Source organism: Nelumbo nucifera, chromosome 2 (assembly GCF_055504915.1).
Source record: "Nelumbo nucifera cultivar China Antique chromosome 2, China Antique-T2T, whole genome shotgun sequence".
Taxonomy (NCBI): Eukaryota; Viridiplantae; Streptophyta; class Magnoliopsida; order Proteales; family Nelumbonaceae; genus Nelumbo; species Nelumbo nucifera.
This window is the reverse complement of record NC_142650.1, coordinates 3,630,927-3,703,015: the sequence shown is the minus strand read 5'-3', so window position 1 is coordinate 3,703,015 and position 72,089 is coordinate 3,630,927. Positions and strand designations below refer to the sequence as shown.

The 72,089-nt window shown below is 39.3% G+C and overlaps 3 protein-coding genes and 1 long non-coding RNA gene across 17 annotated transcripts; 2 read left to right on the top strand and 2 right to left on the bottom strand.

Annotated features, from left to right (window-relative positions):
- Positions 1–2,178: 2,178 nt before the first annotated feature.
- On the top strand, positions 2,179–7,369 carry LOC148801879 (uncharacterized). 2 transcript variants are annotated; one of them, XR_016082971.1, is made up of 5 exons: positions 2,179–2,396; positions 2,511–2,560; positions 5,969–6,461; positions 6,549–7,141; positions 7,232–7,369. It is a non-coding gene; the product is annotated as an uncharacterized LOC148801879 (long non-coding RNA). The 2 variants fall into 2 exon arrangements; XR_016082970.1 differs by having other exon boundaries at positions 2,180–2,392.
- On the bottom strand, positions 7,263–18,796 carry LOC104594593 (Pentatricopeptide repeat (PPR) superfamily protein). Of its 10 annotated transcripts, none has more exons than XM_010254957.2 (5): positions 14,626–18,795; positions 14,277–14,323; positions 12,548–12,719; positions 12,314–12,426; positions 8,197–8,579 (listed from the first exon to the last, which is right to left on the bottom strand). In XM_010254957.2, exon 1 carries the CDS (start codon positions 18,121–18,123, stop codon positions 15,379–15,381), a length of 2,745 nt encoding a protein of 914 aa, XP_010253259.1. In that variant the 5' UTR covers positions 18,124–18,795; the 3' UTR covers positions 8,197–8,579; positions 12,314–12,426; positions 12,548–12,719; positions 14,277–14,323; positions 14,626–15,378. The 10 variants fall into 10 exon arrangements, with proteins under 10 accessions (XP_088755215.1, XP_010253259.1, XP_088755220.1 ...); XM_088899094.1 differs by having other exon boundaries at positions 14,796–18,795; XM_088899095.1 differs by having other exon boundaries at positions 14,277–18,796.
- A 4,600-nt stretch (positions 18,797–23,396) lies between these two features.
- Positions 23,397–38,618, top strand: LOC104594592 (Major facilitator superfamily protein). 4 transcript variants are annotated; one of them, XM_010254952.3, is made up of 10 exons: positions 23,397–23,865; positions 23,958–24,121; positions 26,897–26,960; positions 27,057–27,170; positions 27,316–27,360; positions 31,222–31,472; positions 31,583–31,673; positions 35,439–35,551; positions 35,679–35,802; positions 38,265–38,618. In XM_010254952.3, exons 1-10 carry the CDS (start codon positions 23,698–23,700, stop codon positions 38,448–38,450), a joined length of 1,320 nt encoding a protein of 439 aa, XP_010253254.1. In that variant the 5' UTR covers positions 23,397–23,697; the 3' UTR covers positions 38,451–38,618. The 4 variants fall into 4 exon arrangements, with proteins under 4 accessions (XP_010253254.1, XP_019052813.1, XP_088753867.1 ...); XM_019197268.2 differs by having other exon boundaries at positions 35,676–35,802; XM_088897741.1 differs by lacking the exon at positions 27,057–27,170.
- Positions 38,619–46,038: 7,420 nt separating this feature from the next.
- Positions 46,039–52,455, bottom strand: LOC104594591 (short-chain dehydrogenase TIC 32 B, chloroplastic). Its single transcript, XM_010254950.3, has 8 exons — positions 52,144–52,455; positions 51,209–51,440; positions 51,039–51,118; positions 50,721–50,874; positions 50,557–50,635; positions 47,036–47,120; positions 46,894–46,940; positions 46,039–46,479 (listed from the first exon to the last, which is right to left on the bottom strand). The coding sequence occupies exons 1-8, from the start codon at positions 52,259–52,261 to the stop codon at positions 46,300–46,302; spliced, it is 975 nt and encodes a 324-aa protein (XP_010253252.1). The 5' UTR covers positions 52,262–52,455; the 3' UTR covers positions 46,039–46,299.
- Between the last annotated feature and the right edge of the window lie 19,634 nt (positions 52,456–72,089).

Sequence of the window (72,089 nt, the reverse complement as noted above, 5' to 3'; positions counted from 1 at the left end):
AATCACCCAGTGAGCGCATACTTGAGTGATTTGGTATCCTTAAGGCTGTGTTTGGTTTGAAGGAAAAAGTAGGAAAAGACCTTTCCCTTCCATTCTCTACCTTTTCCTTCAAACCAAACATAGCCTAACTTCACATTGTTACAACAGTTCTTGTGACTGTCCAATAAAATGCAAACATGCTGCCATCAATTAAATGAAAAACCAAATAACCCAACGAAGACATGTCTACTATTGCCATACCAAATGATACAAAAACTCGTTATCATATAAAATAGACTACCCCTAGGATATACTACTAACTATAACAATCAAATGATACCAAAGTAGCTTAACATGTAGAGTGACACCTAAGCAATAAAACACTCATGGAGTGTCACCTCACTTAATCACCCAGATATTTTTTACATGGAGTTCTTGGGTACTTTTATATTCTTAACTTTCATATATTATAATAATACAACATATTATTAAATTTAAATTATTTAGTTTGATTTAAAATATTAGTTTCTTCTTATTATTTTTCTGATTTGTTAGGATTCGATTAAGAGGTATATTATCTTAAACCCTCAAAGACTTCAAATTTTTTTTTCTTTTTTCTTCTTTTTTTTTTCATCCTTTCTTTTCATAGGACACAAACTAGAGGCTTAGCCCCAAATTTCTTTTCTTCCACTTTTTCGTGAATGTTGATTTTTTATATCCTTGATAGGGCCTTAATTAAGTGCATTGATTCTTGGTTGAGGCAAGGAGTGTTTGATCTAACATGTAAGTTGAATTTAGAGAAAGCTTATGATCATGTTCATTGACCATTTTTTTATTATATTTAAGGAGGGTTCAATGTTGCATGGAATGATGGATAGCTGGTAATAGTTGATCCCATGTATTTATAAATGGTGCCCCTGAGGGTTATTTCAAAGGTGAGAAGAGTTTGCAACAGGGTGATCCCCTATTCCCTTTTCTTTTCTCATTAGTAGTGGACCCATTAGGGAGGATGACCAACAAAGCGGTTGAGGGGGTTTGCTTTGAAGGGTTCTTTGTTGGTAGCGGTGGGCCAGCAATTTCTCTACTACAGTTTGCTGATAATATCCTTATTTTATCAAGGGCAAATCAGATCAATTTGGTATTCCTTAGGTGTCTTTGGATCTGCTTTAAAGCTACTTCTAGGCTGACTGTCAACCTTCAGAAGAGCCAAGTTATCCTAGTGAGGTTCTACACATTGCCGAGCATATCAGCACTCTAGGTTGAAGATGGGTTCCTTGCCAACTAAGTATTTGGGGATCCTGCTTGGAGCCAATTATAGATCTATTGCCATATGGAACCTAGTTGTAGAGAAGTGCATGAGAACGTTTTCAAGGTGGAAAAGCCAGTTCTTGTCAAAAGGTGGGAGAATTGCCCTAATTCAGAGTTTCCTATTGAGCTCGCCAACTCAACTTTCTCTTTTCTGCTTACCAGCCTTAGTTGCTAACACTTTGGAGAAGTTGAGAAGGAATTTCTTGTGGGAGAGCCCTAATTAGGAGAAGCAGCTTAAGTTGGCAGCTTGGGATTCTCCTTATGCCCCTAAAGAATATGGTGGAGTCAGTATTAGTAGTCCAAGGGGTAAATAATGCTTTGCTTTGCAAGTGGCTATGGAGGTTTGGTGAGGAAGGCAATCAATCATGGCAACAAGTTATTGAGTGCAATTATGGGAGTTCGCCATTGGGCTGGGTCACCATTGAGTGCAAGTATGGCTCATCAATCCTATGGCACTAGTGTGTGAAAGGTTATAATGGCTGAGTTTCCTCATTTTCAAAGGCACATCAAATTCAAAGTTGGAGAGGGTAACAGAATCTTGTTTTGAGAGATGTTTGGTGCTAAGATCAGACACTAACTGTGGCCTTCCCGTCACTCCTCTATTGCCTTTAATAGAGATGGGGTGGTTATAGAGATCATGGAGTTTATGAATGGCCAACTAATTTGGGTCCCCAGCTTTTTAAGGAATCTAAATGATTAGGAGGTGGATTTACTTCAAGACTTGTTGGGCAGGTTATGGGAGGCTTATAAGGTGCTGCTTGATTTCACTTCTAAGTATTTATTCTTATAAGTACTAAAAAGAAGTGTTGGGACCACACATTAAGTGGAAAAAACACTTATACCTGTTTGGTAAAAAAGTTAGTTATAAGTGCTTATTTTCAAAAAAATGTATTTAACAAATATGCATGTGGAAAGAGGCTTTTTTAAGCCCTTGTTCAACAAATGCTTCTTTAAAAATCTGGGACGTTCCAGTCCCTTAAAACATTTCATAATCCCCAAAGTAACCCTGTGAATGGAGAAGACAAACCACCCAGTTCGAACAGGGCAGTGGCGGCTAGGACGTAAGAGGCAACCGATGATGACGTTAGCAGCGTTTAATTGGCCGGTGGGTGGGTCGTTTTGCTTCTAAATGCGTTTATCTTTGTTCCTATTCGACTCTTGTTCGTTTTTTTTTTTTAAGTTTTTTCTGTGATCTGAGATGTTTCTTGCTTGGCTTGTTTCAGATCTGAAATATTGGATGGAAATCCTACTTAAAACTCACCAGAGGCAATAGGTAAGGCTCCCTAATTCTACTACTTTGGGCATTTCGACTTTTTTTTTTATCTTTTCTTATGTATTTTAGTAAAATACATTTTTTTTTATTTTCAGTGATATGAAATGAAAAATGATGCATGTTGTATATGTGTTTGGTTCTACAATTGTTTGTATGAATATCTATGATTTTTTCTCATTTTTTATTGAATATTACACAAATAATATATAATTATTTGAAATAATTTTGTTATGTTATTGCATATTCTGAATTTTGCTTCATTTTTTTTTGGAATTTTAATGCGAATAAAATATGTTCTTGTATATTGTTGTTGAATATTACACACATTTTTGTGTTTGTTGATTTTTAATATGAATATTGTAATTACATTCTTGTTGATTTTTGTGATGTATTTTACATTTTTTTATTAACCTCAAATTTCAGTTATTTCTTTATTAGTAATATGAATTATAATTATTATCCTATTTTTTGGTAAATTTCTCTTTGCATTTCTTTGGTATGTTATTATTATTATTATTATTATTAATGGGCCCACGTGAGCTCTCATGTGTCATGATGTGGTGATGTGGCGATTTTTCATTGAAATATATAGTATAATATATTAATATGTAAAAGCATTGTTTATATGTATGAGTGAAGTGAGGGCTAAAATTGTCATTTATGCCAACATAAGCACTTGTAGGGAAAGTAGCTCACCAAACATCCCTACCCCAATAAGTGCTTAAAAAACACAATAAGTGATTTGGCCAGTGAGTCACCAAACCAAGGTTCTAAATATCAATACAAGTCGATAATGCCAATAGGGCGTATTAACCTATATTGGTGCTTTTTTTTGTGTTTTATTTTTTTTTCAAAACCAGTTCAAATGGGTCGGTTTAAGTCCCTACTACCCTCTGAACCATAGGTTGACCCAATACACCCCCTATAGGGGTGTATCAAGAAGGCCCCAATATGATAGTATTGGACGATACAGGCTGATACGTAACGATATTTTGAACCTTGCACCAAACAACCTTAAGTGGTTGTTAAAATAAACACTTATAATAAGCACTTGTGCAACAAGTAATTATTTTAGCAACCACTTATTCACCAAACATAACCTAAGTCAATCCCAGTTCTAGGATTGACTTGTGGGTGTACAAAGATAACCCCCACTCCAAAAAAAGAAAAAAGAAAATTCCCGATTAGTATCTTGTACTTTGGGCCTAGTGCCATTTTGGTCCCTGAACTTTAAAATGCGACAATTCAGTACCCGAACTTTCAAAACATGGCAATCTAGTACCTACTGTTAACTAGCTGTTAACCAACCATTAAGTGGCATTTGAAAAAATATACAAATGCCCTTCGAGTGTCATCTAATTTTCTTTATCAACCATCTAAACATTGACAAAAAAATTAACAGTCTCAAATCCTTGCCTCTTCTATTCAAGAAAGTTGGGGTCACAAGAATGCCCACTCAAACGTGACCCCAACTTTCTTGAATTGAAAAAGCAAGGATTTGGGACTGTTAATTTTTTGTCAACGTTTAGATGGTTGATAAATAAAAATAAATAACACTTGAAGGGCATTTGTGTCTTTTTCAAATGTCACTTAACAGTTGATTAACAGATAGTTAACGGCAAGTACTAGATTGTCATGTTTTAAAAGTTTGGATACTGAATTATCGCATTTTAAAGTTTGGGAACCAAAATAACACTAGGCTCAAAGTACAGGGTATTAATCGAGAATTTTCCAAAAAAAAAATAAAACTTTTTTTGAAAAGTAAAGTAAGAAATTTTATTAATAATAGAGAAAAGTATTACAAGAGCTTCCCGATACACCTCACCAGGGTTTGGCTGGCAGCAAAAGAAAGAGCCTAGACTGGATGTTTTGCTGCAATGAGGTTTGAGCTTTGATGACACATGCAGCCTGTGTGGTTCAGCACCAGAATCTGTCAACCATCTATTGCTAACCTATGTGATTCAGCTTTGATGACACATTGCCCTTACACCTCTCAAGTGTGGTCCATTTCTTTGGACTGTTTTAGATCCAGTAGGTCTTACCTTTCTATGTCGCGGACCTGTTATCTTCTTAGAAGACTGGCTCCTTTTCAGCTCAAAGAAAATTCCTCTAGAACTGTCTCCCTTTTGCAATCTGTTGGGCAGTGTGGAAAGAATGGAATGCAGAATTTTTTAATCTAAATCCAAGCCAGTGGAAGCAGTCATTGGCAAGGTGGAATGGGAATTCAGGGTTGGGCTGGTTGCTCGAGTCTTTTTGTGGGAGTGCCAGCTAGCTTATTTTGCTCACATTTCTTTCATTCCAAAGCCCCCATAAAACTGCACCACACACACATTGCCACAAATCATTTGCCTATGGGTACAAACACTTATGAAGTCAGTTTTGAATAAGTCTACCACTTCAGTTGGTGCCGCCCAAGTTCTCCCGAACAATGAGAAGAAAAGTTGCCTCAGTCTAGAAGCATGCAACAGAAAGCAATTGGTGTTTTCATTACCCGCTCTCCAAGCATAGGACACAGACATTAGGTGAGAGACCTAGTTTTTACACTTTCTTTAGAGCCTTTCGTAGGTGTTTATGATTTGGTTGACAGATTTCCAACAAAAATTCTTGGCCTTAAGGGGGAATTGGGCCAACTACACCATTCTATTGAGAAAAGGGTAGCTCTGACTAGGCGTGTACAAGTAAAAAGGAGGCACAGGTGTAGTTGGTCTTGACATTAGGAACCCAACCCTTTCATCATTCCCCTACTAAGACAAGTTGACATATAGAGGAACCAGATCACTTGTTTCATGATCTCTCAAGGGTCTTCTCAACCCCAAGTTTCACATCAACCCATTCCCACCCAAGGTCACCATTTCAGCAATTGGTTTGTGTTTGAAAGTAGACAGGTTGTACTAATGGCTCTTCATTTCAGATTGGTGAGTTCATCACCATCTGCTCTCACCTATTCAGGACTGTCATGCTAAAACTTTATAAACTAGAAAGCTCAAACCAGTAGATGCCATGTTATAGGTGCCAAGGTGAAACTAAGGCTGCGTTTGGAAATGATGCAAATGGAATGTAAATCCCAGTTCAGAGTAAATTTGCATTCTGGTTCACTTTTGCTTGTGTTTGACAATATTATATTTATATATTGATAAATGACAGACTAATGCATATTTACATCGATGATAAAATGTAAAAATACATCAATAAAAAAGAAGTAAATTTGCATTCAAATGGGTTTTTGATAAAAAAAAAGCATATGCTTTATTGAAATTCATATTTGCATCCATTACAACTAAAAGTCTGCTTGATAGGAAGGTTAATGTCAGTGCAAAACTAACCCAATTTTACAATTTATATAAACCATTTTACACTCTACATATTTACATTCATACTTATTTACATCGTTTCCAAATGCATCCTAAGGCTCCTTTTGGGAAGAATGCAAATGCCGGTTCAGTGCATATTTGCATTCTGGTTCAATTTTGCTATGAGAGTACAATTTTAAGGCAGCCGAGTGCACGAGACTCCTACCAATGTGGGGTTTGAGGGACCAATGTACTATGTCTTGAAAATGACAGCAAACACAAATTTCAAGTCATGTTTGCTTCAAAATGAGGGCAAGGTTTGTAGAGTTCGGCTTCAGCCCAGGCAGAGTTGATACTTGCATCGTTCGTGCAGCATGAATACACACCACGCGTCCTTAAAACGTGTACGTCATAAAACGTGCGAGATGAATTAAACGCACTCCTCCCACCACTCTTCTCTTGCCCATACCGAATCGAACCCACACTGCATGCTGGTTCTCGAACTCGAATACATGGACCAGGTCACAACGTATCTCTCTCCTCCGCAGTCCCCATCCTCCCTCGGTTCTACCTTTCAACCGGCGGCAACCTTCGTCTGGATACTGACCATGGTTCATCTTCTTCTTTTTAATCCTTGGTTTGGCCGTTACATCCCCTAAAATTTAATGTATTCTTTTTTTATTTTTTAATTGTTCTAGAACCGGTGGAACGGACAAGGTATCAGCCATTACGAGCGGTGATGGCATTCTTAACCATTACCGGTGACGAAGAACAGCAGGTAAGTCCAGTAATTCCCTTCTCTCTTCATGCTATGTCTTGCCGTTCAATATTCCATGGTCAATTCCATCGTGCTCTGTTTTATTTTTTAAACAAATATTATGTTTTCTTGCTTTAGCTTTAAATCTTAATGGCTTATTCTTATTAAATCAGTTCGAAAATATTCTATTTTGAGATTAAAAAAAAAAGAAAACAAAGCACGGTGGAACTAAGAAACAAGCTTATGTTTTGTCATTTCAATGACAGAGCATGATGGAACTAAGAAAATGTTGAATATGTTTTGCTTTTGCTTCATGGAGTCTCAATGGCAGGGTTCTTTTATTTGTTTGGCGTTTCAATGATAGAGTTATATTCTATTTTATTTGTAGCTTAAGAAACAAGTTTATGAGAAATTGAGAATGTACATCCTGTGAAGGAGATTATATTTGCAGACACAAAATAGAAGAATGGAAAATCGAGAAGAAAGATGCAACCACCTTCACTCCATACCACCTTCTTCTCTCCTCTTAAGCAGGTAAATATTAAATAGTCATATAATATCAAAATCCATCATCAAATTATATTTATTTTTGTTACATTTTAATTACAATTTACATATGAACAGATTGAGAAGAGGTTGAAATCAGAAAGTTCATCGCAGGTGCATAGACGATGTTCTTCATCAACTAGAATAGGAACAAGTTGCAATTCAACTGACCCTCTTAGCTCAACTACGACCAACAACCCAACAGCAACAACTGCTCATCCCTCCATGACAGCGAACCTCCTCCTGAGTTTCTTTCCCATTTTCTTGACTTCCCAGTGACCCATGAAGACCCACCTCCACCAAATATGGAAAAACAAGACCAGGTCATTGCTGAGGCTGAAGACAACGAGAAAAGAGAAGGGAATTATCAGACTTACCTATTGTTCTTTGTCACCGGCAATGGTTAAGAATGCCATCACCGTCCGTAATGCCTGATACCTTGTCCGTTTCACCGGTTCTTGAACAATTAAAAAATAAAAAAAAGAATACATTAGTTTTCAGGGGATGTAACGACTAAGGATTAAAAAGAAGAAAAAGAAGGAAAATCATGGCCAATATCTAGACGAAGGTTGCCGCCAGTTGCCAATTGCTCTGGTCACTAGCCGGTTGAAAGGTATAACCCTAACCTTGGATGGGAATGAGAGGGAGAGGAAGGATGGGGACTGCGGAGGAGAGAGACATGGCGGCCCGGTCCATGTATGCGAGTTCAAGAATCACCGTGCAGCGTGGGTTCGATTTGTTATGAGCATGAGTGGTGAGAGTTGACCTCACACGTTTTTATGACGCACACATTTTAAGGACGCATGGCGTGTATTCATGCTGTGCGAACGATGCGCGCTTCAACTTTGGCTGACTAAAGCCGAACTCAGGTTTGCATCCAAAAAATGGACACAAACTTTGCACTCAAAGTTAATCAATGTTAAAAAGGTATATTTCATTCGGGATTCATTCTTGTACCTATTACAACTAAAAATCATTTAGCAAGAGTGTTAAATTATCATTACAAAAATAAACTAACTTTGCATTTTCATGAATCAGACGTATTTGCATTTATACTGATCATTTTTGTATTTGCATTCTTCCCAAACGGAGCCTTGCAAATACATATTTGCACTCCACAAATATAACTTCTCCAGTTCAGGTCAATGCAAAGTGGGTTCAGATTTTCATGCCCACTTTGCATTCATCTCATTTGTTTTCACAATTGCAAAGTTACAGGACATATATGCTAACGTTAGACATTTCCAATCGTTACAAAAATATCATGTGCATACAGTGCATTAAACCGAAGTTTTTTCTGACTGTTGTAGAGGAATTTCTAACTGATATTTCAAATCCTGACCATTATATAGGATATTTTAAAATTTAATCCAGCTCCTTGTACGTTCAACCATCTTGGTGAAGCATCCAACCAAATCTGATACACCTTGTGACCAAAACATCCAATAATATTTTTAGTCGTATGAAACAAAGAAAAGACAACACTTATCTTTATAGAACCATCAAAATAGTAATTTGATAAAAAAAACAAAGAAAAACAAAATAGCATCTGAAATGAACGAAAACTGAATAGCATCGATGATCAATAATTCAATCATAACCATGTTTGGGAGTGGTTAAGTTAAAAATGAATGCTTTTTGATGGTTAAAAACAAGTTTATTTGCATTTGGCTCGTTTGGTAGCCTTTTTTCTACAATAAGCACTTAAATAAGCACTTTTGAGTTTTGACTATTTTGTCATTCATTTTCTTTCAAATTTTCAAAATATGATCTTATGAAAGCACTTTTACTAAAATACTTTTATAAAAACACTTTTGTGAAAATACTCTTATGAAAGCACTTTTACGAAAACACTTTTACAAAAGTATTTTTATAAAAGCACTTGTGAAAGCACTTTTATGGAAGTACTTTTAAGACAGTGCTTTTACAAAAGTACTTTTATAAAAGTAGTACTTTTATAAAATTCAACTAGGCATAATTTTATAAGTGGTATTTTAAAATTCAATTAGGGATAATTTTGGAAAAAAATTGATTAAGTGCTTATTGTATAAGCACTTAAAAAAATGGAAATTTGGGCTAAAAAAATAAGCCCTTATTTTTAAAATAACCACGTATTTTAAAAATATTTCCCAAATACCAATAAGTGTTTAATAGCCCAAATAAGCACTTGTTCCGAATAAGCACTCCCAAACATGGCCTAAGTCAGAAATTGGCATATTAAGCACTACAAACGCCTCATCTTGAAGGATGATGCATTTTGGTTTTCTCCTTTGGGACTATCACCACTTTGAAACCAAGGAACTTTGAAGAAATCAACCTTTGGAACTTCTGCTTATTCCCTCATTCTCTGAAATGCAGAGAGGGTTTTTTCACTTTTTTTTTTTGAGAAAAGTATAATGAATTCATTAAGAAAAGAGAGGGGTACACAAAGATGGTGTACAAAGAAAACAAACAAACAGGGATCAGACCCCTGAAAATTACACAGGAGGGATCTTATCACAGTACAGTACTTCTAAAAGAGCACCTAATTTTGCTAACCCATCTGCAAGAGCATTAAGATCCCTTGGAATCCAGCACAGGTGTACGTTTGTAGTTGCCAGTAGGCCCCTTGCCTCTGTCAGAAAATGACCGAGTCTCCACGGCCCAGCCTCCTGTCTTCCTAACCACTTTATAGTGTTTGCTGAGTCTCTATGGATAGGCACTGGATGCCTAATCTGTTGATTAGTCTGACTCCTGTAAGTGCAACCATCACTTTGTAGAGTCAACCATTCCTATCGGCCCACTGTACACCCAGCAAGTGTTCCCATTTTCATCCCTTAAAACTCCTCCAATGCCAGCAGTTGTGGGGTTACCTAAAGCACTTCCATTGAAACTTAGGGTCCAAGTTCCTTCCCTCCTAGGTAAGGGGCCTTTATGGATGGGGAAGAGGGTGGGGGGAGGAGAAAAGGATAAAACCAGCATCCCTGTTTAGGTCATTTATAGAGACTCCTTTAAACTTGACTGAGCTGGAAGCCCACTGATTACATTTATAGGTAATGTGAGAGATCAGATTACTTTTTGTCTTGGCCTTGTTCTCAAACAAGCGGTTGTTCCTTTCTTCCCAAACTCCCCAAAGTACAGCATGCAGAATTATTTGCCAATAAACCTTACCTCTTTTACTCAGTCCTTTACCTTGCCATTGATGGAGTAAGTCCTGGAGGTGATTTGGAGCAACCCAGCTGTACCCAGCTAGCTGTAGATAATGGCTCCAGGTGTCCCTGGTTTCCTGACAGTGAATGAAGAGATGGTCAGTTGATTCCCCTTCTCTCAGGCAAAGGATGCAGACATGGGGGGAGATGAAAAGTCTGCCAAAATTCTTTTGCAATAGCTCACAAGTGTTTATCCTGTGCAGACAGGCCTCCCATACAAAGAAACACACTGTAGAGGGGATGTAGTTGCACCAGACATTCTTGAAAGGGAAGTGATAATTCTGCTCCTTCGCAACCAAAACCTTGAAGAAAGAAATGGAGGATAACTCGCCTATAGGGTGAGGTTTCCAGACACAGGAATCTAGGGAATTAGGGGAAATGTAGACTTCTCTGAGGGAGAGAAGTTCAGTTAGCTCATTGATCTCTGACTCTCTTAACCTTAAGGGTCTTCTAAGGCTCAAGTTTATGTTGCTCTCAGTGGGGGAAGGGGGGAGGCATTGGGAGATGGTTGCTTCTTTGTTTAGGGTAGGAAATTGCTAAAGTAGTATCGCCCCACCACAGATCAGTCCATAATTTTATTCTAGTACCATTGCCCACTTTAAACCTTATGAAAGGAAAGAATTTGTTAGAGGTTGAGATGATACATTTCCAAGGGCTTGATGAAGTTACACGGTTTGAATGAAGGTTGCAGTCCCAACCATTGGTGTCCAACCCATACTTACTGGTGATGACAGCTGCCCAAAGAGAGTTTGTTTCTTTAGGGAATCTCCGCAGCCATTTTCCAAGTAGAGAAGTGTTCTCTTTCAGGTGACCAATTTCCAGCCCTCCTGCCTCTTTTAATTTACAAGTCTGAGCCCAACTCACTAGATGACTTCTTTTCTCCCCTCCACCATCCCACAGGAAGTCTCTTTGAAGTTTCTCAATCTGTGTTCTGATTTTTCTAGGAATTTGGAACACTGATAAGAAATAGATGGGCAGATTTGCAAGTGAAGTCTTTATGAGTGTTAGCCTTCCCCCTTTTGACAGATAACATTGTTTTCAAGTGGCTAATTTCTTTTCGCATTTTTCCAACACCGGCCCCCAAAAACTTGGATTTTTTGGGTTCTTTTTCACTTTGATTTCAAGTTTTATCTCAAAAGAGATTATACAAGTTGAGTTGAATCCTCTACGCAATATAGAGAGTTCCATAGAGAAAGAGCTCTAATCAACAATCACCTTCCATAACTTGTAAGTTGTGAGATCTCTCACTTTATTAGTCGGAAAACTCAATTTAAGTGGCCGCTGGGTTGAGATCTTGCATGTCACAGGTAGCCGCAGTCAACAATTGTGCCTCTATCTCATAGTTCTATAGAGAAATTTGGTAAAGATAGAGCAAATGGTATGCCTGTTTCTCTCGATAGAATGAGAAAGAAAATTTTGCTTTTGTTTTTTCAAAACAAATTTTGTTTGCATAATCGAGGGAAACTCTGACAAGAATGCAGATTCCCATCGATTGTCAGGTCATTTTTGTCTTCTTACCAAACACAGGAAAGTTGAAGCAAGGTGCATAAATGTATCGATTGCAAGAGAGATAGACTTGGAGAATTTGGTGATAGAAGGGAACTCCAAGGTGGTGGTGGGTTGGCTTACAGATCCAGACTCAGTGATATGGTGTTATAGAAATGAATTGAAGAAATTCAAATGGGTAACGCAACATATGAATTTGACCATACAATGGGTGGGAAGGGAGGCTAATGCACTTGCTAACCATCTAGCTAAGCAAGGAGTAACTAGGGATCAGTTGTATTGGGCCCACTTGTAATTTTTGTGCTGCTTTTGTTCTAAAGAGTGAGGCTGCATCTCACGCCTCCCCTTGGGATGCTTGTAACAGACATTTATTTTTTGCTGCTAATGAATCATTAATGAACTTTTACCTATAAAAAAAAAAGCAGATGGCGAAGTCTACAAGATCAAATAATTGTGGATATAATACCTGAAAGTAATCAATCTCAGTGGAGGCAGACAAAAGTTCTAGCAAGCACAGCCAATCAGTAGCCCAATTTGCCAGGGACCTCAAAAACTCACCAGTTCAGTTCAAATGAGCAACTGCATGAAGAGATTTCCAGAAAAGATTTGCTTATAAAATCACTAAGAAAAGACTTAAATAAAGCAATGCTTACAATTAATGCATAAAAAAATCTGTGCATAAGAAGGGGCAGAGCCTCACTTATCCCCAGAATAAGAATAAGAAAAGTAACAACTGCTTCTTCTTTGTCTCAGTCCTTTTGCTTTCCTTGATGATAGATTCTCACTTGTGTGAAGGTGTAAGTTCAAGCTTTCAAGAGTTCAAGTTGGGTGCTTGCCTGCAGTGACTTGTGTAGTTGTGTGTTGATTGAACCCTAACAAAAGAAAAAGAAAATGGTAAAAGCAAGCAATTAGTATATGAAATAACATAATTGATTTGGTGTAACAGTGCCTATATTAATACTATAAACATACATGTTAAAATAATTAAAAAAAAACTGCTGAGTGTTTGGCTGGGGTGACATGCAATAAGTGCTTAGTTGCCTACATGATACCTACCCATGCAACCTTTAAAACTATGGCATAGTTTATCAGAATTTTAGTGATTATAATGTTCTGATGTAGCTAATTTGAGTTTTAGCCCTTCAAACTTAATTTAGATTGATCATACAGGAACGTAAAATGTAAAGCTTTGTTATCAAATTAATGTCAGAAGATGGGAATATAGCTAGAAAGGTTTTTCTTGTTACAGATTGTTGTCAGTTCCCTGATCAGAAGCAACATACAACTAGATATCGGTTTCCACTGGTTCAATGAGCCAACAAACTCTGTTGACAAATCTCTTTTGGGAACTTTGGTCCTTCCTGATTTCTTTTTCTTTTACAGATGACAGGGAGTTTCTTGGCTCTCTCTGGCCCTATTGGTGTTGGTGTCTTATTGAGAGCAGAGATCATGGCTTTACTCTACAGGCTTATGTTGACATCTCATTTGGGTTTTGACCTGATGCACTAGGAGGTAATTCCTAGATTGTGATTGGCTAGCTACTGGATGATTCTCAGGAAAGTTGGTCCTTGAGACAATATAACAAGGAAGTTAGAGCCTTGGCTTTCAAGATGAGTGTCTTGTTCAAGTGTATTCAAAGGTCAGCAAATTTATTACTTGATAATCTTGCTAGTGGAGGATTTGGAAGAAATTGGGATTTCAGGTTTGCTTTAACTAGTTTCTATCAAGCTCTTTTGCATTCTTCGTTTGGGCTTTGCATACAGGAGCCTTTCTTTCTACTGATCCTTAATAATTTTTGGTATTGCATCTAATAGTATCCCTATGTCCAAAAAAATGAATGTGGCATAAATGCATATGCATGGGTGGATAGGTGGTAAAACTAGAAAGGCTAGGGTCAGAAATGTAGTCATACAAAGGAACCTAGGAGTATCTCCAATAGGTGATAAAATGAGAGAAAGTAGATTGAGATGGTTTGGTCACATGCATAGAAGACCATCTACAGCACCAGTTAGAAGAAGTGATCTGTTACAATTTGAAGGGGCTAGAAGAGCTAGGGACAGGCCAAAGAGGGTTGGGTGGATGTACTAAAAAATGAAGTGCCAATAATTTGATGATGGATATTGCACATAGCAGAATGGAATGGCAAAGGCAAGGTGTATATTTTAAAATCCAATACATTACTTTTACCTTTTCAGAGAGAGAGAGAGAGACTTCTGGTATTGGTTAAAGAAAAGAACCTTTTTTGTAGCAACTACACATGAAGAGAATTGATTATATCCTCCAGGACCATAACACTTTACTGGCCAGGATGGGATCAACAGTGGTAGGCACTTCCCTTTGTACTAACATAGCAAATGCTTAAGAGTAATAAAAAGGGGGTCCACATCTCATATGAGAATCAACAATGCAGCAGAAACAGGGTCACTCACCACCACTACACAGTCCACATAAAGGCACTTGTCTCCAAGTCCCAACCCTGGAAAATGAGATGATTGGTCAGTAAAATCTTATTGAGCACAGATTTCCACATTAAAATCAAAAGAAAAGGAAATTTTATGCTTAAACATTGGCTCCCTATATCCATTTTCATGGGAGAAACTCATTTGTACACTACTGCCTACAAAAGCTGTTTAAAATGAGTTGACTGTAAAATAGCACTTGAGCATGGCATTGTATACCCACACCATGCGTCAAATCAAAACAGATTTGAACTCTGAAAGCACTTTTCCCAATTAACAAAGCAAGTAGCAATAAGTAATAGAAAATTAAGCATCCTACCGCTGCAGAGCCTCCTGGATTCTGAAATGTAATACTAGAATGACTTTCAACCCATAAAGCCAATAGGCCACCAATATTGAATTCCTTGTGTGTTTCTGTGTGTTTTATTGGACAACCTAAAAAAATCACAGACTATGGACAAATCCAGTGAAGGAGCTGGTTTAACTTACAAGAGAAAGTGAAGTCCATCACATGGTACAGCGCTATGAAAAATAAAGACATTTACAACCAATAACCGACTAAAAACAATGTTATAACCAGTTGTATCCCGCTGCAAACCTTCCATGCCAAGAGATTATTCCAAACTTTTAAGACCACAATCAATTAGTGGTTCCTTATCAGCTTGATGTTGACCATCTTTCAGTCACAGGGTGATTTTCCTTGTTGACCTTGTATTAAACAAAATTGCAACAATGTAGAAAACTTCATCTAGTTGGCTCCTTCTGGAATGACCATAAGATGTCAAAACCTGAGAACTTCAGGTGATGGTATATCTGCTTTGAAACTATGGTACATCTATTTTGAAGTCATTTTTGCCTGCCAATAAAATAAACATGAAGGTTACCCTTCTCCCAACTGAAGGTTTACAAAAAATCTGACTCCCATTGTTCTCCTATTTGCGTTGCAAAAGTATATGATATTTTTAACATGTCTAACCTCCAGAAAATGAGAAAGATTTTGTCAAAGCAGGTTTCATGGATAAGATCAATGTGTGTCATCCAAATTGGTTTTGCACCACAGTTTCAACTGTGCTTAACTTCCAGAAAAGGGGACGGATCTTGTTAGGCAGGTTCCATGGATAAGAGAATTGTATGTACTCCAATTTGGCTTCACACCCCTTCTCATCATGTCATTATGCAATTCAAAAGCCCTGGTTAATTCCCCGTTAACACTGCATCCATATATCAAAAAATTATAGGCTAATGTATCGGGCTTCACCCCCCTATTTAGCATAGAGTTCCACAGTTCAAAAGCTTCATACAAATCACCCCTTCTGCAACATTCATAAATAATTGTTGAATAACTGATACAATCTGAGGAAATACCACTCTTTATCATCTTGTCAAGGAGCTTCCTAGCCTCATCAGTTCTACCCAATTTGCATAAACCTCGAATAAGTATATTATAAGTGACAGTATTAGCTAATAATGATTTAAGCAATGTTTCATGAAGCTGCATAGATTTCTCCATATTTCCTTCCTTTGTAAGGTGGTCAAGAAAACAACCATAAGTAGTCTGATTTGGAAGGAAGTTTGTAACTAGCATTTCCTTACACAGCAGCTCGGCTTTGTTCATGTATCCCGCTTTGCATAACCCATTTATCAAGGTGGTGTATGTTACAACATTGGGGATGCACCCTTCAGCAATCATCTTATTCCAAAATGCAAAGGCCCCCTTTAGGTTTCCTAGTTTGCAATATGCATCAATAATGCTCGTATATATTATCATGTCAGGCCACAGTCCTTGGTCATACATTTTGTTCAAGATCTCAGACAATCTTGCCGTATCATGCTGTTTCAGAACACCATAGATAAGCACCGCATAGCAAACAATATCCATGTCAATTCCACTTTCCACCATCTCCCTACAAGAAGCAAAAGCATCATGTAATCTTCCTTCCTTGCAATATCCATGTAGAAGTGCACTGAAGCACATCTCATTCAACTTTTTATGCTCTCTCTGAAGGTCATCCAAAAACTCTTTGGCTTCAGACACTCTACCTGTCAAACAAAGGCCACTGATTAGTGGCCTGTAAGTGTATGTGTCTGGTTTCAAACCCTTTTCTACCATTTCATCAAGTAGTTCAAAGCCTTTTACTGTGTCGCCTACCCTACAATATCCATCAATCATTACATTATATGTTACTTCATTTGGGATCACACCATGCTCCAACATCTCATTGAACAGTATGCTTGCTTCAACCATCATCTTTGCATGGCAGAGGCCATCAATGAGCGCAGTAAAGGTATAAGTGTTTGGTGAGATACCTCTCTCAGACATCTCATGATAGAGACTAAATGCCTTATGCAAATTTCCCACCTTGCAATATCCACTTATGAGCGATTGATAGGTTCTCACAGTTGGTGCTAATCCCTTCTTAATCATCTCATTAAAAAGTGCCTCGGCCTTATTTAATTTCCCCAGTTTAGCATGCCCACCTATCAAGGAATTGTAAGGATACACAGTTGCCCATATCCCTGCCTTTACCATTTTGTCAAGAAGAAGAAGTGCCTCATCCAGTTTTCCTCTCTTGCATAAGGAATCAATTAATATGGAATAAGTAATGTCATTAGGAGACAGACCCTTCTTACTCATATGAGTAAAAAGTAATTGTGCTTCCTTCAACTTTCCTTCTTTGCATAGAGAATTCATAAGGGCATTGTAAGCAAATAAATTGGGTACTATTCCTAGCTTTCCCAACTTATCAACTAAACCGAAGGCCTCTGCAATCTCCCCCTTTCTCCTCAATGCATCAACCAGGTAAGAGCAAGCATCCTCGCTTGGAACAAACCCTAATTCAAGCATTTCATTCATCAAATCCACGGCAATATTTAATCTTCCCACCTTGCAGAGGCCATGTACCAATATACAGTATGTAATCGCATCAGCTTTCAATCCCTTAAGCCCTAGAAAATTCTTAAACTCTATTGCCTCCCAGACTCTCTGGTTCTTGCAGAGACCATGGATCAATACATTGTAGGTTACTATGCTCAAAGAAATACCATTCGTCTCCATCTGACGAATCATTTCCTTAGCCCTAACAAGGTCCTTCAACTCACATAAGCTACGAACCACAGCGCTGCAAATATACTCATCGGGACGAAGGCCAGAGATTATCATCTGATCAAAAATATTCAAAACCAACTCAAAATGCCTGATTCTATTCAACCCATTCAATATAGCACTGAAAGTTCTAACCTCAGGTAGCAAGCTCCGCTGCTTCATGAGCTTAATTATTTCAACAGCATCTAATATCCTCTTATTTTGGACATACGTTTGGATCAAAAGATCAAAACCCATAGTCGACGAAAATCGACATTGTTCATAAGCATTCATCAAGTAATCAAAAACTTCCCAGGGATTCAAGCCGCGGAGAAGGAGGGTTTGCAGGACAGAAGAAGCGGGCCAGCAGAGATTAGATTGAACTAGAGCATGAATCAGAATGCAGAAAGAGAACGTTGAATGAACGAAATTTGTATGTAAGCCGAGAAAATTGAAAAATCTCAAGGCTAACCTCGTATCATCAAGTGTCTGCATCAGTACCTTCTCTACATGTCGAGGCTTTAACCTCTGTGAGATGAAAGCGTTGTTCAGGGAGGCTTTCCAGCTCTCTTTTCCTCGCATGACGATATCTTTGAGCAGGCTTACAAACCTTTCTTCTTCCCTCTCGTCGTCTCCGGCAGATTTCCAGTCGGGTATGTTGCAGATGCTTCTGATTTTCCACCGAACGATATGGTTTTGTGTATGACGAGAAGAACGAAGAAGCTTCATTGGCATTCAAATGATATTGTTTTGTTCCATGCAAATGGTTCTCGTTCCCCACACCGAAGTTGATCAACCTGGAAGTGGAGGTGGAATCCCTATCTCAAGCCCTTTCAGCCGTGCATTGAGAACACCTCCCGTACTCTATTTTGTCATTAATGGCAAGATGTCCTCAATACACGGCAAGATGTGGTGGAGGTTGGTATCAGGCGCGCTCGAGGAGCAAATCCGATTTCGTATGGGAGCTGGGACCGAGACGGGATCTGCTCTCACAAATGGGCGCCTAACATCTTCCGTAAATAATAATTAATGAATACGAGAGTTATTCCCAATACATGATAGGATGTGCGTGTAAAGCGCCTATGAGGCGCCAGATGTGAGGAGTAGATCTGGTCTCCGAGAGCATATCTGGTCTCCGAGAGCACAAGATCTGAACTGAATTGTGATGAACCCACCCAGTGAGGTCAGCTAGGATTACCCTCCCTGCCTCTTTACTCGGGCTGATATGATATGTACATGGCGTTGCTGATAACTAGAACAGTAGAACTGCGACGGCGAGAACAACAGTGAGTGAGAGCGAGAGAAACAAACATAAAGAGCAGGACTTAGGAGCGAGCGAGTGAACCCGCTAAAACAGCAGGAGTCGACCTTCGAAGAGCATTGAGGTGAGTTGAGATCATGCTAATTAATTCTTTGTAAAATGCATTTTTATTTGGTTGAAGTGCATTTTTATTTGCATTAGTATAAATACATGGGAGTGCAAATGAAAAAATATATAAATTCTTATTTAATTTTGTTTTGGGTTTTACTTTATTTTGTTTGTGTCTTAATTTATTTCATTTATACTGCAATTAAATAAAATAAACTAAATTTTGAAATAAAAATAAATCAAAATTTACACTCAAATCATTTGTACTATTATAGTTTTGCATCAATCCAAATTTATTTGTATTACAGCCAAACACAGCCTAAGGTTCAAAATCGAAGACGTCAATACCCGATAACTTTAGGCTTCGCCCATCTCACCGATCAATGGTTGCAATGTTCAGCAGTTGCAGCATCTACCTTGTAATAAATCTGTAAATTTCTTCCCTTCTTTTCAGAGAATTCACGAGTTTTTGACAGAAAAAAGCCGTGAAAATTTTGGAATGCACCAAAGAAAGAGAAAACCCATCAAGAGATCTATTGTTTCTGGTGCTCAACCGAATCTTGGGATCCAGTGCCCAGTGATGAGCGTGAATCTGGTTTTGTGATTTGACGGCAAAGAAATAAGGCCTTCTTTAATCTGGTTTTCTCTCAAGTTCCTTTAAAAGACCCTCTGGGCTCTAATCCAAGCTTGCGAAGGGAAATATGAGAAATAATGAATAAATCTAGAGAAATAAGGTAATGGAGAAGATTAAAATCCTAGAAAGGCACAAGGATGCAAGCATTGAATTTTTGTGGTAGAAACCATGAGGCGTCCATGCATAAGAAAGAAAATAAAAATTAAAAAAGATGAAATCATCGGAGGGTGTTTTTTAAGCTCTAGTTCCCGGTGTTGGTGATGAGTATGATCCGGAAATCTCCCATGATGGATCGATGGCGCGTGGCTGGCGCCAACTTTTCAGTGCACAAAAAGAAAGGGACCATTTTGTCCGGAAAAAAAAAAATCTTTTACTTTTTGTGCTAACCGATTTGAACATTTTATTGAAAACATCACCCATTTTTTGTCAATTAATTAAACCCTTTTTTCGTAAAAGTCCTTAGTATAATGAACTTTTTTTTTTGAATAATTAAAATTCACTTTAAAAAATGTTTTACTTTAACAAAATTAATTGAAAATAACTTGTATGAAACTTAAACATGTGATACTTTAACAAAATGCAATATTTAAACCAACTTTATTGGTACACACAATCATGGTTTTCGAACCGCCATTGATTTAGATAATTGGATCGTTCAGCCCGGAAACTGTCTAGGCAATCGGTTTCGTTTTACTCAAAACCCAATCTCTAACAAAAAATTGTTGAATTAGTCAATGACTTATTGACTTGAGCAATCGAACCATCAATATGTTGACCCGTTCAACAGTTTTAGCCGTGTTTATTTTTAATTTTTATTGTCAAAATGGACCATTCATTTAAACCAGATTGTCGAACCATCAACCCAAAAATTGGTGGCCAAAACGATTCCATTTCCGAATCATTTTTGAAACATTGAACACAACATAAAATTTAAATACTTATGAACATATATATTTAAAGTGAATCTAAATGGATATCATCATATCAGATAGTGTGGATCCATATTCGATCTAATTTGCAGCCCTCTTTAGGGGTTATTTGGTTTGGAAAAGGGTTAGCCCGTTGTACAGACGTACTGTTCATTTTATGATTGTATATGTCAGGGATATGTCTCAAAGCACCGAGCCCATATTTACTATAAACAAAAACTTTGCACACATAGCACCCAACCACAATTTGAGAATATCTCTTTGGATATATATATATATACATATCCCCATCCCCAATAGGGGCTTGACTTCCCGACCCCATCAGGTCGGGGATATGGATTGTTTTGATAAGACGGGAATGGGGATGAGGATTAATAGGAATCTCCAATTGGGGTTGGGATCGGGGATGGGGATTGAGGTCCCCACTCCGCCTCGACCTCGATTATATATATATATATATATATTAAATGTTATTTATATTAAATATATATTATTACACTATTTCTATATATTAAAACATATTTAAAATATTATTTATAATTTATTTTATTTTTTATTTTAAGCAAGTTTATTTAAACAAAAATACTATTATCTAAAAATATTATAGGGATTCGGGTCCTGCAGGGAACCCATCCCCATTGGGGATTGAGAATGGAGGACAAATATTATCTCCGGCAGGGATCGAAGATCGAGATGGGGGTTAATTTCAAAATTGGAGTTGGGAACAGGGAATATGATTCCCACCCTGAATCCGCTCCATTGCTATTCCTATGTATGTTAAATTTATGGGAAGATGTTCTAAATATGTAATTGGATGTTTTTACTTAAAGCGAATCCCATTGCCAAAAAATTTAGGCGAAGCTTGATTTGAAGAATACCTAGCTATCTTCTAGTACTGGTCGTTTGTTGGTTTAATGGATGTTAATGGGTAGGGTTAGGGTCATGCAAATTCAACTTTAGAGTCAGGTTAAGGTTTTGATTCTTCTACTTTGGCTGGGTTCTGTTTTTTGGTTTTTGGCTGACCCACCCACGGGGTTATGATATCCCTCTAATATATACATACCATGACCCACCCACGGGGTTATGATACCCCTCTATATATACATACTATTCTTGTAACCTTTGGACTTCTAATTCCATGATCTTAAAGTTTAGTAATTTTTATATGTTATATTTTGGTTTCCTTTTTTTTTTAATGGAATTACACCTTATAATCTATAAAACAAATTTATAACTTAAGTTAATATATTTTAGATTTTAAAAATATGTTAAATAAAATATAACTGAAATGCTACTGGTCAAGTTGAGACATAGGAGTCTTAGATTGGGGTTGAGGCAAACCCATGCTGAACCCAACCCGTCTACTGATCATAATTTATTGTTTCTGTGTTGAGGCTTTTGGTTGTTTTTGAGTCCTTGTGTCCTTGGTGGTTACTTGTATCCATGAGAAAACTGGGTTAGACTCCAACATTCAATAAGGCTTGAGTAAAACTATTCTCGAGTCTCCTCATGTTGGGAGACTGTGCTAGCTTGACTCCTTTGAAGAAAGTAGTGTCTTCTGTTTCCATTCCCGATAAGATGAGTGTGTGTGTGTTTTTTTCTACCAACTATATAAAATCATCCTTGTCATCCCGTACCATGGTGGACCGCTACCCACAAAGTGCGCCCCACAGCCCATGCGCCTGTGGGCAACACTCTTTTTAGGCAGTTGATCCCGTCCTTCTCGTTTCGGTTTAATTTAAATCGATCTTTGAGTCCGGTTCAAGTCTGATATACAGGTATAGCCGAGCTTAATGCATACATATATACATACATATTTTTTATTATATGTATAATAATATTTTTTATATATAATAATAAATAATTTTTATATGTAAAATCGTGGTTTTCAAAATTAGACTGGACTAGACGGTTGGACTAGAAAAACCAGGAACTAGGTGACTTGCTCCAGTTTTCCCCAAATCCGGATTTTTGCAAAAAAAACAAAAAATGTTGATTTAGTCAACAAACCGTTGACCCGGGCAGTTGAACCATTCAATGGTTTTGACCATTTTTATTATTATTTTTTAATTTTTTTTGTTAGAACAAGCCCTCCATTCAGTTCGAACGATCGAACCATTCGACCCATGAAGCAGGCCCCTGACTGGTTCATTGTCCAGGTCGATTTTAAAAACCTTGTGTAATATATTATTTTTTATTTTTTATTGAAAACTCGACTTATAGTTGAATTCGAGCTGAACTAAACTTGAACTTACTAACTTTTGAGCCAAACCGAATTCAAGCTTAAATCTCTAATTCAAATCTGATCTTGAACCTAATACTATTTTAGCGAGCAGAACTCAAATAAAAAGATATTCAATATGACTAACTCGGTTCGACTCAACTTGAATTCAATCATTATATCACCCCGAGCAAGAGGACCATTAGAAGCTCCCATTTTCCCCAGCACACCTAATTAAAAATTGAATGGACTTGGGCTCTTAGGCCTAATGCTATGTAAATTCAAGGATTTTAAAAACCGATTGGACAACGAACTAGTCAGGAGTCTGGTTCTTGGGTTGAATGGTCTGACTGTTCAAATCAAAGAAGGGCCCGTTTTGACAAAAAAATAAAAAAAAAACCAAAAATATTGAACGATTCAACCACCTGAATCAGCGATTTTACTGACCAAATTAATGTTTTTTTTGGCAAAAATATAATTTTGGGGAAAATCAGAACCGATCACCTGACCGGTTCCCTTTTTCCGGTCTGACCGTCCGGCCGGTGGTTTTGAAAACCATGTGTAAATTCTTTAAATCGTTGCTTGCACCACTTCACCTAACAAATGGACATGGACGAAAATGTTAGTTAGTTGTAAACTTGTAATAGAGGCATGGAATTAATAATCCTGCATTAAAATATCTACTCCTGTCTTAATTGGCTTCAAAGTCTTTGATGTGTACTTCTATCTTAATTTAAAAAAAAGAAAAAAGAAAAAAAAAAGATTTACGTCTTAATTCCGTTTTTTTTTTTGTTAACATGCTAGCATTGCGGTAAAAGAGGAGGTATAAATATTTTAACCTTCAAAAAATAGCTCGTAGCGCTCTTCGTTAATGGAGTCAAACGCCTGCCGTTCATTTGATATTATCCTGTTATCTGATTAATAGACCTCTTCGACGAGGGTCGGATTCTGTCGAGCGAACACATCAAACAAACGACGGGAGGCAAGAAATTACGTTGATTGTATCTGTAGCTTTTTTGCTTATGTTTTTCGAGGCAATCTGGCCGGCGGTCTCTTCTTTTAGTTTTGTTTTCTAACAGATGGGATGTGTTAGTTATCTAGAGTTTTGGGGTTCTTGGTTTCCTAATTGGGATTGATTAGGGGGGAGAGTTCGACCATGGATTCTGTAGTTTCTCAACCGGAAGATGCGCCTCTGGTTGAAGGGGATTCGTCATACGAAGCCCCCAAAAGCCATGCCAGAGATGTTCATATCTTGAGCTCTGCGTTTCTTCTGGTATTTCTGGCTTATGGAGCTGCTCAGAATTTGGAGAGCACGGTGAATACGGTGAGTCCCTGTTTACACAATTTGCCTAGGTTTTCCCTTTATGCCGTTCTGCAATGGTTTGGTTGATTCTGTGAGTTGCAATACCTGTTTAGGAGGAGAATATAGGTACTACTTCTCTCGGGATATTGTACCTTTCCTTCACCATATTCTCCCTAGTCTCGTCTCCCGTGGTTCGGATATTGGGCTCAAAGAACGCTCTGGTGCTTGGCACCACTGGCTATTGGTTGTTCGTGGCTGCAAATTTGAAGCCATCTTGGTATGCTAGTTTCTCTTTCAAAGCTGTAGTTGAATCGTCATACATAATTGAGAGGTGTTTTTGGTTTACAAGTTTTGCCCCTTTTAGTTTATCTACTCTGTCAGTTTATGGGGCCTTACTTCGGGTAAGCAATACACAGAAAATTATACCAATAAACTTGTCTCATGCTATATCTATCCTTCCAGCATATTGACTTTTACTAGGAAACTGTTTCAGAGAAACATTCCACCATATGAACGTTTTGGTTTGTCATTCTTCAATTTTGAACGATGCAACAGCAACACCCATACCTTATTTACATGGATTGGCTTGGATCCTGATCTGATGGTCTAGCACATTCACAAATAAGGAGCATGCTTTCTGAATTATACTGTGAATTAAGTGAATACCAAATGCTATGCATACATTGAAATCAAGTTGAATGCCGATATCTCTACAAGGGCCTCTCTACCATTTAAACTGGTTGTACAAAATGTCCTTCCAATGCTAGAATACTCCAATAAAAGGATTACCTGGAAAGCTTTCCAAGAAGAATCTATTGATCATCTATTTATATACAATGAATCAAAATCAAACGAAGAAGAACAAGTCACATCCCTGAAGTCATTTTGCACTGTTAACAATGAGAAAATCAGACTGATAATCCCTGTCAAACATGATACCTAGTCACACATGTCAGTTTTCAATTAAGGGAAGCATTCCTTTCTCTCCATGTTGACCAAAATATTGCAAATATGAGAAGTACTGTACAATGCTTTGCAATGCTTACTAGGACCCTTCACTTTCCAAGAAGAATCTATTGATCATCTATTTATATACAATGAATCAAAATCAAACGAAGAAGAACAAGTCACATCCCTGAAGTCATTTTGCACTGTTAACAATGAGAAAATCAGACTGATAATCCCTGTCAAACATGATACCTAGTCACACGTGTCAGTTTTCAATTAAGGGAAGCATTCCTTTCTCTCCATGTTGACCAAAATATTGCAAATATGAAAAGTACTGTACAATGCTTTGCAATGCTTACTAGGACCCTTCACTTTCCAAGAAGAATCTATTGATCATCTATTTATATACAATGAATCAAAATCAAACGAAGAAGAACAAGTCACATCCCTGAAGTCATTTTGCACTGTTAACAATGAGAAAATCAGACTGATAATCCCTGTCAAACATGATACCTAGTCACACATGTCAGTTTTCAATTAAGGGAAGCATTCCTTTCTCTCCATGTTGACCAAAATATTGCAAATATGAAAAGTACTGTACAATGCTTTGCAATGCTTACTAGGACCCTTCACTTTCCATCCAGTGCATGCATTGATGATTGGAATCATGAAAACACCATCAAACTCAAAGGGCTAAATGCTTTCAATAATGCAAGAGCTGATGATTGGTGGTTTCAGAGACATGTAAGCATACAAAGCAATTTGACTTTCCTAAACCCATAATCCTTCTAATCATAGTTATCAAAGAGAAGCTTAGGTGATGTCCAGGCCATTCATTACTTCTTTTGCTTGGATTCTTGGTGCAATATTGCCTTTCTTGGATTCAATTTCTTATTTATTTGGATATATATAGTGTTGTAATACATGTTTACTTGGACCAACATGTAAGCAAACAATGCAATTTGACTTTTCTTAAACCCATAATCCTTCTATTGACTTCTTGCTTTGCTTATTTCTTTGGATTATTTCCACATGAAAATTCATGATTTTGAATATGCCTTGTTGCTTTGCTGAATGGAATTGATGAAATTGTTGTATATGATACCAAAATTCTTTCCTTGTGAAATTAATGATATAATATGTCTTGACATGAAAAATTCCTTATTATTGGCTTTGTTTTTGTATTTTCAGCTCAAAATAATAAGAAATTGAAAATATGGCTCTGTCAAAACGGATCATATCTGATAAATTATAGGTCTTATTAGTCAAAGACCGGTGCTTTTGTGGTTTCTAGCCATTTGCCTAATCTCTTAGGCTTAGTATCACCTTGCCACCTTTAGAGCTAAATTTTTAATCAATGTAGTCAGATTGGACTAGGTGGTTGAACTGTTGAACTGGTGATCCAGTTAATTTTCTGAGTCTTGGTTACTTGATGGTTCTTATGTGATGAATAATCTAATCAGCAATTAAATCAGTAAAACTGTGACAATATGAGATTTTCCATTTTTCATGGTTTAATAGCAATCTTTCAATTAGGTTGTCATTGGTTCTTATGGGATGAATAATCTAATCAGAAAGTAAACCAGTAAAACTGTGGCATATGAGCTTTTCTGTTTTCATGGTCTAATGGCACTCTTTCAATTAGGTTGTCGTTGGTGAGTCACTTCCCTAATGTTGCAGTCTATACCACAGATCTTCCCAGAATCTAGTTCTGTTTCCTGAGCAAGCATTAGGTTGATTGAGAGGCCAATGAGGCTCTTGCAGCCAAACCAGCATCCCAACAACTGGCCTCTAATCCATGAATGATTTTGATTACTGCATGAGAATGAGATGGCTTATCAGGTTCCAAAGGGAATCTCCACACAGCTATTTTCCCAACATAGAGTTATTCCTTCAAACCAATCTACTCAAACCCTAACCAAGTTTGGATAACTTCATGCCAGTTGATGGTTTGATCTTAAGAAGTTTCTCCTTTAATTGCTAATATTTTTCAAGACAGTGGCTTACTATTAACATAAATTAGGATTTTGCATAAATGATGTAGAACTTCTATATCATGTATACCTGTGAAGCAATATATTGTGATTTTAACTACTTTCTCTAGGTATACAATGGTTCCTGCTTCTATATACCTTGGCTTTGCTGCTTCAATCATCTGGGTTGGGCAGGTAAACATGCATGCTTAAATTATCTTGCATCTCTTTATTTTCCAAGAAGCTGATACAATAAATAAATCCAGCTCTGCCTTTACTCTTATCCGTTAGGGAACATATCTCACTTCCACTGCACGCAACCATGCAAAAGATTGTTATTTGCATGAAGGAACAGTTATAGGTAGCTTCAATGGAGAATTTTGGGGAATTTTTGCAAGTCACCAGGTTCACCTATTTGTCTATTATTTGCCCTTGATAGAATATTTCTTATTGACTGATAATAAAAGAATATTTATTATTTGATTTCAATTCACTAATGAGATGATGATCCTTAACCTGTAATTTTACATTTTTTTTTTCAATTTTGCAGTTCATTGGCAATTTGATTACACTTGCTCTCTTGGGAGATGGAAAGGTGTGTTTTGACTACTTTTTTTTTTCCTGGCTTGTGGCTGTTAAGGTTCAATTCTTGCTACTTTACTCCCTGCTCGTTATCTATATTTTGCTAAAAAGATGATGCTTCCCATTTCTATAGGATTCTCAATGGAATTAAATTTTGGGTATTCATGCCATTTTTTTTCTGTTTCTCAATATAAAAAATGTTCAATTTCAATCTTCGAGAATTAAGTATTATTTTCAACAAAAGAACTGGCTTAGTTGATGTTATTTTGACAGCTTATACAAAACAACATTGTCCATGCTGATAGTTTCCTATTTTGCGTTTTTTTTAATGAATTAACTCATTAAATTATCTGCATCCCCATGTTTCATTTTCCAATGCCTGGTGCTTTTTTTCTATTGTTAATGAGAGAGATAAAGGGAGGGAGGGAGGGGGGGAGGGGGGGGGGGAGTTTATGCAGTTCTTAGATTTTTTTACCCTAATACGCTAGTGCCATAGAAAGACACACCCAATGGTTTTTTTTCCTTGGGATAACACAATGGGGTAGCCCTCCCCAAGCCCTTGATGAAGGTGGGATTGGATTGCAAGTCTTTGTTACAACCATTCAAATTCCATTTAAAAATAATAAAAATTAGATAAGTATAATAAAATCCATTTATTTTATTTAAATTAATAAAAAACAATTTGTTAGTTGTCATAAATTTATAATTTTAAATCCATTTTATCCAACAATGAACTAAAATTAATAAAAACTACTCAAGTTAATAAAAAATACCAAAATTAACAATTTTTTATCCAATAATTAATAAAACACTTAAGAAATTAATGAATTACTATAAATTTAAAATTAAAATACATTTGAGTTCCATTTAAAAATAACTAATGTTAATAAGGAAATTAAAATTAATTAATAAAAAGTAAATTATTAAAAGTAATAAAAGTAATACAAATAATAAAAATAATAAAAATTATAAAAATTAATTAAAAATAATAATGTCACATTTGGAAATATCATAAAGCTCTTTCTACTTCAGTTTTGCTTAACAAAGCCTGTGCATCGCATGGGTACCAACTAGTTATTTAACTAAAGTCATAATTGTGATTCTATTTCTAAAATATCAATATTGTGTGGTCAGTCCAAGGTCTAGAACCAGCAATTAAACTTCTATATTTCTTAACTTTTTGTAAGAATGTGGTTTTGCTTATTTTGGTGAAATGACAGATATTTCCGAGAAGGGTGGACTGGATACAGACCTAACCTTTGCCATATTTTGCACAAAGTGGCCTCTCTCAGACTTGAAACCATGTTCTCAAACTCATCAGCCTGGCATAATCATTGCACCAAGCAATGACCCTTGAATTGTTTACACAGCCAATTGAGAACTTTGTTGATATATATGTTGTTATATTGGGCAAATGCCAAGGCTGTTCTGGAACAAATGCATAATGATCATCCATCTTATTAAAATGACAGTAGGAATCTCTTCATTCCTAATACTGTGGAATAACTGAATAAGGGGACTGAATACATAAACAGCACATTTAAGATATAATTCAGAACTTTTATATTCAAGGTGGTTTATCTAAACTTGGGGAAATGGGGGAAATCTCACCATGTTTCAGAGAAATGGCAAGCAACAACTTAAACATGTATGATTAATTTTAAAAAGGGTACCCTGTGGTCAGACCATAATGTGGGGCATTTGGGATATCATAAATTAAATAGAACAGGTCCTTGTCATGGTCTGTGCTTGGGCTTGATTGCCTAGAATCATAATGGAGTTTCCTAATGTGGTTGTAGGATGATATCACAACCCTAAATGGGTTGGTACAAACAAATGTGACATAGATACAACATGTCTGGAATAGGGATGGAACTTCGGTGGGTTTGGGTTGGGAAATTGTTAAAATTTCAGTGGGCTTGGCCTGAACAGGTCTTATGCAGTGTAAATTCTTCAAATTGGGTATCTGACTTGCACGCTTAGGCCAGGACCGGTCACAAGAATAATCATTTAAATTCTCTTACCGTGGAGGTGTTTAGGGTTATTATTTTATATTCATTTTAGGTGTGCAACATGGACAGGCCTGGGTTGAAACTTTGTCAAATTTTAGAGGGGCCTGGCCTGAGAACCCAAGCATGATATGGTGGAAATGTTTTTCTTAACTGCTATTTGGAGAGATTCCAACGAATCCAGAGACCCTTTCTGGTGCTGACTCCAATAAGCTTATGCTTTACTAACCCTGTTCTTTTTATTCTCTCCCTATTCTTTATGAATACTATTCTGCAGTCATGTTCCTCAGACCAGCCAACTCATTTTTGGTTTTCTTGTTCTTTCCTAATTGTAACTCCCATCACCATCACTTTATACCCATTGGCAACATTGTTTAACCTCTGATATCACCACTTTCGAGTTTTCACTTCAGAAATTATTTTTCTCTCCAAATTTCATCCCTTAAACCACTAATTTATGTAATTTTATTTGCCTAATTTGATGTACAGATTAATTTCTACCAAGGCTAAACTTAAGCCATTACTATCTCAACAGCAATCATGAGCTTTCTTTTACCTTATACAGAGTAAATGCATATAAAGCACTGTGGTGGTACTAATAATCAAGGAAATAAATAGAACATAAAAATCAAAAGTTGATAGAAACAAAGTACTTTTCAGAAGGTAAAATAGATTGTCTTTCTAAATATTCTGTAGTTTCATGTCAAAATATAATATTTTAATTCATTACAATTTCATCATTTCTTTGACTTTATTCACTAGAGTTGGTGTTACATTTCCAGAAGTAATACTTGATAAAAGTAATATAATTGATATTAACATACACATCATGTCCCTCCCAAGACCCTGCATTGGCGGGATCCTCGTGCACTGGGCTGCCCTTTTTTATCATGGAATCATATACACCATGCATGTAAACAGAGAAGATAAGCACAAAATTTATAGCTTTAGTTTGTACCTTGGTATGTCCAAAATGTGCCTCTGGCTGTTTGACCAATTAAAATTTCCTGAGGCAGCATTATTTTAAGGTAAACTAATAACGTGGTTAGATGGGCAGGAGATAAGTGTGTGAGGATTTGCATCAGGTTAGCTTTAGCATCCATTGTCTAAAGAACCTGTGCAACATAGCTTGTGGTGTTTCTTCTTGCAATGTTATATACTTTTCATGATTGTCCATGGAATGGACTGGTCCATTCGGTCCTTCTTTGAATTATTATTTAATTTTAGAGTTGTATTTACTGATAAAAAATGTTAGAGTTAAGTTGATTTTTGACTAGGAAATCTCTTAGGTAGGGTAGGTAGGATAATAGGCTTCAATCTGAGTCACGTGGGCATTGTCTCCTTACATAATTTATGGAAAAGGATACAATCTAATATTTTTTGTGACATGAAATATGTTATTCATCTGTTTGGGTGGTTGAAGAGGAGTGGAGTAGTTGCCTTTTCATCTCTACAAACCACCATACATCTGGTGCTACATAAGTTCAGAAATTGGGTTTTGTCCAGATTAATACACCTAGTGAGAGGGATATTTTGGCGATTGAACAGTTGCCTTTCAGCTCTGCAAACCTCCATACATTTGGTGCTACATGAGTTCATAAAGTGAGTTTTATTCAGATTATAACACCCAGTGAGCAAGATTTTGTGGTGATTACACAACAGCTGTTTCATGCCATTTTCAACATGGGAGACAATGAGAACATGTAGCTGTGTGGCTTGTCCATTCTTTTCCTTGACATTTTTAATATGCACATATATTCAGGTATTAATGGCAATGATATCAAAAGTGAAACTGGATGCACTTCCTATGCAATAATTGTTTTTTTTTTTTTTGTTTACTAAGTGATTTGACATTACCACTGCAGGAAGGGGCTACCAGTGGCACAACCTTATTATTTATTGTCTTTCTTGGAAGCATGACCTTGGGTACCATGCTTATGTGCTTCTTGCGTAAAACAGATAATAAAGCAGAGGAGGGACCGCCAAAATCTTATACCAATTTATACTCTTTTGTGGTATCTCTCTTGAAGTTGGTCATTGCTCCCTTATTTGATATACGAATGCTATTGATCATTCCTCTCATTGCATATTCTGGCTTGCAGCAAGCATTCGTGTGGTAAGTACCCTATCTATATAGTATTGTACACCAAGTACACCAAGTTGATAACTGGCAAGTTCTGATTTTCCATTTCTTATTTATGCTTAAAAATGCCTCTTATGTACCAGGGCTGAATTTACTAAGTATATTGTTACACCGGCGCTTGGTGTGTCGGGGGTGGGTGGTGCAATGGCGGTTTATGGGGCTTTTGATGCACTAGTAAGTATGAGCATATACATATACTCATCGTTGGTAAGTCATTTAACATTGGCATCTCTCATAACCAATATTCTTGGTGAATTATATTCATATCACAAGAATTGGTTTGGGAGGTTCAGATGTTCTTTTTTCTATTTTTTAGTCCTGAGGGGGAAAATGAACCTCTGGCTTTATTGCCTTACCAACCTTTACTTGCTTTAAAAGAAACCAAATACCAGGTCTTTTTCATCTATCTGCTTAGTTCCTATTTTTTCCTAGTGCAAAATGTGCTTAGAATTGTAAGTGCTTTGGTGTCAAACATCCTTCCACCTGGTGTGAATGATTTTCCATGGAATTTATGCTTATGTAAACCTCAATAGGAATACTGTGTTTGAGGAAATAGTACCACTCTTTGGTTTTCTCTAAGAGGTTTACATCTCTTCCTCCATCTTGGATATCCATATTTGAGCTCTAAATCCATCTGGTTCCTTCACCAAATTAGTAAGTCCTTTTTGGGGTCATTTGTTACTAACACCACTAACCAAGCATTCCTGGAAAAAAGACTGGTTGTCTCGTTTTCCTTGTAATGTGTGCGTTTTTAGTTGGGAAACAATGCTTGCCAAGATCAACACATAACATCTTGTAGGAGAAGTGGTTAAAGGTGCCGTATTTTTTTATCCTATGCCAATGTCACGTGCTTCTGAGGTACTGAATCTGCAAACCAAGTTCTTGTCCACTGCTTAGACACGAGGAAATTGTGACATTTTTTCCTGGGTTTTATTATGGGGCTTGAGTTGGTGACTTCCAGAAACATTATAGACATGCTTTTCTGTTAGAAAACTCAGGGTTTTAGGGGCAAAGGGTTGATTATACTGGAAGGCAGGCACACATGCAGTTTTATGGGGTATTTGGGAAGACAGGAACAATTGGGTCTTCAATTAAAGAAATCCTTGCTTGAAGCTTTCAAGTGAAGAATCTAATTTCTCCTTAACTCTTGGATGTTAGCGATGGATGAGGCCTTGGTGGAATGGAACCAAAGAAGGTGGGCATGGTCCCCCCTAAATGATATTAGAAACATTCTATCCTCATTTCCAGTTTATCTTAGATGGATCCCTATGGAGCTGAACTCTATCATTGATGGTCTAGCAAAAATGGGGGTTGGAGGGTGTTGTATGGTAGTAACTCTTATGCCTACTTGATATCTTTTTCGCTTATTTTGTACATCCTCTCATATACTGGCTGTTTCAGTGAAGTAATCATCACCTTCTTGAAAAAAATTCCTTATCCAGGTCAAGTTGGGAGCTTCCCTACACATTCTGCTCTGTTTCTGCTGCACAGATGGGTTTAGTGGCCCATCTGAACCATCCATTAGGTAGGGGATCCTCTGGATTTTCCATCTATTCAATCTTGTAATCCAAGTGGACCTTATACCCCTCTTTATGTTAGTGTTTTCCCCCTGGTGATATTGAACAGTATAAGTTTCAATACTTCAATGTAAACTCACCTAAAAAGAAGAGGTTATTTTGAACATGTTGAGGGGGTTTTAGGTTCAAATTTGACTGATTATAGACGTTGACAAAAGGAACATGTGGGCCATTTTGGGCCCCAAACCAACTTGCCATGTGGAAGATTTTTGGTTGTTCAGCCTCTTGCCTCTCTCTTTCCATATTTGTGACAGCCATTATTCTGATGGCTAAATAATATGATTTGCTTTCAGGTGGTGATAATACCAACTTTCCAGGTTTGATATAATTAATAATTGTTTTTTCCTTAAACCCCGTGCTTAGAGTTCCTTGAGATTCTTTTGCCAATTATGAATCTGAGTGAATATTGGAATGCACATGTAGACAGGAACCTTTGAAGAAATCTAAGGCACCCATGAGATATATTGGGACAATGGTCGGCCAATGCTAGTTGTACATGTTGTCTATTTGCTGTTGGTTGACTGTCATGGTTGTCTACTCAAGGAGCAGCTTAATTACACTATTTATCTAATAAATGAAAGATACTGAATACATTTTTTTTTCAGCTTAGTGACACAATAAAAGAGATGTTATTAATTAATAACTAGAAAGGTAAGAGGTGCACTCAGGGGTGATCATGGGCCTGGCCTTACCCTGGGCCTAAAATATAAGCCTAGGCCTGGGCTCAGATTGGTTGAATTTTGGTCCTATAGCATTTAATAATAAAAAATTAAATTTTAGAAAATTTTAAATCAAATGACGTATATTGCATGAAAAAGAAATATTACACAAGCCTAATATATCAAATGACGTATATTATATTATATTAAGCACATATAATTTATTATTACACAATATAATGTATTATAATATAAAAATATTATGTATATTATATACAATGCTCAAGATATTAATACACCCAATATGCATGAACATGTTTATTGGGTGTTTTGATGCTTAATAACTCTTTTTTTTTAGTTTTTTTTTTTAAAGTTGTTCCAGGGGGTTGGTTTTAGGCATGTCTACACCCTAAAACAACTCAAAATCCAAAACGCCCTTTATTTGGGGTTTTGGAGACTTGCCAATACAATACGTGTCGAAATTTTGAATCTTGATTGGCCGGGCTGGGTCTGCACAAAGAAAACTTGGGCCAGGGCCCAGGCCCAGAAATTTGTTGGCTGGGCCAAGCCAGGTTTCCAGCAGGCCAGGAATGATCACCCTTATGTGAAGTCCCTACATCTGATCACATCATATGAGGGGAAAACGGTGAATGTTACTGATAAAACCTTACAAAACCAGCTAGGATAAGGGAGCTATCCATGGCTGAGCACCCCCACACCCCACCTCACCCACAAGGTTCTGCCCTCCCAACAGCTTCTCTTGTTTGGGCATCTGTCATAAAATCTGTAGATCTAGGAATAACCTTAACACGTTATTCAACCTGGTTGCCGATATCTAGCTTCTCTGATTAAATGATGTAATACTGATATCTAGCTTCTTTGAGTGGCTTTTCAGTTACCACCATAATCCTATCAAAGCCAAGAGAGAAACCAAGCTTCAGTTCTTGCAATAAGGAAAAATATTCTGCTTTCAATGTATCCTTATCTGATTGCTCCTTGTATGATTCATTGCCAACTGAGCATCCACCAAAAATTAGTTTAATCTTCTCATTAATTGGTTGATTTTGTTCTTGAATCAAGGACGTCTCTGTTCTTTTTTTTTTTCCTTTTTTTGGAGGGGGGTGGGAGATGTTTGTATTCACTGCCATTTTCTTATGATGAAGTTGCTGACATCTCTTTGGGTCCTCTCTTGTTAGAGCCCATATGCCATTTTAACTGATAAAATCATGAGGATGTTAAATTTCTGTGATTTGTGATTGAAGATTCTTGTATTTCTTTCTTTCCAAACAGGCCAAAGGACAGATGCCCCCAATCATTTTCATAATATCTTCTCTCTCTTTCCGGCTGGACAGAGTTGAAAGATGCCACAAACAAATTAAATATATCATGTTGGTCTCCATCAAAAGAACACTGTAAATCCCATTGTTTCACATTAAAGAACCAAACTTTTATAACAATGTTGTATTGCTGGACTGTTGTTGTCATTGTAGCTGACCACATGGTTGGGATAAGTCTTTTTGATATGCTTTGGTGTTATAATCCTGGAAATAATTCCTGAATATTTGGCCTTGATGATCCATAGGAAGTGAATGCTTTAATCCATCAGGATTACTAAGGAACAAAAAACTTGAAGAAGCAAGTGTAACTTTGACATATCGTTTTGCTTTGCTAGTCTAAAGTTGTTAATGGATTGCTTGTTTCAGTGTTCATTGGCTGCTGGGAAGTTTACCTCAGGTCTCTCATCAATTACTATCATAGTTCCTGGTGGAGCTCTTATTCAGGTTATTGTGCTGCTATGGCTTTTTCTGAAATACAGGTGCACTTCTGGTAGATCAAATCTAGTGATTATGCATTACTCCATTTTAACTCATTTTTTGACATAATGTCCAAGCTGAAGCTGCTATAATATTTGGAAACTTTTGTGGTTTATTCTATTTTAGCAGATTAACTAGCGGATTGATTGGATCTTTATACCCACTTCTCATGGCTGCTATGTTGGGTATTGGAAATGGGATATTCAATACACAGCTCAATGCTTTGCTTGGAATTCTTTTCAGGCATGACATGGTAATATTTAGTTTTCTCACACTTATTTCTACTGAAATTCTAGAAAGTAATTGTTTTGGTTCTTTTGTCGTGTCCAAACATGCCAACCCACAACATGGTCTTTGGGTGATTTACTGAACCTACAAGAGGGCAAAAGCTGCAAAACAACACTCTTTATGATGAATCTGCAGGGAGAATATGGCTACTGGTTTCTCCATCTATATTCGCAAATGTAACTCTCATTTATAGATTATTAGGCTCTTGGCTGAATCTTTAGCATTTGCCATGATGCACCCAACTCATCAATTTTAGAGGACCCTTCCTGGGCTTGCATGCATCATGCGATGTTTCTTGTCTTCTGTACCTTTCCAAAAAAAATCTTGCCCAGTTTAGGTCTATCTTGATGCAGTTCAGGAGACCAGCTTTACCCATTTTGAAGTACACACTGTTCCGAGATGCTAATGTCTTTTCAGATATCTATCAATAAAAGAAAAAAGGCCACTGCCTTAACATCCTGCATTTTTAGCATGAAGTGGCCGTTCTCAGACTTGAGCCCATATTTGCACAGCTTTTTCCCCTGATGGATAGCCCATAATCTCACACTTGTCAGCCTTGATTTTTTTTCAGATCATTCCATCCATGGTTCCAAAAGACACTTGATCTATATGACCCTCAAATTCTCAAAGTAGACCAAATATTTAGAAAGTGACCCACATAGAGCCTTGAAAGCTTTGAAACATTAGGCCTCTTTGCTGCAGGTCTCACTTATCAAAAGGATGATATTTAGTGCCTATACCACGTGTAATCACAAGAACACAATACATGCTATAAAACTGCAAATGGGTTACCTTTCTCAAAAAAATATTGGCTAACTTTGGCATAGAAAGTAGCTTATTCACCAAATTGGTAAAAATGCCCCTTCTTTCACTGCCTATAGACTGACCATGCCAAGAGTTTCCGCGATATACAAACAAAAGGGTGGATGACTCTCCTTGTTGAACCATTCTGGAGCTTTTGAAGAGTCTGGCAATGATCCATTGATGATGAACCAAAGAGAATGCATCATTGCATAGTTCTTCCATTTTCTCCATTTTGGAACTTCAGATCTGCTGACAACAACACATTGCTGGCCACGTTCATCCAGCTGGCATTGGGAACATCTCTTGTACTATATATAGCTGATGTCCCTATTGTACGGCTGGATGAATGTGGCCAGCAATGTGTTGTGGTCAGCAGATCCGGACTCCTATTTTACAAAATGAGATATTCTTTCATGATCAGGAGTAAAAAACTGATTTAACATCTCTTTTAAACAATTGTCCTCTGGAGATGTGAAACAGATATATCCTGATACCATTATTAACCTTGTGGCTAGGATTTTATTTGTATTTTATACATAAACATAAAAAGCTTTGAGATATCTTTTGCCCCTGTCATAGTGTAGTAAATTCCGTGTTTACACGTCTTTTTAACTATACAGAATGATGAAACTTGAAATACCTTAAATCCTTTGCATAAAGGCCTTAGTGAAACTCTCTTGCAAGGGGGTTTTTATCCCCAATGATCTCTATCCAATGCGTCAAGTCTTGGTCTACAAGGAATTTTAGAACGAAGTCCAGAATAGTTGGTCCAATCCAATGTGATCTTCATAATTGTCTTTGTCCTCTTGGAACATCTTCTTGCTTTCACAGGAGTTTCTGCTTACAACTTTTGATTTAAAAGTAGTTTAGTTGAAGATTTTCAATTTAGTCCAACTTACTGCATACAAGAGTTTATACCTTGGCATCAGAAAATACAAGGTCACAAAGATCCATTGAAGACTCTTACATGTGTCATGATCTTGGAAACGGGTTGCAGGCTTAATATGATCTCAAGGGTCATGTTTTTTTTTTCCCTTAGAAGATTCTTATGATTGTCGGCCCCATATAGTTGGGATAAGGCTAGACATGGTTCTCTACTTTGCCATTCCTTTGTTTCTTTTAATTTTTTTGAAGGGACATTTGTATCAAAACCCTTATTAGAATAAGATTTGTTTAGGTTATTAAAGACCTATTAAGAAATCTGACAGCTTATTTTCCATGACATGTACATTAAAAAAGTTATCCATGTGTGTTTAGTTGACTTTAAAGTCGAGCTTAATTATATTATCTTATACTTTTCATGTAGAAGCGGTAAACTCTATTATTAAATACATGGTAATATGGATTAAAAATTGAGCAAAATCACTTTTCTTTATATATTTAAGATTTTATTGTGCATGTTTTGATAGATTTCTAAAAAGCAGAAGCAAATAGCAATGTTATGATTTGTGATACAATTTACTATTTTATTCAGTTCAACCTTCCCTACTATTTATAATATGATCACATTTTTATTGTATTGATTTAATGATTGCATCTATGTTCATCCTGGTTATTCTTTCTATGCTGCACCTCTTGATCTTTGTGATTGTAAAATAAATGTCTGGTTTCTTTTGGGGACAGGAAGGGGCATTCGCACAGCTTAAGGTGTGGCAAAGTGCATCAATAGCAGTTGTATTCTTTCTGAGCCCGCACATCACATTAAAGGCAATGTTGGTGCTGATGCTTATCGCCCTCTGTGTTTCAGTGTGCGGGTTTTTATTTCTGACACTCTGGGTGGAAAGGACATTTTCTTCTGGCTCTGGGTAATACAGTGACTTCACATGACAATTGTTACTGAATATTTTTATCCCGCTTGCATTGATGCACCATGTTGTTATCCAACCCACTGTATAATCAGAATCATAAAAAAGGGGTCATTACCCAATGCTTTCCAACCCAAGATTAATCATAATAGGCAAATAGTCGTTTTTCCTATTTGATATTATTTTTTAGAGAAATAGTTCCTTTGTTTCCGTGCATACAAACACAGCCAAGAGAGTATTTTGAAGGAAATTGCAATTGTGGAAGGTGTCTTAACTGCTATTGCAATCCCATTACGAAGGCTAAAGCGCAGCGGCTTCTGGCTTTTCAAGTTGGGTTATTCACGGACAGCCTATAAGCCATGCTTGGTGAAAAATCTGAAGTCTAAATCGACTGTCCATCATCAGTCATTTGAAGGGCTGTTTGTTTTAGCCTCTTTGAATAGCTTTATCCAAAACAATTCAAAGCAGCTGAACCAGCTTAGCCGAATCTTCAGCTTAGACCTCCCAAGCAAGACCATATACTCATGGGGCCTACAAAAAAGGTCATATCCTTCTGTCCATACATAGGCTAAAATGTGCCCATAGAGGAGGAGTAGGGATGCAAACGGATATATTCGAATCCGATCCGATATTGTTTATGTCGGATTCAATTCGATCCAAGATTCAATCGGATTTGACAGGGTTCGATTTGAATTCGAATCCTATCGGTAAGTCAGATCTTTGGATCTGATTTGATTTAACTTGTTTTCTTTAAAAATTAATAAATTATTAAAAAAATAAAATATACTAATTTAAATAAAGTAAAAACAAAAAATATGAGTATTTTTTAATTATTTTCATTATATATATACATGTTTTTTTATAAAAAAATAAATAGTTAAATAAATTTATAAATAAATAAATAACATGTATATATTTATATTTATAAATATAATATGTATCAGATCAGATGAGGATGATCCGAATCCGATCTAAAAAATCCAAACAAGGGTGATTCGAATTCAACCAAATAGGATTGGATCATGATCCGATCCATTTGCACACCTAAGGAGTCTTTATCGTTTATAGTATATGCTTAAAATGCAGTCGTATACTTCAGTTTATTCTCTCTCATATTGCTTTCCTTATCCCTTAAATTTTGTGGTTTTTTTTTGAATTTTTCAAAAAAAAAAATCAACCATGGGCTATCTAAACTCCACACCTAGTTTAGTTTCACTTCCCTTTTGGCATCAGCGGTCAGCCTATGCTATCCATACATCTAGAGAGTGATTTAGAGTGGTTTCTTTCACTCTCAAATATAAGCCTTTTAGTTTGGACATATACTTGTTCATTTCTCAAGAAAAATAATTCTAGTAAATAGCTACTTCTATTAAAAAAAGGACCATTTACTTTCAATCAGGGTGGAGCCAAGTATATTGGTGGGGTTAGAGGTGTAAATCGGGCCATGTTGCCCGTAGCCCGACATGACCAGACCCAACTTTGGACCGGCTTAGCATGGCTTGGCACAATGGCACACAGACCGTGCCAGGCCTGACATGATTGTATGGGCCGTGCTGGGCCTGGGGTTTTAGGTCCACGGGCACGACCTGCTTGGTCGTGCTGCCCGCAGTCCGCGTGTTGGCACGATCCATATATATTATATATAATATTTATATATTTTATATTTATGTATATATATAATATGTTAATAAAATAAATAATTGTTTTCAATTTTATTATATTAATTTATTTAATTATTGTATATATAAGCAATTGTATACATCAAAATTAATATAAAATTAAAATTTTAAGTTTTTTTCAAAATTTTTAAATAAATAGCTTTCTCCCAGTCCATGGTCCGTCCTGGCCCAAGGCTTGGCCCATGGACCAGCCCGGCCCGTAGAATGACACAGGCCCGCACGGGTTTGGGCCGTGCCAGGCCGACCCCCCAAGTTATCCAAGGGGAGGGTGGCACGGCTCGGGATGGCCCACGGGCCACCTACGGGCCGTGCCGTGCCGACCCGATTTACACCTCTAGTGGGGGTCCTTGTTTAAGTAAGTGGAGGCAGGGTCAAAAACTAGTAAAGTGGGTCATTGGCCCCCCCAAAACTTGAACTGGAATGTTAAGGATCACTCTCTAATGTTCTCCAACTCCTAAAATTAAAAAAAAAAGGAAATTGTTTATCTTATCTATAATAGACCCAAACCTTCTTGCCCCATTTCTTTTTTAACTTGGTCCCCCAAAAGGAAATTCCTGGCTCCGCCACTACTTTCACTCTCAAAAACTACTCACTTCAAATGGTGTGACCCATATTAACAACGAGCAACATTTCTAGTTGAATTTTATTAAAATATATCTACCAAAAAAATTATTGAAAAATTGAAATAATATTTTATAAATACAACCTGATTTAATCTCTTAAATTAAATATAAAATCTAACTTAAAATGATTTTAGGAAGTGGTTATTTTTATTCTTAAAAAAGGGAACAATTACCTTCATTATAAAAAATTACTCACTTCAAATGATGTGACCCATATTAACAATGAGCAACATTTCTAGTTGAGTTTTATTAAAATATATCTGCCAAAAACTTATTAAAATAAAAATGAATAAATAAAACTTGATTTAATCTCTTCAAATGATGTGACCCATATTAACAATGGGCAACATTTCTAGTTGAATTTTATTAAAGGAAAATTTTATGATAATGGAAAGACATGGTACTGAAACTTTGACCAATCAGAATTCACCCATGAATTTTGATAAATACCAATTTCAGCACCTCTATTATGGGAGGGACGCCAAATAGGACTGGCAATGGCCAATGGAGCAGGTGGGGACGGGGATATTGCCTTGATATTTGGTTATTGTGGAGGATTACTAGGAGCTGATATTTCTTCTGAGTACACTGAGTGGTACTTTAGGCTTGAGACAGATGGTTGAAACTGAGATTGCATTTAGTCAGAGGACAATCCCGGATTTGCTCCTCATAGAGCACACCTGACACCAATCTTACAACATGTTGCAACTATGCATTGGGAATATCTCTCCATGAATAACGACATCTAGATGTGTAGTTGCAAGTGCTGTGAGATTGGTGTGAAGTGTTTTCTGTGAGGAGCAAATTTGATTTCTAGCCCACCCTCCATCCCTTTAACCCCACAACCATAGTGGTGGCGGGATTTGATTCCAGGTATCTGCTACGAGTTAGAGATCCTACTAACTGAATTACCACCAGTTGGTATATCTGTTCAGACAAGCATGAGTAACCAATTGTTCTGGATATTACTTTTTTTCCTTCTATTTTTTCATCAACTTAATTATGGTTTTAGACTTTAGAGGATTGGTTGTTGGTAGATGATTGTTTAAGATCAATTACTGTTAAAATTATTAGACATGATAAAAACCTTTGGTAAAAATTGAACAATCTCAAATCCTTGCCTTTTCTATTCAAAATAGTTGAGGTCATCAGATAGGCCACTGAGACGTGATTCCAACTTACTTGAATGGAAGAGACAAGGATTTGGAGCTCTTCATTTTTTATCAACGTTTGAATGGTTGATAAAGAAAATTAGATGACACTCAAAGGACATTTGTATCTTTTCAAATGTCACTTAATGGTTGTTTAATGGGATGGTTAATGACAAGTACTAGATTAACATGTTTTAAAAATTTGGGTGCTGAATCATCGCATTTTAAAATTTAAGGACCAAAGTGACACTAAACCTAAAGTAAAGTACAGGATACTAATGGGAAATTTTCCTTGGAAAAAAAATGAAATAACTCCTGATTAGTGCAACTTAATTATTGATATCTTCGGAGACATCCCATTTGTGCAATACCGAGATTTTAGAAGAAACAAGACATAAAAAGTAGGGGGTGCAGTGCAACAAGATGACGTCGAATGGAGTCACAAATTCTAGAACAATTGTTGCCCAAACACACTTTTTTTGTAGGGTAACCTCACCTGAAGTTTCTGACAATAATAAAAATTTCCCTTTAGTTTTATTTTAACAAAAACCTCCCTTCAACTTTTAAAAAAATCAACAGAAACCTCCTTTCGTTAGTGATTCCGACAGAAAATTATGAAAATTACAAAATTACCTCTATTAATGTCAGAGCGTTTTTCTGCATTGGGTCCTTCGGAGTTACAGACTGACGGCACTCATCCACGTGTATGGTCTAAAACTAATACTTACCACCTCCATGCTCTCCCACCTTCTTCTCCTTCCTATCCGATTTCACAAATTAGGTTATATTAAAACCACAAATTTTTATTATTATCTCTCACAATCACTATAGCGTTGCTATTAATAATTGCCTCCAATATTTTTTTCCAAGCCCAAGCACAGGTTTCTCCTCCTCTTCCGATAACCGAAGCGATTGATCTTTAGCAAGTATCTACTTCTCTGCAAATATTTGTCAATGAATTTCTACAAATACCAAAGCTCTATGGTTATTCCATGCTATACCGCCTTCCCATTCCTTCAAGTCTCGCCATTGGCATGTATCAAAAGAAATGGGTATTAATTAATTCTTGATTCATAGCACTCCTCCCTCTTGCTTCTACTTTTTCTTTCTCCATTTTACTACAGAAGTTCCATTGTGATTTGCCTCCGATGACATGACAGTCTTCGCCTGGTTCACCTCCAACTTCAGAGACATTGAGCCCACCTGGTCCTAGCAGATTTACACTTACCTCAACGTCCAACACTCCGGGAACCTCAAGTACTATGATTATGCGTTTGTCTCTGCAATGACAGATGAACTTCAAGAACGATTCATTTTCTTCCCGAATTATAGAAGAAAAAAATCGAAGAAATGCCAAATAGGAAGCTAAGGTGGAAGATAAGTGTGACATTAATCGAACAATGAGACCAGATCCGTATATACTTCTCATAAACATGTGAAGCTCGTCATTCATAACGTCTTCCTTGATATGAGTGACAACAAGATCACTTATTACTCAGGTTCCTCTCCCAAACAGAGTTTCCATTCCTTGCAGAGTAGTCGAAGAATCCCAAACCCCAACTTTCACTGCTGCTCTTAGCCTCACCAATACACGAGATAAAATGGGTATTTGGAAGAATCCCAAATCCCATCTATTAATGCCGATAATATCGCATACTTTGAGCCCAGGGAAATTGATATTTATCTACTTCGTCAACGATTCATGTCACTTATTCATACCTAATCACATTAATTTGATCATCAGCGTCCAACTGCTTATCTCAATTCTCAAACGAACATGTGCATCGGTTTTTTACAAGCAGAAGCAGCTACCCCTCTTTAACTTTTACATATTAATTTTATAAATTCTGATAAAACCTTAAATTTCAATCACTAGATGCATATATCTTTTATCTTCTTTTTCTTCCACTACTCATGATTATATGTAACGATGAATTTTGCTTACCTGGGTAGCACTGTAGCATATCCGTGTTAACTATCATTCAAACCGAAATCGCCAGGACGCGTGTCGCATCCACCTCCACCTGGGCGTGTTGTAAATTTATAATTGAAGAAGATCGATGTTCAAGTCTTTCAGAAGTGGACCGGAAAAACCGTAAAACGGGCAGCCGGTTCTACGTGCTCATTTAACGTGCTTACAGCGTCGTGCCTACCTGATCCGAACCACAATGGCGAACGCGAGAAGAAAGACAAAGCAAAAACAGAAACAAGATAAATGTTTTCTTCTGATTTGATGATATAACACATAAAAGCCATCATCACCCCTGAACTCATCACACAAAATAAACGTTCGAGTAAATCATACATATCATACCAGATCAAACGTCGTGTTTTCTTCTCCCTCTCTCTCTCTCTCCTCTTCTTCCATCATCATTCAACTGCAACTATCGTTCTATCAAGAAGAAATTGAGATTAGATTCTCATCTGCTCCTCCCCTTTTTTTCTCTTTTCGATCATCTATATTATATATAGATAACAAGCGATAGAGAAGATCCTAAATAAAAGAGACACCCCTTGGAATAGTACAGTACATACATGTCTCTTCCTTTCGTCGTTCAATCTATCCTCCGGCAGATGACGACGCGGCGGCCGCTGCTACTCTATACCACCGCTTGGACAGTTACATTGGCGGTAACCGTCGTGCTGGCTTCTTTCTCTCCGGAGATCGCCTTCGTGTCGGCCATATCTCCATCGTCTCGGTTTTCTCGTGCGTGCAAGTCGGAACAGGGCACCGTTAGGGTTCCGCTAGATGTACCGGGAGAGGTGTTGTGCTTGCCGGCTCACTTCTTCAAAAGGTCTAAGATAGATTTCTTCGTTCCACCTATCTTCGCCGCCGTTGTTGTTGCTAGTTCGGCGTGTGTGGTTCGAGCCATGGGCTTGTGGGAAGACGACACTGGTTCCGGTGGAGTCCAGGCTTATGAGCTTAACTCAACAGATCAAATGCGTCCTCGTGGGGACTGAGGTGCACCAACCAAACCATCATTTCTATCTATATCAATGAGTATGACACCATTTAGAAAACTGAGAATAGGAAACAAAACACCGCTAATAGTATCGTCCACAAAACCTGATTTTGTATTTCCAATAAATATTGCCAAGTGCACTGTTTTTGTTATTTTTTAATATTCATATTAGTCTAGGTTTGCTGGTTAGAGGCTGAATAATTTATATCGAATTCGATTTTGACTCGAAACTCACTCGATTTATATACCAAACCAAATCAAACTTAAATAACTCATCATAATCTCCATTCACCACCTCTCTCTCTCTCTCTCTCTATATATATACATATATATATATATATATATATATATATAACTCATGAAACACTCCACTCGCCACCCTTATATACATTCGTCCAAACTGAGCCTAATGAACGAATTTCAAGTGTTCCTTGACATAATAGCCATGCATGTCGAAATCCTTCTCAACAACCTAGTCGAGTACTCTTGTTTGTTGTTGCTAGAATGCTAGGGCTGTCAATGGACAGATATCCGTCCAACCTAATCCAGTTCAATATGAGTCCATTACGTGTAATGGACCAGGTTCAAGCCAATCCGTTGAATATTTTGCCTTGACTGGTCTAATTCGTCCAACCTGTTCATACTAGTTTTAAATCAGATTGCGTCTAATTCAAATTTAGTCCATTGACACCACTATTCATAATGTCAATGGACCAGATGTTGGTTCAATTCGACCGATCCAATCTAATATAAATCTATTAAAGATGGACCAGATTCAATCCAATCCCAGAAATACTTTAGAGTATTAAGTCTGGACTGCTCCAATTCAATATATATTATTGGACCATCCAACCAATTCAAATTGTTTTAAATTCAGACAGAGTCCATCCCAAGCCCGTCCATTGACACCCCTATTTGTCCCCCTTCTTCATCATCAGAGGTTGTAAGCTGTACCTGGTTTTCTTTTGAAAGCCCGCAGGCAAATTCATTCAACTAAGAAATCTCAGTTACATCTTTTGCTCAGAGTGAGGAGAGAAACTCTGGAGCACGAGACCAGGTTTGAGAAGAATTACAGGAAAGAGCATGTCTGGGCTAAAAGCATGCGCAGCCTGGTTACAGATTAGAGGAACATATGTAACTGAGGAGCCATGCAATAAGGCGAATAAGAAGGCTCTCTTTCAAATGATTTCATATCTCCGATAGATTAATTATTAATCAAACTAATTAAATCTCACACCCAGCCAACTCTTTTTGAAATCCATGGATTACAATAAGAGTGAACGAAGAACCACGCAGAGGCAGAATACTGTTATAGACCAGGATCGAGGGACCAGCAACAAATTAAATACCAAACCCTACTCTATATACTACTTCCATATTATATTTCTGGATAAAAACGATATATATTAGTCTCATCGGTATGTCTCGACAGTAGCACTAATTTCCACTCTTTTGAGAAGAGCTAATCAACTTTTCACTGAAATCCCACAGTTTCTTTGCCAGCCCACAGTCTGTAGCCAACGTGCTTGGTTTGACCTCGTTGCAGTCCAGAAAGTACTTTCCTGTTACTCCTTTTACACTTGGGTGGAGCGCAACATAGCAGGTAGTGGCTGCTCCCTGCGCGATCAGTAAGAATTAGTACCCATCCATCATTGTTGAAAGGTGTTTTTCATGTTCCCCACTTAATATATCCATTCATGTTATAGATAGAATAATGTTGATATACAAATCCCACCCCTTGTAAATTTAGAGACATCCCCATTAATTCATGTTGTTCTCTGTATCCTGTTGGCTACCAAAACTTCTGTTATTGGAATTCGGAGAAGAATAAAACTATAAATGGACAAACTTAGAGCCAATTTCTGTAGACTCTAGTGTATGTAGGAACTAGGAAGTAGGATATTATTTGACATAAAAATGACATCTTAAGGAATTGGTATAGTGATAAGCTATTTCGTCAATTCCCTAAACTTGTTGAAATCTAGGCATACATACAAACTCTTGACAAAGAAAAAAGAAATGGTTGCTTACCTGCTGTATGTTCTTCCAGAAGTAAAATGTAAATAATCTTAAAACCTCTGCAAGAATAGAAAATTAGAATTGATGATATTATTTCATTTCTCCGTAGTTTAATTGATTGGTATTCCTATTTCAGAAGTTAAAGAAAACATACTCATCAGAAGAGCAGAGTGCCTCATTAAGCTTGTCATTATTATCCCAGGGTGAAGAGAATTCACTGTAATGTTTATACCCTCTTCCTGTTTTCCAGATGATAAAACATGTTCAATAAACGAATATACAAATGAGGTATAAACATAGGATAGAAGCTGTATAATAAAAAAAATGTTAAATGTGTAATAGTATGAAAGTAAAAGGCTATGGTATAAGAAATGCTGACGCAAAGTATAGGGTAAGGCTCATTGGGTTGTCTTACTAATTGACTCAGAAATCATCTATGTTATGTTGTTGAGTAGCCCATTCAAATTTGAACTACACCAGGCAAATCAATAAGACAGATTTATATATGACATTGATCTGTGTAAATAGATGATGTAGAAATTGAAGATAGAATTCGCATCAACTGCAACCAACTTATTTCAAATTCAAAACACCAATGGCGAGCTGGTTCGTTGTGTTATGGCTCTGTTTGGTCAAATGGACCCCGAGCCCAAACCCACATGTCTCAAAATACACTCAGACCTGACAAAGAACGGGTCAGACCAAGCAAGCCAAGAGGTCTACTTAATTGACAGTGATCATGGTAGGATCTATCACTTGTCCAAATAGAGACCTGATATCAAATCCCGTTACCAGTTTGGGGGGTTAAGGGAGGCTGATGGGCTACCCCGGATGTGTAGCTCCATAAAAAAAAAAAAAAAAAAAATCAATAAAAAAAAGTTTCTACTTCCAAAGCCTTATTCATCTGTTTTCCTACATTGGCCGACTGAACGACAACCGTATATTTAGTCGTTAAGAAAACTACTATTTTTGTTACTTGTTATCCTAGTAACAAATAAAAACAGTGCTAACACATTGCAGTTTTGTACCACTTGCTTTCAATAATGTTTTCAAAAACAGATTGGACCGGACGGTCAGATAAAAAAACCCGGGAACTGGTCATTTGATCGGTTCGGTTTTACCTAAAATTGCTTTTTGCCTCAACAAACAGTTACTCGAACAGTCAAACCATTGAATCATTTAACCCAAAATAGTTTTTGACTGTTTTTTGTATTTTTTAAAATTTTTACCAGAACAAGTTATCAATTCAGACTGAATGATCAGACCGTTTAACCCTAAAACCAGACCCTAAGAAGATTTCCTGTCTAATCCGGTTTTAAAAACCTTGCTTTCAATACTTAATGCTCATTTTGCGATAAGAGTGTAAATACAAATATGAAATATGTGCAGTGTAAAAGTGTAAAACCTTCAATAAAATATTTCTAAACCTATGGCATAAAATGTTGATGTGCCCAAAGTTGTTTTGTTTGGCAGATCTGAACTCTGTCTAGAGGGCATGCATCTTCCGAGGCAAGTTGCATTGGGGACATTTAATGTTGAATTGATTGTAATCTATGGTATATACTTTTTTTTTGATAGATTAATTTGTGGTATAGTTTGACTCAATATTTCCTAAAACCAACTGCCATATATAACCTCAACTAGATACCAAATACCGGTGGTTGAAATAAAAAATCAGTTAATATGACAGGTCTCTAAAATTGTCGTGGTTGGAGGAAATGCCTTTTAGTTATAACTGTTTGATTGGATGGAATGGGAATTTCATTCTCATTCTTGTTGGAATGACATTCTCTCATTTGAGGGAATGGCCATTCTCTGCCTCTCCCTTGGGAATGAAATTTCATTCCTGTTCATTCTTATTTCCATTCCCATTTCTGTCTGAACCAAACAGACTATGGGAATGGACCATTCCAATTCCGATTCCAATTCCAATTCTAATTGTGAATCAAACAGACCCTTAGTTTTTTTTTTTTTTGGTTTTTACTGTTCAATCCATCCCCACAAATCCTAAATCTACTATACAGTTGGGGTAGGTGCTAGCTCGAAATTGATGTCATACACGGGCAGATATTGATGTTTAGGTGAAGGTGTTTGAAATTTTGAATTTTCATAGATCTACAGTGGAATTCAAAATTCTGAGGCAGAGTGCAGTCTACTTGTCCATTTTTTTCTTACTTCCATTTGATTTAATCAAAGTTTCCAAAGGTTTTCATAACATTACATTTAGGCGAAGCAACAAGCATATCCCAAGTATCCATTATGTGGTTTCCTCGACTCTTAGTATGATGAAACGCTTGCAATTAGATTTCATATTGATGTTAAGCAATGTTTTAAAAAATTATTCGGAATCGGAATCGTTCTGGCCACTAGTTTTTGCGTCAATAGTTCAATCATTTGGTCTGAATAGATAGTTCGTTCTGACAAAATAATTTAAAAAAATAAAAAATAATTAAAATGATAAAAAATCGTTGAACGGGTCAATGGGTCAATGGTTCAATCACCCAAGTCAATAATTTGTTAATCGATTCAACAATTTTTGGTCAAAAACTAGATTTAGAGTAAAATGAAACCGATTTCCTAAACGATTTACAGGCCAAACAGTCTGACCGTCTGGATCAACAACGGTTCGAAAACCATGATGTTAAGAGAACCTTTGTCATGCAGTATTGCTATTTCATTTCTCAATTAGCATTTCTTTACAGTGCTTTAATTCTTTTTGGTCTCACAGCAACCGGAAGCACTTTTAAGTGCACATATGCACAAATTTCCAGATAGTCCCTGTTAGCCCATTCCCAGACAAAGACATTCAATTTAAGATCCCATCTTGTAGGGCTGGGACATGCCATGTGTAGTTATAGCATACATTAATAATGTGCCTCAAATTCTTCCAAAGCAATTTGTGAAACTTTTTGAAACTAAGGATATGTCTGGTTTGATAAAAAAAAGTAAGAGTAACAAAGTGGGTTAAGGGAAGGCTTTCACTTATTTTTTATCAATCCAAACACAGCTTAATTAAAGCCCCATTAGGTTTTTTTTTACCTAGGTAAGTGAGTACATATCGCTTATTTTCTGTCACTTGCATGTCTTCTTTGTAATTTAATGACCTTTTTATTAAAAGTTATTATTAAAATAGTCATTTTTTAAATATTCCAAATGAAAAAGTTAAAATGATAAGTAATACATAAAGAAAATATAATTTGTGGGACCCACAACTTCCACCCTCCTATTTCCCCAAAATAACACATGATATGTGATGGGTTTTGGCTGTCAACAAGAGAAATAGTAATTTGATTTATAGATTTACTTTCTAAGATTGTATCCCCTCGCAACATTAAGTTGGAATATTTATTTTCTTTATTTGGTATTCCCTTCCTATGGTTTGCATGTCTTTAGTGAGTTTAAATCAATCCCTCATAATGTCCTACATCACATTTTCGCTTAGAAACATCTCCCCCCGATGATAATATCAGAAATGATGATATCATCATCATCAACAGATATTTCCAATATAATGGGGAATGTGGGGATATGCTGTGGAACGTTGGGGGAGGCTGATTTGATCTCGTCTTTAGTTCATATAGGTTAAAAAAACCATGATACTTATTTAAAATATTATAATCTTTTTGTAAATTTTGCAACGCCACATTCAAGAAAGAGTAAGTGCTGGTAATTTACCTGTAAGCGACGAGAGAGTTCTTTGGCATGTAAGATGTTCGCCAGTTTAGATTGTCCATATGCCTTTTTATCAGAATATCTGATTTGAGCAAAAGGTCAAAGGATTTGGGAAAACCAAAAAGAATAAGAAAGAGGAATGCATCTAATCATCTGAAGTAGCATACCCAGATTCATCGTTGATGCCCTCAAATCGTATTCCCCCCTCGTAAGTGTAGACGTGTGCTATTGATGACAAATTCACAATCCTTCCTTCGACCCCAGAAACTCTTGCAGTTGTCTTCATTTTATCAAGGAGAAGATTGGTTAAGAGGAAATGACCTGACAAGAAGAGTGAAAACCAATCAATCTCACCAGAAATGAATCTCAAAGCAGAACACGGATAAGAGGGATGGCTGTACAAATGAGCAACAGAGAGAGAAGTGAGAGAGCTATATATATGCCAAGTATCCAATCCTAATTAATTCTATACGCACTTTACTTACCAAGATGATTTGTTGCAAACTGCATCTCTATCCCATCCTCCGAAAGTTGGTAAGGAGAGAACATAACGCCAGCGTTGTTTCTGAAATGATCAAGGAAAGTATGTATTAAAAATTAGAAAAGCTCATCTAGTTCTAATACAGAGGAAGAAGATGATTTGGGGAGATATTACATCAACATATTGAGGGGAAGATTGAGAGCATTGAAGCTATCTACAAATGCTCTAACTGACTTCATCGAGCAAAGATCGAGTTGCAAGACCTCCACACGAGCAGATGCATTATCTTTGAGAATTAGCTCTTTAGCTTCTTTTGCAGCTTCCACATTTCTTGCACCAATGATAACATGAGCCCCACGAAGTGCCAACACTCTTGCTGTCTCCAGACCGATTCCACTCGCTCCACCTTTTTGTATTTGTGACGAATTGAAACGAGGAAAGACAAAGACAAATAAGAAGCAACCCTTAAATTAGAAAACGAAAATAAAGGCACGATGGCTTTAATTTATGCTCAAACTACAATTATAATCCTCAAGAGATACCGAACCAACGTAATGATAACAAATTTCAGGGGAATCAAAATGGGATACCCAACAAAGTTGTTACCAGAGCCCTGAATAATGACACATTAAAGTTAAAGTAGCAAATCCCGTGCTTAGACTCCAATAATGAGATGGTGATCGCTTATCCATTATAAATTAGGAATCAAAACATGGATTCTCAAGGGTTAACAGAAGTCCAAATGAGGTTTCTCTACTGTGAAGTCCTCGATAAGCAGGAAAACTGAAAACAGTAAAAAAAAAAACGCGATGGATGTGAAAGAAGTCGTACACATCTATGTGCATAATCAGCAACCAAAAACCACAGAAACGCATAAAAGGAAAGAATCACAGTAGAAACTGAACAAGAAACGAATCGTGCGCGCAAACCTAAAAACTCGTGTCAGAGGCTAAGCAATCATTTTAGAACTGAAACAGGAACACAAAACCAGCAGTAACAAACTAATTAATTACTGAAAACCGATACCCCTCTACCCTAACAAATCAAATAAAAAAAAAAAAAAACTAAACAGAGGAAAACAGGGGGTGGGGATGAAAAGAAACTCTAACCAGTGACTATAGCACTGAGATTTCTTGCATCAATCCCCGCTGTAACCTGCTCAGCAGTTGAAGCCGATCCGTACCCACTTGGACCAGGTATCCCTGTCACCACTGAAAAGAAACCCATCTCTCCAAACCCCTCGAAAACACAAAGCTATTGGAAATATATAAAAAGAAAAAAAATAAAAGCTCAGAAAAATTATCTCCTGAAAAAAGAGGGAATACTTGTACTTTTCTTTTCCTCCTCCGGTCCTCCTCTTTCAATGGAGAAGGGAAGAGAAAGGAGGAGAAAAATATGATGATAACAGGAGACTGACGGATGAAGTAAAACAAATGCATGATATAGGAGAGATTAAAAAGCAATAAATGAGATTAATGTTGGAGAAGCGTAGTTAATAGTTTGGTTTGGGCGAGAATTAAATGCACGCCGGTGGTGCTGCCTCACATGTTTAACGACTCTGACTTGAACCTGTTCAATTTTCAGCTGTTTCGTCAGCGTAGACAGGCGCGGAAAATGAAGCGCAGCAGTACGGATTCACCATTGACGATGGATGAGAAAGAAGTTCTATTGGTAGCCAGTTAGTCCATATTAAATGGAAAGTGCCCACTTTGGTTGGAAAGAAAAAGGAGCACGGTTCTTGATCATTTGAATGCTGTACATTTTTTTTCTTCGTTTTTTGCAAAGAGTTTGGTTGGTGCAGTGGGTTGGTCATGGTCTAATGGCCTGTTCGTTGGCTACTTGTCTCGTAACACTGAATATACGGGCGTATCCAACGAATCAATACTGTTTATTTATTTATTTTTCTGAAATCGGTTAGGTGGCCGGTTTAGGTTTCCTCCACCCTCTGAATCGGTCAGACCCTCGATACATACACCCATTATAGGGGCCTATTGGAGGGGTCTCAGAATAATACGTCTCGATACTTTGAAACTTACTAATACCTTAATGCATCATTCATTCTTTGTATTTTTAATGACTTCATTTTTTTTTTCAAAAAGTTTCTGACTTTTACTTGCTATAATTTGAAAACCTTATAATAATAATAATATGTGATTTGTTTCTTGGATGTTTTTTTATGTTTATCATCAAATCAATATTTTTTTTCATCATATTTTAATTTATGAAAAAATATGGACAAGCTGATGAAGGGTGATTTGGCCTGACCTAGCGAAAAGGGGACACGTGGACACAACCTAACCAAGAGATGACAACACAGCTTGGGTATTCATTCACCTCGTTGCAGGGCCACCTCAGCATAAGACTCACATCGGCATCAAGGCACCTCGATATTCAATCCAGTTCGGAACTAAAAGGTTGAAGCACCAGCTCGGGACAAACAACTCGAATCGCCACGTAACTGACTCCCGTGTAACCAACTCCAGAGGTCTCTCCAACGGATCCCGGATCTCTCGAGATCACGATGAGCTAACAGATCTCGACTTTTCCGAGATTACGATGATGACTCATCCCGACTCCGCCGGAGTTGGAAGTGGAACGATAAGCCTTACCTGTATACTACTCCTTCGGAAGTGGAACGAACTCTATCTCCACACCCCGGATATCCCAGAGCTCTTTCGTGAGCTCCACGACTACTTCAGTATATAAAGGCACCAACCCCAATGGTGCAAGGTACGCGTGATTTTTCTACTCTCTATCTCTCTAGCTCTCTAAGCTTTTCAGCTCGCATCAGTTTACTAACTTAAGCATCGGAGCGACCTTGCCGAGTTAGCCATCCCGAATTCTCTGATCCTTTCTTATAGATTCACCTAGCTCGCCACCCGACTAGAAGCCAGATCATCCTCCAGCAAGGAGTAATCAGATCGCGTTGCATCAAGGCCCATTACAGAATTATGATTTTCATTGCAGATCTATAACATTTCAAAAGGTCAATTACCCCCACCCTATGCATCAATGCCGGATCATGAATTGGCATCAATTCCTGGGCTGAACCGTCATTCTCCCTTTAATTGAACGCTTCCCCCAATCACTCAATTGCTGATGTGGCACCTAATTGTCAATTTATTTAATAAATAAAAGCAACACCAAACACATACATCATTTGCTATTTTGGGGAAATAAGAAGGTGAAAATTGTGGGTCCCATAAAAAATATAAGTTAAAGGAAGGTAAACCTTTAATTCAGGATTTTCCTACCTTTTCCTTCAAACCAAACATAACCTAAACATCTAGATAAACTGAAGATGGAAGAACAATATCGCTAAGGTTGAGAATGATTGGATTGGATGCAACCATGCGAGTCTGTCTTATTATCAAAAAAAAACAAAAAAACAAAAAAACAAAAGTCTTTTAACCTTTCAATATTATGGTTTCAAACTGATTGAGGGAGATTTGGCCCGACCTTTGGCCACCCAACACATGGAAGCAAATCGAGGGTGACCTGGCAGGAGCGACAGATCGGCATGGCAGTGCGCTCAAGGCACGAGCTCCGAGAAGAGGAACCCGCGATCCAAGCTCCCCAAAAAGAGCCCGAACTCTCCCTTTGACCCTGAGCCTTACGAGGAACGCAAAGGGCAACAACTCGAACTGGCCCACCCCAGGGCAGTTCGAGCCACACTTCTATCCGAACTCAAGACCTCACCTCGCACACCACTCCGGCACTTCGTCTCCAGGCCGCTGAACTGAACAACCGTACCTGACACCAAAGGAGTCTGTATCTTGAGGCGGCGCGCCTGACTGACTTAGGATCTGATGCTTGATAGCCGCACTTCAACGATCACCTGCCACCTCCACCTCCAGTTACAGAGACGGCTCCGACAAAGAGAGCAGTGGCGGTTGTCTGCCCCAGCAGAGGTGATGACGCCCGAACTGGCAGAAGTGTAGAGGTAATGATACCCGACTTGACAGGAGCTTGGGAGTGAGTGCACGAAGTGGTTATAAAAGGCCCTCTTCCCCCCAAGAATGGAGGTACGTGATAACTTTGCACCATCTGGTTTTTTATCTTGCCTTTGAGAAAATACTAACTTGGGTTTCGGAGCACTCTCACCGAGTTCCCCCCAGAGACTACTCGCTTTCTTCCCCGTTTCAGGCACCTCTTTCTCCAGTTAGAGGCAAGATCGTTGACAGCTAGGACCAACCGGATTGCGCTCCATCAATTGGCGCCGTCTGTGGGAACGCTTCTAAAAGCCTCCCTCTAAAGTTTTCATAGCACATTTTTTCCGAGAAACCCCAACACCCATGGCTTCTTCCAGCAATGCCGGACGTAGCACGGAGATGAACGGCACCGGGGAACAACTTCAAGTCCCCGTGGTGTGCATTGGACAGTTCACCATCCCCCTTCCAGTGGATGGGATCCCCAGCCTGAATGCGCCACGAACAGTGGCGCCCGTGAATCTTCCCGCCATGAACGTCCCCCTTCCTCCCTCTGTTGGAACCACCTTTGCTGAACCAACCATTGTTCCCCCGACAACTATCTAGAACCAGCTTGATGACCTGGTGCATGGCATGCAGGCCATCCAAGCCCAAATGCAGCAGCTTCAACAACATCAAATCTACCAGCAGCAGATGCTGCACCATGTATCCCAATACCACTACCAGCAGCAGTTCCCCCAACTACCTCAAAGTCAGCCGCAACTCCCACCTCGGAACCCCGCCGATAGGCGAGCCAAGCCCTCCCCTCAAGGCGGGTGCCCCCACCGGGCTTCCCAAGCTCGGGCCTCCCAGGATCGGAGCCCCTCTAGAAGCCAAGCCTCATCCCCTAGCAGGAGAGAGAGAGCGACTACCCCCACCTCGCCACGCGCCGGCGGACCAAGAACCCGATCCATCAAGTCAGCATCACCTTGGCACTCTCAGGACGGCCCCTGCACACCGAAAACCGATTCAGCGCCTTAGCCGCGGACTACCTCCAGCAGTCCAGGCCCATCGAGCTCGGGAACACTGAGGCAAGCAGTGCCAACGCCGGGCCTTCCAAGCAGTAGAGGCGCCATCGGCGAAGCCGCCGAACTGCAACCCGCGTTCTACCCGAGCTCCAAGGTAAAGAAGCGAGCTCGGACGAGGTAAACGCTGCCCCTATCCTCTCAGTCCCTTCCCCCCGGTCATCAGAACTCCTTGCAGTTCCTATGCCCGGAGACTTCAAACTCCCCCCACTCGACAAGTATGATGGGTCCTTTGACCCCAGCGACCATGTCGATGCCTTCCAGTCCCAGATGCACCTGGCTAGGGCCAGCGAGTCCTGTATGTGCGTAGCCTTCACTACCACCTTTAGAGGAGTGACTCGCACCTGGTACAGGAACCTGGCCCCCGGGTCAATAAGGAGCTGGGCCCAGTTCGTGCAGGTCTTCACCGTGCACTTCGTCACCAGCAAACGGTGCCCTCGAACCGAGGAGAGCCTCCTCAGCATGGTCCGGAAGGAAGGGGAGCCCACCCGCAGCTACATCAAGCGGTTTAATGATGCATGCCTACAGATCCCATGCCTGGACCTCGCAGTTCAGCTCGCGGCGGCCAAGATGGGGGTGACACACAAGGAGTTCAAGTGGCACATAGTGGCCAACCAGCCTGCGACCATTGCTGAGTTCTTTAAGCTCGCGGACAAGTTCATGTGAACGGAGGAGGAGATCAACCAAAGGACTAGGGGCGGGTTTTAAAAAAGAAAGAGAGAAGAACTCCCCAATCAAGGAGACAGCTGAAAGGATCCAGCTCGAGCGTCGAAACCAAGCCAGCCATTTCGAGCTCCCGTGGCAGGTCGGATAGACTACACGCCCTTGAATACGAAGCGGGCTAAGATCTTGATGACGATCAAAGACGCCCCATACGTAAAGTGGCCACCTCGCCTAAAGGGGAGCCCAAACAAGAGGAACAAAAACTTGTACTACAATTTCCATAAAGACCACGGTCATAGTACCGAACATTGTAATAATCTCCGCGACGAGATAGAGAAACTCATCCGTTGCGGGTACTTAAGAAATTTTGTACAGCATAATAATAATAATAATAATAATAATAATAATAATAATAATAATAAGACAGGTCGGCAAGGGGAGCACGGCAAGGATGCTCCCGAGTCCAACAGCAGGCCGGCCGAATAGTCGCAAAGACAGCCTCCAGAAGAGAAGCTAGTTCGGGGAACCATCCACGTGATAGTGGGAGGTTCGATAGTAGCGGGTTGTACTTCGGTAGCGGCCCGGGCGTCAGTTCGCGAAGCTGCCCGAGAAGAGCAGAACCCTCCAAAGAGGCCGAAGACGGAGGAACCGATTTTCTTCACGGAAGACGATGCGTGAGGGGTCCACTACCCCCACGGTGATGTGCTTGTCATAAAACTAAGGATCAACGACTTCGAAGTCAGGCGCGTGCTTGTTGATTCAGGCAGCTCGGCGAACATTCTCTTCAAGTCGGCGTTTGACCAGCTTCAGTTACGGGGAAGCGAGTTGAAGCCCCCAATCACTCCTCTGGTGGGCTTCAGCGGAGAGGAAGTCAGGCCCCTCGGGAAAGTGACAGTACCTATGGAAGTCGGCACATGGCCCTGTGCGGTCAGACTCAACCATGATTTCCTGGTGGTCGCAACCCCCTCCCCATACAATGCCATAATAGGGCGGCCAATCACTCATGTCCTACGGGCAATGGTCTCCACCTACTACTTGGCAATGAAGTTTCCTATTGACTCCGGTGTGGGAGTAGCGCGGGGCGACCAGCTCGAGTCCCGCAAGTGCTATGTTGCCGCCTTGAAGGGAAAAACCAAGGTGGCCGACGACCTCGAACTGGAAAGGCCTACGGAGCAAGGCGAAGATGCGCCCACAGAAGAAACGGTTGCAATCCCAACTTCAGCTGCAGACCCAGCTCAGACGCTACAGATCGGTGCTTTCGTCCGGGAACCTCTACAATCCGAACTGGTAAGTTTCTTACTTCAAAATTTAGATATTTTTGCATGGTCCGCGGCCGATATGCCCGGTATTGACCCCAACCTTATAACTCACAAACTTAATACTGATCCTGAAGTTAGGCCCGTTAGACAGAAGAAACGCAACCTGGCCCCAGAGCGATGGAAAGCAGTCGACGAGGAGGTCGCGAAGCTTCTCGTAGCCGACTTCGTGAGAGAAGTCCATTACCCGAGCTGGGTAGCCAACCCCATTCTGGTAAAGAAGGCCAACGTCAAGTGGCGCATGCGCGTCAACTACACCGACCTGAACCGGGTCTGTCCAAAAAGACTGCTTCCCACTGCCCAGAATCGACCACTTGGTAGACGCGACCTCGGGGCACGAGTTGCTGAGCTTCTTAGATGCCTATTCGGGCTACAACCAAATCAGAATGGATTCGGCCGACAAGGAAAAGACCTCGTTCATCATAGAGTTCGGCCTATACTGTTACAAGGTTATGCCCTTCAGATTAAAAAATGCTGGGGCAACCTTTCAAAGGCTTGTGAATAAGCTGTTTCAACCCTTAATTGGCACAAAGATACAATGCTATGTAGACGACATGGTCGTCAAGACACAGTTCTCGCACGAATTAATACATGATTTGTGTTCTGTATTTCAAATCTTGAGACAATTCGACATGAGACTAAATCCGAACAAATGTATCTTCCGTATCACCTTGGACAAGTTCGTAGGGCACATCGTTAACCGGCGCGACATTGAGGCCAACCCGGACAAGATTAAGGCAATCATAGACATGAGACCTCCTCGAAAATTGAAGGAGGTCCAAAGGTTAAATGGCCGCATAGCCGCCCTAGGCCGCTTTATGTCCAAGTCGGCAGACCGCTGCCTGCTTTTCTTTAAGGCAATTAAAGGCAAAGGGTTCGAATGGACCCGAGACTGCTAGCTCGCGTTCGACGAGCTAAAGAAATACCTCGCTAGTGTGTCGATCTTAACCAGGCCCGAGGAGGGCGATGTCTTAGAACTGTACCTCTCGGCAAGCGACGAGGTGGTTAGTTTGGTACTAATAAAAGAAGTAGATAAGGTCCAACGACCCATCTATTATGTTAGTAAAATTTTGCGGGAGCTCGTCACCAGGCAGTTCTCCACCAGGGAGCTCGTCACCAAGTAGCTCTCCACCAGGGAGCTCGTCACCAAGTAGCTCACCACCAGGGAGCTCATCACCAAGTAGCTCTCCACCAGGGAGCTCGTCACCAAGTAGCTCTCCACCAGGGAGCTCGTCACCAGACAGTTCTCCACCAGGGAGCTCGTCACCAAGTAGCTCTCCATCAGGGAGCTTGTCACCAAGTAGCTCACCACCAGGGAGTTCGCCACCAGGGAGCTCCATCATCCTCTGAGTCACAGGCCACCTAGGAGTAGGTCAAATGACGAGATACTTAGCCAAAAAAATTGATACATCACAAAAATTGGTACGTGACTAGAAACGGTTACATCAATTGATGAGGTACTTAAATAAATGGCATTTGAAGTTCATCAAATACTTATTTTCTTAAACTAATATAATATTATTTTTCTTTTTTTTCAGGGTGGAGAAGTCGTTTGAGGGCTTCTATTAATTGGGCCCATGATTCTAGTACACCCTTGGGTAATTGATGATATGACGCCCATGGGGAAGAATTAATATTAATATAGTTTAAAGCTGTGTTCGGTTTGATAATTTCCCTTAATTTTTTATTTCTTTTTTTTTCTTTTCTATCAAACCAACATGTATTGGTGCTTGTCATTTTAGGCTGTGTTTAGTTTGAAGGAAAAAGTAGGGAAAAGAAGGAAAATGTAGGAAAACCTTTATAAATCTTGTATAGGTTTCCTAAATTTTCTTTTTTTTCTCCTTCAAACCAAGCATAGAATTGAGGATCATGTTAATTTTCTTTGTATCATTTTTAATGAGCCTCATATGTGCGGCCCAAGCCTGTACTGCCACATTTCCCGAAATGAGCCAGATAGCTCTTGATGACCCAAACTAACCCGACCGTCTATCCAATTTGGCACTCATCTCCCTGTAGGACTATAATTTCTTGGCATTCTGACATCTCTCTTGTATGGCCTCCTCAGATAAAAGGTATGCAACACACAATACTCTTTAGCTTCCTGCATTTTCCTCGCCAACCATTTTTTTTTGACTTGTCATGGTGATTCCTTTCTTATTGATTTAAGCATCGAAGAATTCAACATGGGGGCATACCTTGGAACACTTGCTTTTGTAGCATAAAGGGCAACTTTTAAAAAAATTTCAAAAATAGGTTAACTTTTTAAAAATAATATCAATAAAGGGCAAAAACATTGTTCATCTTCTTCTTTGCCATTTATTTACCAGATCCGCCGTCTGTCACTGCCGTGTGCTGCCGCCCCGCCTATGCCCACTTCCGCTTCTGCCTCTGGCAACGTTGTCGGAGGTGGCAGCATTGGACAGATAAACCACTAGTGCTGCCGGCTACCTCTGGCAACATTGCCGGAGGGGAGGCGGCAGCAGACGGCGATGGTGGGTGGCAGCGGACGACGGCTCTAGTGAACAAATGACAAGAAGAAGAAATGAACAGTGTTTTTACCCTTTATTGATATTATTTTTAAAAAGTTAACTTATTTATGAAAATTTTGTAAATACATTATTGATATTAAACCCCAAAAGTTGTTTTTATATGCTATAGCAACAGTTTCAGGTTTATGGTATTAAAACATCTAAAGGGAGTTAGGCTAAGTCAGAATGATTAAAATAAATTCATGTGGTCTTTCTCCCTCTTAAAAAAAGGAAATCTTCTTTTCACTATAGATATTAAAATCGTGTCTTTTTTTGGGCTACACAACAGGGGTAGCCCATCCCCCATCCCCTTCATCCAAAGGAATCTATGGTGGTAGAAGGACATGGTATCCGAAGAACTTTTACCGCTCAAAACCAATGTTTTAAGACCTGGACCGGATTTGATGATCGAACCATTAGACTTGGGAATCGAAGACCATTCCTGTTTATTAGAACCATGGATTTGAAATTTTAGAAAAATTGGTAGAATAGGACAAAACCCAGTAGAACCGTAATCAAATGAGTTTTGATGATTTAACAAGTTTTAGCAATCTGTCGACTAAATGGCCTATCAATCAATTAGCTAAGTTACCTATCAATGGCGAGATTTGAAACTTGGATAATTGAGCTTACAACCAACAAATTAGCCATCCCACATATATACATTAAGATAAGTTATGTTTTACAAAAAGTGTTATATATTAAAATGTCATTTATTAGACCACCCCTACATCTGGATTCTTGTACAGGAATCGTGAAGAGATATGCATACAGTTGGAGAGGTGGTTCTGTTGACTACCTGAATGGTGACGAGTTGGAGAGGTGTTTCTGATGCGACCTGAAAGGAAATAATGTTAGAGTGCCTGGATTGTTTTATCCGGGATGGACACTCCGATGCTTAAGTTAACGAATTAGAGATTTTAAGATAACCAAATGTGGGAGAGCTGGAGAGCTGCGAGAACTAAATTGTGCATCCCCCTTTAGTTAGAGGTAAGGCCTTTATATAGGCATTGTTTGGCGTGAGCATCCCGCAACATATCCGGGATCTCCAGGAGGACGTGCCTAACTACTTTGAAGTCCTCGGAGGTAGTTGTGCATGTAGGCCAATCTTTGCGCCTTACTCGGTTTCTCCCAAAACATTCGGTGTGAGAGCTGACTTTCAAGAGACCCGGGAGTGATGGGATGCATTCAAAAATCAACGGCGAGCACGTCTCATAGATCGCCAGGTTGGTGCTAGAAGTAGGTCGCCAAGTCGACGGTGGAGGCAGGTCGCCGAGTCGGCGCTAGGGGCAGGTCGCCAGGTTGGCACTTGGGGCAGGTTCAACACTAGTGCCAGGTCTCTAGCTGGGAATCCATCATTTTGGCTAAGGCAAGTTATCGCTTAGGTGGTTCTGGGTGTCACCCAGTTGTTCCGAGATGCCATGTGTCATGATGTTAGTGGAGGGCCAAATCTGCCCTCATCAGTTACGATTCTGAGTCATCCCCAGATTTATCGACTGGCTAGGCGCTTGCAGCAGCAACATCTCCAAATTGTAGACCTGTTAGACAGTCCCATACAAACATCGTTAACACAACCCGGAAGCTACGAACAGACTGTACAGATTTCTGTAGATTTCAGATCTACTTGCTTGCTCGAAGAAACCATTAACCGACCTCAATGTAACCCAGGTTATCAGGGTCCAACACTTTCTGCGAGTCGTTCGTTTATCCCTAAATCATGTCTTCAGCTTGAACTTGAATACCTGATCTGCAACTGGTGTGGATGAGACAGAAGCCATGGAAGTCCCGGTTTTCAAAGGAAGTGGTGAGAGAGAGAGTGGGAAGATTGACGAAAGCTGGGAGAGAAAGAAGAAGAGAAGAAGTGTCTCGAAGCAAGAGAGTGCCACGAATTTCATACATGTGTGATAAAAGTGTGCCACAAGTGGTTAGAGAGAGGAGAGAGAATATTGACACTTGTTTATCATGAGCTAGTGGAGAGATATAGAATATAATACTTGTTTTTCATGTAATATATCTATTTTTTTATTAAAATTATTTAAAGCAAATCTATACGTGCGATAATTTCATATATATATATATATATATAAAAGATGTCACATCATCCTGATAGTGGCCCAGCTATATAATTATTAATTTTTCTTGCTAAATGCATTGAAAGAGCTCGAGTATCCTACCCATTCCAGGACAATATGGTTGTTCAACAATTAATATTGGTATTTTATTTTATTTATTATTTTGTATTATTTTTTCAATATATTTTAGGTATAAAATATAAAAAAATTATTTATGATAAACTATATACATTATTTCATAAATTGTATGTAAAATATATAAAATCAATAAGTGGGGTATAGTACATAATACCTCTTTAGATATATAATACATTTTCAATCCATACACTTTTGTCGACATCTAAAATCAACGTAAACACTACCGTGATATGGGTCCATATTCATTAATTTTTTGTCCATATTGTAAAACACCCCCAATATCTCATTTATTATTCATACTGGAGAAGGAAATGTTCCGTTCCTACACTCCTTACCATATGAGGTGGTGGTGATATGGCGGTAGATACATTCATTACCTGTATCCGCATGGCAATGCCCCACAAAAAAATAAACATAACTATGAATTGATTGGTGATTTTAGAAGTCAAATTAGTAGGTTGTATAATAATGTGGAGTAGGCAATAGTTAAGGTAGTTAGTTAAAACTGAGTTCCGATTGGATTATTGAATGAAACGTTTATAAATAGGATTATTGAATGAAGGTTTTAAAATTATAGGTGCAAACCCAATAATATTCGTTGACTTCGAAAGAAAGGTAGTTTATTTAGCTTTGGGATCCAAATTTAATATATCTAATACATTAAAGAAGGTCTTTGAGACAGCCCCTCACCCTCTTTAGACACGTGCCTATGAAAAGAATTTATTCAATTCCCTATTCAAACACGTGGTCATGCAATATTAATTTCATGTAGAGAGACTTACAGAGTTAGTAGATACAAATACCTATGTTTAAGTAAAACAAAATCTCTCATTCCATTGTAGTATATAGTTGATTGGAAGGCTATCTATCTAAATTGTTGGAAGAGAAGAGATTAATGGGTTATTAGGCCAGGTTTCAATCCTATCATTCGAATTGCAATTGTGCACTTTCATATTCAGTTTAATCTGTCTGAAACTGCAATTTTAGAGAAAGTAGACATTCAATGAGCTTCCTCAAGCTGCAACTTCAAAGAAGCGGTGATTCAATTCGGTAGAATGCAACTTCAGATAAGTGGTAATTCAATTCAATTAGTATATTTATACAACGTTTTAAAAAACGACCAGAAACGGAATCATTCTGGCCATTGGTTTTCGGGTCGACGATCCGACCATCCAGTTCGAATAGAAGGCTCGAGTCAATGGTTGTTGACTTTTTCAATAGTTTTTTATCAGATTATAGGTTTAGAGTAAAACAGAACCGGTTGCCTGGATGGTTCTCGGGCCAAACGGTCCGATCGTCTGGGTAAACAGCGGTTCAAAAATGTTGTATTTACATGCTCTATTTTTTAGTTGTTTCATGTTTCATATTCTATTCAATACGAAGTTAATTGCTTGCACCATTAAGGTTTAGCAGTTTTAGCCTTTCAATCTATGTTCACTTCTTAGTTCATTGCTGCTCCTTAGTTACTGTTTTGAATTATTATTATAAGTTTTATACTGTTTAGAAATGATCATTAACCATGCCCGGCCACTAGCGGTGGCAATTGGGCAGGTTGGGTTGGGTTCGGTTTGGGTTGAGCTTCAACCCAACCCATGTAACTCGCCAACCCATTAATGACCCAGTTATATAAAATTAAATGGGTTGGGTTCAACCCAAACCCGCTTTAACCCAATCCAACCTGCCCGAACCCATTAATCTTATATTTATGTACTTAAAATAAAAAAACTAACTCTCTCTTGACAAATAAGTTGGTCATAGCTTGGTGGTAATATTAATTGCTATTTATACAAGTGAAGGTTCAAATCACATTACATGCATGTTATTTTTGTACAAGCAGTGAAGCCATTTGACTATGTTCGGGTTTTAGGTTTGACCAAACCACTTAGGTTCAAACCGATCAGACCAACTTGAACTATCTAATTGGATTGTCTTTGAGCTAATCACATCAAGAGTGGCTGAACCATTTAAATCTGGATCAGTCTGATCAGACCAGACCAGACTAGTTTAGTCAATGGCAGATTGACTTGGACTGGCCCATATCAGGTTCGTGCAAGGGTTTGGGACCGAACCAACTTGCCTGAAGGGGGGCAAGAGAAGTAAAGCAAATCGGTTTGGATTTGGGTTGACAATCCAAACCAGGCAAAGCAGGTGAAGCAGATTTCGGGTCAGACTACCTTCGGGCCGAACCATCTGCTTGGAGCCATTTTGGATTCGAGTCGACCCGGATCGTCCTACCATGGGCCAAACCGTCCCACCTGGGCCCATTTTGGATTTGGTTCGAACCGAACCAATGTGTTTGAGTCTGTTCATATTTAGACCAAGTTGAGCTGGTCCGGACTTGGGTCAAGTTGATTTGGGTTTATGTCGATGGGCGAAATTTATTGATTTGAGGCAAAACTAATTTTAATCAATAATTAATAGAAAATTAATGCAAAAATGTAAATTATTTCATTCAAATGAAGAAAATTATAAAAAAAATGTCTAAGGAATTTGATGAAGGGTGATTTGGCACGACCTAGTAAGAAGGGGACATGTAGACGTGATCTGCTCGAGGGGTGACAACTCAGCCAAACGAACACAGCCTGCAACATTCGGAGCTCGGATATTCAGCCTCCTCGGCCCAAAAACCACCTTGGCGTAGAGACACCTCGACACCCAATCCAGTTCGGGACTAAAGAATCGAAGTACTAGTTTGGAGCTAAAGAGCTGAAACGCCACGTAATCGACTCCAAAGGCCTCCCCAACGGCCCTCAAATTTTTCGGATCACGACGAGACTCATCCTAGCTCCGCCTGAATTGGAGGTAAACAATAAACCTTCATCACATCGCTCTCCCTAAAAAATGGAACAGATCTTATCCGCGCAGCCCGGAGATCCCGGAGCTCTTTCGTAAGGCCCACGACTACTACATTATATAAGGACATGAAACCCCAAGGCAAAGGTACGCGTGATTATTTACTCACTAGCATTCAAGCATTCAAGCATTCAAGCATTCAAGCATTCAAGTATTCAACTCGCATCCACAGTATAGTACTGACTTAAGCATCGGAACGACCTCGCTGGGTTAGCCATCCTGGGTTCTCTGATCTACTATCTTGCAGCTTGGTCCAACTCTCCGCGCAATTGGAGTTTGGATTGTCTTCCAGCTAGGAGTATCTAGATCGCGCACCATCAATTGGTGCCGTCTGTAGGAAACGATCGAAAGGTCATCCCAACTTTAGTTGCAATTTTATTTTTCAATTTATCCCAATAGATTCTTCCAGCAACATCGGAAAAAGTATCAAGATGAACGTCAACATGGGGCAAGATCAGTAATCAACCTTCCCCCAAGGTCCTACAGTATGCAATGGCCAGTTTACTATTCCTCTTACAGTTTCAGGAGTCCCATCACTGTCCGTACCGCAGGGCACTACGCAAGTGAGCGTCCCGCTTCCCCTAGTGAGCACGACTTTCTCTGAACCATCTGTGGTCCTTCCTGGAATCGGGCACTCCCAATTCCATGACCTCGCTCAATGCATTCGGACAATACAGATCCAGATGCAATAGGTCCAACAGCTCCAGGAGTATCAACAGTACTATCTGTACCAGTAGTATCAACAGCAGTTCCCACCACTGCAGCCAAACCAGCAGCCGATTCCACCCCGGCACCTAGGGTTATGTCAGGGCCAGAACCTGAATCGGCCTGCATCCATCCATAACGTCAACTGATCCCCCCATCGGGATGAGGGAACCTCGCAAGTGCCGGTTCCTCCTAGGGGTCAGGTTTCGCCCCATGGGAGGAGAGACGGTTAGCACACTTCTTCATTCTCACAAGGAAATTTTAGAAACAGGCCTGGGGATAGTCAGCTCAACAGGGTCAGTCTGCCTCGGCACTCCTAGTAGAAAAATAATGGCTTGTGATGAGATAATAACCAGCTTGGATTTCGAGGTGTGAACTTGAGGCAGAATCCCTCCGTCCCTCGCGATAGCCAGTGCGAACCCCACAACCGAGAGAACCTAGCAAGAAGGAACCAGGATCTACCTCGCGATAATGTCTGTAGTGATGTCGAAATACCAGACCAGACCGAAATCAGTAGTACCAACGTCGAGCCGGTGAAGAAGCAGCAGGAGCGATGTCGCAAGACACGCCGCACCTCGGCCAGAAACAGTCCGTCGGCGAAGCCAAGCCATCAAGAGGAGCAAGCCAAAGAAAAAGGAAGAAGTGAAATCGGTGGCTATGAAGACTGCGCCTCCATTACTTTGCTAGTCATCTCCTCTATCTCTCGAGCACTTGGCAGCTCCGATGCTGAAAGATTTCAAGGTGCCCCCGTTAGACAAGTATGACGAGTCGTTTGACCCCACGATCATGTGGATTCTTTATAGTATCAGATGCACCGAACTGGGGCTGACGAGTCCTGCATGTGTGTGGCATTCTCCACTACGTTTAGGGGGGTAGTCCGAACTTGGTATCGAAACCTCGCACTGGGCTCCATCAAAAGCTGGTCCCAATTTGCCGACCTGTTTATTGCGCACTTCATTTTTAGCAAGAAGTTCCCAAAGTCGCAAGAAAGCCTTCTAAACGTGGTTCAGAGCGATGGAGAATCAATCAGAAGCTATATAAAGCGTTTCAATGATACTTGCTTGTAGATACCAAACCTCGATCCAGCGATGCAACTCACTACGACAAAGAAAGGAATCACCCATAAAGAGTTCAAGTGGCACGTGGTAGCTAACAAACCAAAAGATATCACCAAATTCCACAACTTGGCAGATCAGTTCATCGGTACCGAGGAGGAAATCAACCAAAAGATTAACAATCCATCACTGGAAAAGAGGAAGAGAGAGAATGAAGGAACGAGCAATGGTGGGCAAAAAGAAAGAAAAGCAAGTCCCCGAGTAAGGGAAGAAGCAAGTCAAAAGTCGGTCCCCCTCACGCACCCACAAGCCAGGTCGGCGCTCTAGGACCCCACCCGTGGAGAGAACGAGCTATACGCATTTGAATGCTAAGCGAGGAGAGATCTTAATGGCTATTAAGGATTTTTCCTTCGTCAAATGGCCTCCCAGGTTAAGGGGAGACCCGACAACAAGAAACCCGAATGTCTACTGCCATTTCCACCGAGATCATGGACACAACACAAAGAATTGCAGGAATCTCCGTGACGAGATCGAGGAACTTATCCACTGCGGGTACCTGAAGAATTACATATTGTGAGAAGAAAGGGGGCAAGCAGACCGACAGACTGATCGACGGGGGGACCAGAGGAGGAATGGCCTTGAGGTCAATAGGCAGAATGAGCAACCACCGCGACAGTTGTCAGAGGAAAGACCAGGCCGCGAGGTGATTAACATTATCACCGGCGGGTCCACCATTGTCAGGTGTACATCGGCAGCTGGGAGGACCTCAGTTTTTGAATTGGAGAACGAATGTGAAAACCCGCCAAAGCGACCTCGGCTCGAAGAACCAATCTACTTCACCGAAACGATGCGTGCGGGATCCAGTACCCTCACGATGATGCTTTAGTGGTGAAGCTATGGATTAACGACTTTGAGGTAAAACGCATCTTGGTGGACTCAGGCAGCTCAGCAGACATATTCTTCAAGGAGACCTTGGACAAATTATAGTTACAGCAAAGTGACCTGAAACCGGTAGATACGCATTTGATAGGGTTCAGCGACGAGGAGGTCAGACCTCTTGGTTGAATCATAGTACCCATGGAAGTCGTGCGAGGTAGTCACGAATCCCTCCCCTTACAAGGCAATAGTAGGTCGGCTTATCACACATGTTTTACGTGCGATAGTATCCACTTACACCTTAGCGATGAAATTCCCAACTGATTACAGAGTGGGAGTCGTGCGAGGTGACCAGCTCGAATTCGTTGGAGTATACCGGCGAATGAACTACCCTGAAAGACGAAACGGTCCACATACCAGTCTTTGCCGTCTAACCAGCCAAAACTCTTCAGATCGGAAACTCGATCAACGAACCACTTTGAACCCAGCTAATAAGTTTCTTACTTGAAAATTAAAATATTTTTGCTTAGTCCACGACAGACATGCTCGGGATTGATCCAAAAATTATAACTCACAAACTTAATACCGACCCTTTAGTCAGGCCAATAAGACAAAAGAAACGCAACCTTGCCCCGGAATATTGGAGGGCAGTCGACGAAGTGGTCGGGAAGCTTCTCGCAGCAAACTTCATAAGGGAAGTCCATTACCCGAGCTGGGTGGCTAACCCGGTTCTAGTGAAGAAAGCCAATGGCAAATGGTGCATGTGCGTCGACTACACCGACCTGAACAGAGTCTGCCCAAAAGACTGCTTCCCGTTGCCCAAGATCGACCGCCTAATCGATGCAACCTCAGGGCATGAGTTGCTGAGCTTCCTGTATGCCTATTCCGGTTACAACCAGATTAGGATGGATCCCGTTGACGAAAACAAGATTGCTTTCATAACTGAGCTTGGGTTATATTGTTACAAGGCCATGCCCTTCGGATTAAAAATGTTGGGGCAACATTCCAGCGCCTTGTAAATAAAATTTTTTAGCCATTAATCGACAATAAAGTAGAATGTTATGTTGATGACATGGTCGTGAAGACCTAGTTTTCAAATTCTTTATTGAATGATTTAAAATATGTTTTTCAAATTTTTCAAAGATATAACATGAAAATAAATCCAAATAAATGCATCTTCGGAGTCACTTCGGGTAAATTTATAGGCTATATAGTCAACCGGCATGGCATCAAGGTCAACCCAGACAAAATAAAAGCAATCCTAGATATGAGACCACACAGGAAAATAAATGAGGTCCAGAGGCTGATTGACTGGATAGCCGCCCTGAGCCGCTTCATGTCTAAATCAGCATATTGGTGCCTACCCTTTTTTAAAGCTATAAAAAGAGCAAGGACTTCGAGTGGACTGAAGAGTGTCAGCTCGCTTTTGACGAGATGAAACGGTACTTAGCTACCACCCCAATTTTAACTTGACCTGAAGAAGGGGACGTGTCAAAACTATACCTCTTTGCAGGCGATGAAGTGGTTAGTTTGGTACTGATCAAAGAAGTAGATCGTGTTCAACAACCCATCTACTATGTTAGCAAAATTTTGCAGGATGTAAAAACTAGGTATCCTAAGATCGAGAAACTAACAAAAGCACTGATCATAGCAGCCCGAAAACTTCACCCGTACTTCCAGGCCCATACTATCATTGTTCTCACTAAAAAACCCCTAAGGCAGATTTTGCTCAAGCCCGAGGTGTCTGGAAGATTAACGAAGTGGTCCATGGAGCTGAGCGAAAACGATATTCGGTATGAGCCTCGACCAGCAGTCAAAGCCCAAGTTTTGTCAGATTTCGTAGCAGAGTGCATGTTCAGCGTAGCGACCCCCGAGTTGGCTGAGCTCACTTACACGACGGGAGCATCAACCAGTGTGGCGCCAGCCCCAACCAGACTTGAACCGACCTGGGACGAGGAGCCCTGGATCCTCCACGTCGACGGCTCGTCCAACCAACAGGGAAGCGGTGTAGTACTGATACTGTACGGCCCAAGTGAGGTGAAGCTGGAGTATGCTCTCTGGTTCGGATTCGAGGCATCGAACAACGAGGCAAAATATGAAGCGTTGATCCCCAGGCTGACCTTAGCATGGGAAATGAAAGCAAAGCACCTCATCGTATGCAGCGACTCACAACTAGTGGTCAACCAAGTCACTGGTGAGTACGAAGTCCGTGACCCAACTATGGAAGTTTACTTGGCCAAAGTCAGAAAGATCCTACGTAGCTTTGTCTCCTGCTTTATTAGACAAATTCTGAGGTCTAAGAACGCTGAGGCCAATGCCCTGTCACGTCTAGATAGCACGAGCAACAACACTATGCGAACTGTGTACATAGAGGACTTACCTTAGCCCAACATTCTCGAGGAGGGGGTGACAGAAGAGGTTGCTCCCGTGTCACAAGCCGAACCGAGTTGGATCGACCCACTCATGAGTTATCTGCTCCACGAGTGCCTATCTACAGATTGCAATGCAGCTTGGAGGGTAGAGCGCCAGTCAACCAAGTACGTCCTCATAGATGGACAGTATACAAAAGATCCTTCACGCTCCCTTACCTGCGCTGCTTGTGACCCTCAGAAGCTGAGCATGTACTTCGTGACACCCATGAAGGTTTGTGCGGTGGACACTTGGGGGGCAGAGCCCTCGCACTGAAAGTGTTAAGGCAAGGCTATTATTGTCCCACAATGAAACTCAAGCTTGTCAAAAAGTGTGACAATTGTCAGAGGCATGCCAACATCCACCACCAACCTGCTGCTGATTTGAAATACCTCACCAGCCCGTAGCCCTTTACGTAGTGGGGAATTGACATCCTTGGTCCTTTCCCGCCACCAACAGGACAGAGGAGGTTCTTGGTTGTAGCAGTAGATTATTTTACGAAGTGGGTGAAGTCGAACCCTTGGTAACGATCACAGGCCATAACATACAAAATTTTTTCTAGAAAAAGCGTAGTATGCCGCTTCGGACTACCCCGGGTGCTGATATTCGACAATGGGAAGCATTTCGAAGATGTTAAGTTCCAAAACTGGTGTGTCGAGATGGGAATTCAACAAAACTTTACCTCGGTGGCACACCCCAAGCGAACGGATAAGCCGAAGTAACTAATAGGGCGATACTTCACGAACTGAAAACTCGCTTAACTCGAGCCAAGGGATTGTGGGTAGACGAACTGCCTAGTGTCCTTTGAGCCTAATGAAATACTATCAGGACTCGGCGGGTGAGACCCCCTTCAAACTCACGTATGGCACAGAGGTGGTGATCCCAGCAGAGGTCGAGGTACCCACGTTACAATTGGAGGCTTATGCTGAGGGAACAAACGATGATGAGCTCCGTACCAACCTAGACCTGGTAGAGGAGGTGCGAGACCTGACCTACATTCAGACCACAGTCTACCAGTAGAGGGTAGCTCGGTACTATAACACTCGAGTCAGAAAGTGACAGTTCTGCATCGATGACCTAGTTCTTCAGAAAGTTATGGTGCCTAGAGCCCAGCGTAGGTAAGCTCAGACCGAATTGGGAAGGTTCATACCATGTAAAATGGGTATTTGGGGAAGGCACATACGAACTCGAGACTTTGGAAGGGAAGTAGGTACCTCGAGCATGTAATATCGATAACCTAAGAAGGTACTACTTATGAGCCTGTGATTCCAAGGAAAAATTTCTCTAAGTCTATGTGACCATCGAACTGATCAAAAAAGACAACTGACTGGAGAGAGGACTGTGAGTCACTCCTAGAAGCATAAAGGCCATGGCGCCAAGCTGGCTAAAGACCTCGACACTACAATAAGTCCTAGTCGCCTCTTCAGCATAGGTAGACAAGTCATAG

What these genes read in the sequence shown, in the direction of transcription:
- LOC104594593 (XM_088899095.1), bottom strand. Translation starts at nt 18,123, where the DNA reads ATGCCAATGAAGCTTCTTCGTTCTTCTCGTCATACACAAAACCATATC.
- LOC104594592 (XM_019197268.2), top strand. Translation starts at nt 23,698, where the DNA reads ATGGATTCTGTAGTTTCTCAACCGGAAGATGCGCCTCTGGTTGAAGGG. An exon ending in GCAAATTTGAAGCCATCTTG is followed by an intron (nt 24,122 to 26,896) that starts GTATGCTAGTTT and finishes TACTTTCTCTAG; the next exon opens with GTATACAATGGTTCCTGCTT. An exon ending in TGGCTTTTTCTGAAATACAG is followed by an intron (nt 35,552 to 35,675) that starts GTGCACTTCTGG and finishes ATTCTATTTTAG; the next exon opens with CAGATTAACTAGCGGATTGA.
- LOC104594591 (XM_010254950.3), bottom strand. Translation starts at nt 52,261, where the DNA reads ATGGGTTTCTTTTCAGTGGTGACAGGGATACCTGGTCCAAGTGGGTAC. An exon ending in GGCATCAACGATGAATCTGG is followed by an intron (nt 50,636 to 50,720) that starts GTATGCTACTTC and finishes TGCTCAAATCAG; the next exon opens with ATATTCTGATAAAAAGGCAT. An exon ending in AACTCTCTCGTCGCTTACAG is followed by an intron (nt 47,121 to 50,556) that starts GTAAATTACCAG and finishes TCTGGAAAACAG; the next exon opens with GAAGAGGGTATAAACATTAC.